Below are 72,089 nucleotides of genomic sequence, written 5' to 3' on the forward strand. Positions count from 1 at the left end.
TTGCCTAGAATGTTCAGACCAGCATTCATTCCTTCTTTCTTTTTAAAAACGGCACTTAATGATGTCTAGGTATCCATCTTTCCTCTTTGCAGGCATGAACCCCAGCCCCAAGGTCATCCTCATTGGAATATGGGTGATTCTTTAATCTTGCCAGTAGTTGAGTCAGACATGGGCATGCGATCTAAGTCTCATTATAATGATACATTGTTTCTTGGAGAGGAGCCTGTTTGGCTGTCTAGATTATTCTAAAGTATCCAATACCGAGGTTCAACCAAGAGATTTTATTGGGAGGGATGCCTGAAGGGGAAGAAAAGGAGAGGCAGAAAGCAGAGAGAGGAGAGGTGGAGGGCAGAGAGGGAGAAGGAGAGGAAGAGTGCAGAAGAAGAGAGCGTGAGAAAGAGAGTAGAGAGAGGAGAGAAAGAAGAGGAAGAAGGCAGAGTGAGCTTGCAAGCTTCGGCTAAAATGAGAGACTTTTAACATATATAAGAAATGATTGCAGCTGGGCATGGTGTTCCATGGTGTTCTATAATCCTACCAGCACTCGAGGCTGAGGCAGGAGGATACAGAGTTTAAAGCCAACCTCAGCAAAAATGAGGCACCAGGTAACTCAGTGAGACATTGTCTCTAAATAAAATACAAAATTAGGCTGGGAATGTGGCTCAGGGGTCAATTGCCCCTGAGTTCAATCCCCAGTATATCACTCTCCACCAAAAAAGAATTCATTGCAAAGAAGAGAAACAATTTTTGTTTTCAGTGTGTAAATCAAATGCAACTTTGTGTGGGTAAACCTTCCTATACAGAAGGTAGAAAGATTATGTGGAATTAGAAGATAATTTAGAGGTTATGTTGGATATAAGAAATATTGTGAAAAACAAAGGAAGGATGCATAGGATTTTAAGATTTATTAGATAAGAGAGCTGAAGGAGGAGATATGTTAAAACTTCAAATTACTAAAGTGGGCATTTCTGTTCCTTAATTTGGAGAAGGGGAAATGAAGCATGGACGCTCAGATGTTTTTGAAATATCTCACAATGAATAAGTGATAGTATATATCTCAACACAGGAAAGATAGTTTCAAATCAAACACTCAACTGTTACATAAAACTGCCTCTTGGAATACAGAGAAATGCCTGTAATTGGTACAGCATTTAAGCATTTAGCTACATGGTATGCTGCTCAAAAATGTCTTGAAAAATTGGCTGGGAAGATGAGGACATCTATGTTCCTTGGAGCCTTTAATATCTCTAAATACCAGACTAAAATTCCCCAGGTATAGAACAATTAGAGAAAAATCCATCACCTCATCTTGTGAAGATACATCTACCAACTGACCTTTTTTCTACGTCTTTATGGGAGAACAACTGCAAGGTAGGATTTTAAAGTGTGACCTTGTATCTATACCCATTTACATAGTAAGAAAATGGCCAGATGTTTAATTGACTTGTGACCATGAGCACTGAGCTACATGGGGAATTGTTTCAATTAAAAAAAAATTAGTGTAAGTTTCCTTACTTAAGTTATCTAAACTTGAGTAGCAACAGAATCCTCACCTCAGGACAATGTTACTACTTTCATTCCTCTGCTGTCCCTAGATATTGTGGCCTTCTACAAAAACGTAACTGAGGAGTGCTAGTTCTTATTTGTATGATGAAATTCTTCAGTGAACATTTATTTGTATCTGCATATTTCCTTTGGGGTAAGTTTTAAATTCCAGATTGAATTCTTCAATAGCCATAGTGTTATTCAGATCATCTATAGCATCTTACCTGACTTTTGCTAGTTTTTTATCTGTGAGGAAATTTTCCAAGTTGTTGAATTTAAGAATGAAGAATTATTCACATAATAAATACCTATGTTATTCTTATAGTGGTTTTAGGAGTTGTTATGATACCCATTGTTTTGTTCTTTATCTTAGTTGTTTGTATCTCCTCTCTTTTGTCTTTGTTGTTGCTGGAATGTTTTCAATTTTATTAACTTTATTTTTAAAAAGCAAGATTTTTGTTTCTATCATATTTCTACTTTTATTTTCATGGATTTGTGCTCTTATCTTTATTATTGCTGTCCTGATTGTTTGGATTTAATTACTCTTCCTTTTCTAATTTCTTCATATAAAAAAAGTAGATTATTAATTTGGTGCCTCTCCTCTGTTTCTAGAGTAAAGGATCAATGCACTAATTTCCTCTCAGAATTGCTTTGGTTGCATCTGAGAAATTTTGATATGTTGTACTTTGATATCAACTCAGTACTATGACTGTTTTTATTTCATTTGAAATGTACTTATTAGAGGAAGAACATGGCTGCCAGCGAAGAGGCAGCACATACAATGCCTCCGTGGTAAGGGGATCAGAGAGACTCATTAATACACCCACATGCGTCCTGCTGGGAAACTTCAAGCAAATTTCCTCCGAAAGGAGACCTTCCTGGAACTAGTAAGTTTAATAGGAGGTGTCAGATTGTCACAAAATACTGAATCTCGGCAACCCAGAGCAGGGGCACAGTCCCGCCGGGGGCCGCCGAATGGCCGCTGCCTACACATTGCAGTGAGCATAGGAGCGGACACTAACCGCCTGGACCCCCGCGGGCGGGCTCTGTGAACCCAAGCCGACCGCCGCCCACACGTGGCAGCGAGTTTAGGAGCAGGAGCAACCTGCCCGGGTCCCCGCGAGCTGGCTCTGTGAATCCCAGCCGGCGCAGGCCACACGCTGCATTGTTCTTGGGAACCATTGCTGCCTGCCTGGATCCCCGCGGGCGGACCCTGTGAACCCAAGCCGACCGCTGCCCACACGCGGCAGCGAGTTTAGGAGCAGGAGCGGCCTGCCTGGGTCCCCGCGAGCTGGCTCTGTGAATCACAGCCGGCGCAGGCCACATGCTGCATTGTTCTTGGGAACCATTGCTCCCTGCCTGGACCCCGGCGGGCGGGCCCTGTGAACCCAAGCCGACCACCGCCCACACGCGGCAGCGAGTTTAGGAGCAGGAGCGGCCTGCCTGGGTCCCCGCAGCCCGGCTTTGTGAACCGCCCACACGTAACATCGAACTTGGGAGCAGTTGCTGGCTGTCTGCCTGTCCCCCCCCCTCCCCGGGGCTGGCTTGGTGAACCTCAACCAGCCGCTGCTCACACGGCGCAGTGAACTTGGGAGCCGGCGCTGCCTGCTTGGCTGCTTGGGCCCCCGCAGACCAGCTTTGTGAACCGCCGCTGGCTACTGCCAAGCGGCCACTGCCTACACCCTTGCAGTGAGTGGGGGAGCAGGCGCTGCCTTCCCGGCCCCGAGGGCCTGACTCTGTGAACCTCCTCTGGCGGTTTGGAGCTGCAGACGACCACCCTCCACCTGCCAACCCAGTGCTGCAAACGACCCCTGACCAGCTCTGCAAAAGGCCCTGCCCACACAGCGAACAGCAGGAATGGAGACCCGCCCAATCCGGGAGGAAGTACCGCTGCACAGTGATTGACTCCCGCCTACTGAGAGGAGAAACGTGGCCCGGTGGGCATAGCTCCACCCACTGGAAGAGCAGTTAATCGAACTCTAGGACTGCATTTATAAATTTTTTTTTTTTACTGTCTTTTTAAATGTTTTTTAATCCATCTTATTTTATTTTATTCTATTTTTTAAATCTCATTTTCCATTTCTACTATTATTATTTTTCTTTAAATCCCTTTTAATCTTCTATTTTTTTCTATCCCTCTTTTCTCCTGTCTTTACATCTCTTTTTAATTTTCTTATTCCCCCTTCCTTGAATTCTACCTGCTTACTCTTATTCTCTTTAGTGACTTCTACCCATCCCTTCTAATACCTTTCCTCCCAAGCTTCAAATATATTTATAGGAGTAAACAGTAACTCAGCAGTCAAACAGAACAAGAAACAATATGAACAGCATGAAAAAGCAAGGAAGAAAAGGAGTGCAAACAATGCAGGGCAGCCTAAATATTCAGGAGGATATAGAACCACCAGAAAAATGGTCATATAAACACAGCAATGAAAGAAAACTACAGACCAATATCTCTGATGAACCTAGATACAAAAATCCTCAATAAAATTCTGGCGAATCGGATACAAAGACACATCAAAAAAATTGTGCACCATGATCAAGTAGGATTCATCCCTGGGATGCAGGGATGGTTCAATATACGGAAATCAATAAATGTAATTCACCATATCAATAGACTTAAAGATAAGAACCATATGATCATCTCGATAGACGCAGAAAAAGCATTCGACAAAGTACAGCATCCCTTTATGTTCAAAACATTAGAAAAACTAGGGATAACAGGAACTTACCTTGTTATTGTAAAAGCTATTTACGCTAAGCCCCAGGCTAGCATCATTCTGAATGGAGAAAAATTGAAGGCATTCCCCTTAAAATCAGGAACAAGATAGGGATGCCCTCTATCACCACTTTTATTCAATATAGTTCTCGAAACACTGGCCAGAGAAATTAGACAAATGAAAGAAATTAAAGGCATAAAAATTGGAAAGGAAGAACTTAAATTATCACTATTTGCAGATGACATGATTCTATACCTAGAAGACCCAAAATGGTCTACAAAAAAACTACTAGAACTAATAAATGAATTCAGCAAAGTGGCAGGATATAAAATCAACACGCACAAATCAAAGGCATTTCTGTATATCAGCAACAAAACCTCTGAAATGGAAATAAGGAAAACCACTCCATTCACAATATCCTCAAAAAAAATAAAATACTTGGGAATCAACCTAACAAAAGAGGTGAAAGATTTATACAATGAAAACTACAGATCCCTAAAAAGAGAAGTAGAAGAAGATCTTAGAAGATGGAAAGATATACCCTGTTCATGGATAGGCAGAACTAACATCATCAAAATGGCGATATTACCAAAAGTCCTCTATAGGTTTAATGCAATGCCAATCAAAATTCCAATGGCATTGCTTGTAGAAATAGATAAAGCAATCATGAAATTCATATGGAAAAATAAAAGACCCAGAATAGCAAAAGCAATTCTAAGCAGGAAGTGTGAATCAGGTGGTATAGCAATACGAGATTTCAAACTATACTACAGAGCAATAGTAACAAAAACCGCATGGTACTGGTACCAAAACAGGCGGGTAGACCAATGGTACAGAATAGAGGATACAGAGACTAATCCACAAAGTTACAACTATCTTATATTCGATAAAGGGGCTAAAAGCATGCAATGGAGGAAGGATAGCATTTTCAACAAATGGTGTTGGGAAAACTGGAAATCCATATGCAACAAAATGAAACTGAATCACCTCCTCTCACCATGCACAAAAATTAGCTCAAAATGGATCAAGGACCTTGATATCAAATCAGAGACTCTGCGTATGATAGAAGAAAAAGTTGGCTACGATCTACATATTGTGGGATCAGGCTCCAAATTCCTTAACAGGACACCCATAGCACAAGAGTTAATAGCAAGAATCAACAAATGGGACTTACTTAAACTAAAAAGTTTTTTCACAGCAAGAGAAACAATAAGAGAAGTAAATCGGGAGCCTACATCATGGGAACAAATTTTTACCCCCCACACTTCAGATAGAGCCTTAATATCCAGAGTTTACAAAGAACTCAAAAAATTAGACAATAAGACAACAAATAACCCAATCAACAAATGGGCCAAGGACCTGAACAGACACTTCTCAGAGGAGGACATACAATCAATCAACAGATACATGAAAAAATGCTCACCATCTCTAGCAGTCAGAGAAATGCAAATCAAAACTACCCTAAGATACCATCTCACTCCAGTAAGATTGGCAGCCATTATGAAGTCAAATAATAACAAGTGCTGGCGAGGATGTGGGGAAAAGGGTACTCTTATACATTGCTGGTGGGACTGCAAATTGGTTCGGCCAATTTGGAAAGCAGTATGGAGATTCCTGGGAAAGCTAGGAATGGAACCACCATTTGACCCAGTTATTGCCCTTCTTGGTCTATTCCCTGAAGACCTTAAAAGAGCGTACTACAGGGATACTGCCACATCGATGTTCACAGCAGCACAATTCACAATAGCTAGACTGTGGAACCAACCCAGATGCCCTTCAATGGATGAATGGATTAAAAAAATGTGGCATTTATACACTATGGAGTATTACGCAGCACTAAAAAATGACAAAATCATGGAATTTGCAGGGAAATGGATGGCATTAGAGCAGATTATGCTCAGTGAAGCTAGCCAATCCCTAAAAAACAAATACCAAATGTCTTCTTTGATATAATGAGAGCAACTAAGAATAGAGTAGGGAGGAAGAGCAGGAAGAAAAGATTGACATTAAACAGAAGCACGAGATGGGAGGGAAAGAGAGAGAAAAGTGGAATTGCATGGAAATGGAAAGAGACCCTCATTGTTATAAAAAACTACATAAAAGAGGTTGTGAGGGGAATTGGAAGAAAAATAAGGAGAGAAATGAATTACAGTAGATGGGATAGAAAGAGAAGATGGGGGGAGGGGGATAGCAGAGGATAGGAAAGGTAGCAGAATACATCAGTCACTAGTATGGCATTATGTAAAAATGTGAATGTGTAACCTGTGTGATTCTGCAATCTGTATTTGGGGTAAAAATGGGAGTTCATAACTCACTTGAAACTATTGTTCGAAGTATGATATGTCAAGAGCTTTGTAATGTTGTGAACAACCAATAAAAAAAAAAATAAAGTAAATGCAAATAAAAAAAAAAGAAATGTACTTATTTACTATAGGATTATTTCAAAGTGTGCTGTTTAATTTCCAATTGTTTAAGGATTTTCAGGTTGTCTTATTGTTAAAGTTTTCTAGTTTGATTTCATTTTTATCAAGGGCCATATATTATATAATTGTTATTCTATAAAATATCTTATATTTTATCTCAATCTTTGTGAATGTTCCATGGGCACTTGAGAAGAATGTGCATTTTTCTTTGTTGGTTGAAATGGTCTATAAATTTTGGTTAGACCCTGTTGCCTGATAACATTATTCAGCTCTTATACTTGCTTGTTTTCTACTGCTTGATGGTTTGGTCAGTTGGTGAGGGTGGACTCTAAATGCCCCCAACTATACTTTTGAGTTATTTTTTGCTGATTTCAGCTTCACCAGGTTTTGTTTCATGCATTGTGTTTGGGTGTTAGGATTGCATTATCTCCTTAGTGGGTTAAAACATTTGTCATTATGCAATGTCCTTTCTTGTTCCTTGTAATTTTTTGTACTGCATTTTACCTCGTCTCATATTCACACAGCCATTCCTAGTATTTACTGATGAATCTTTGCATGGGATTTTTTCTCTATTTATTTACTTTCAACTTATTGTCACATTGAAGTGAGTTCTTGTAAATATCATATGATTGAATCTTGTTTTTTAAAAATCCACCCAGCCAATTTGTCTTTAAATTCATATATTTATACTATATACATTGAAAATATTATTGACATTTTAAAACTGAAACCTGTCATTTTTTTTTTGCTTTTTGTTATTTATCATATCTTTGTTTCTGTATTTTTTCCATTGCTTAGTTTACCAGAACTTTTTTTTAGGGTGTCATTTTCACTTGCTTATAATGTGTTTTTTTAAAAAAATATTTATTTATTTATTTTAGTTGTAGTTTAGTTGTACACATATCTCCATTTCACTTGTTTATTTATACGTGGTCCTGAGAATCGAACCCAGGGCCTCATGCATGCCAGGCAAGCGCGCTATCACTGAGCCACAACCCCAGCCCGAACTGTAAATTTCCATGCTGCACGAAGAGCTTGACTAAACCTTGTGCTAAGATGCATGACCAAAATTTAGCCATAAAGGTGACCCCAGCTGCCATGTTGAATATTTGTCCAAGCAAATGGGATTCAACCCAAATATAAAATGTCCAACCCACACTAGTCAAGCCATTTCAGTAAATTTTTCACTTAACCCATTCTGTAATTTTCCATTTCAAAAAATCCTGAAGAACCTTTTTTATCTCCCCCCTTTTCAATTACCTATTGTCTCATTTTGCTTCCTAGTTGTTCTCCCTTTAAAAACCTCAGATACCTTTGTGTTAATTGGAGTAGAATTCAGTTAATACAGGAGTGTCTCTCTCCTGCTACAAGAATCAGAAAAACATTTTCATGCCATTTTTAAGTAGTGTCATGCTCTGCTTTTCTTTGACAGGAACATATGTTGCACTGGCTTGCATTTTATTGAAATATTGATTCTGAAAGCATACAGTAAAAACATCAGATTATGTTCATCTCAGATCAACAGGCTAAGGCTCCAGTGAGTCTCATTTAAGTTATGAAATTACATATGTCAGAATTAAAGTAGATTTATTTGAAGATTTTTCAAATTAGATTTGTACATTGCTTAATGTTGAACCAAGAGTTAAACATTTGGGAAATCAAAAGGACACATGTTTTGGAAAACATAAGTGATAATCTTGTCATCCTTTGATGGTTGGTTGAATTATGTCTAGTGAACTCAGTTCTATTTCCTCTTTCTCTATTTTTCTGTCTTCACAAACTTTTGAATCAAACAAACAACCATTTATAAAAAGAAGTTACAATCACAACCTCAGTCCACAGCAACATTGTCAAATAGGCTTTTTGGCTGTATATTGCTGGTTGTAGCTGCTTCGCTTCCTTTGTCAATTCAGAAGACTTTTAGATCAAGGGCCTTTGAAATAAAATAAGATGCACACTATAAGGCACTAAAAGAGGCAAGTTTTTTTTTCCTAGAAAACATACAATATATATGAAACTGCATTACAATTGCTTTCGTATTTCAGAGAAGGAAGCACCTAATACCACTTCGTGGAAAGTGAAGGCTACATGGAAGAGGTAATATGTGACATGAGACTTGAATAAGGAATACAAGATTGGTAGATGGAAAAAAATAGATGAGCATATACTGGTAAAAGCAGAAACGTGCAAAAAAAAGGGGGGGGGAATTCATGTTAAATGCATTATTTAAAAAAATATTTTATTTTTTAGTTATAGTTGAACACAATACCTTTATTTATTTATTTATTTTTATGTGGTGCTGAAGATCAAACCCAGGGCCTCACACATGCCAGGCAAGCACTCTACCGCTGAGCCCCAGCCCCAGCCCAGAATGCATTCTTTTAAAGAAATAGAAAAGTTACTGAGTATTATAGTAGTGAGTACAGGGAAGTGCAATGGGATGGTACCAGAATCAGAGGAAGGAAAAAAGCTGTTCCATAGTGTCAAGTGTTATGACTTCATGATAAAGATTGTGAATTTTTTTTCCCATAGAAAATAGAGTCACAGATAACAAAAAGGGACATCTATTTTTCAGTGGCATTTGAAATACCCCTACAGTACATAGAAGGGGTAGGTAAAAGGTTGCAGAACAAGGAGATTGACATTCCAGGAAGTTTTTGGAGAATTCTGTCATAAGTAACTACATTTAAAATAAGGGTTTGGACTCTGGTCCTAGGGAATATAAAGGTGTATAAAAAATCCTAACTCTTATAGTTTATCTTTCCCCTGTCAAACTAGAAAATAATTATAAAATGTTTAAATGTTCTTTTTGAATTTTTTTATTAATAAATATTCAACAAACCATAAACCACCAATATTTAAAGCAAATTAATTTGCATAAGTATATTAAGTCTATGAAAGGTTCTTAGAAATGTTCATAAAACTGAATCTAAACAAGTGCATAGAACAGCCACAGTAAGGGCCAGATTGGTAGCACAGGCCTGTATCCCAGCTATCTGGGAGGCTGAGGCAGAATAACAAATTCAAAGCTAAGCCTTGGCAACTTCACCAAACATTGTCTCAAAATAAAACAAAAAGGGCTGAGGATGTAGCTTAGTGGTAGAGCACTTTCCTGCCATGAACAAAGGCTTGAATGCGAAGAATAGCCATAGACTTTGTGTGGGTTTTTTTTTTTTTTTTTGTAGAATGTTTAGCTTTTAATTTGGAATTTTCTTATTGACAAATATTTTCCAAAATGAAAATGGAAGGCTGATTGAGAAAATAAATCTTTTGCAGCAGAGAAAATGATAATAATTCATTCTAAGCACTATAAATAACATAGTTAAATGCAAATGAGATGATCATCTTGAAGTCTTTGAAGAGAAATTGTCATAGTGTGTGAAATGACTTTCAACCAGTCTCTGTTTTCACTCTTCTTTACTGCCCTCTACTGTCTGATTTCCACTTAGTAGTCATGCCAGACTGACAGCACCTGCTCAAAAATTTTCCCTTATCATCATACTTAGAATCATATCCAGATATATTCTTTGGACTACTGGACCACAAAAGGTCACATACAGGAAATATTTTCTCCTATCATTCTTCTTGTGCATATTCTGTTACAGTAATATTGTTTTCTTTTAGTTTTCTCATGAAGTCATCAAACATGTTCTCATCTTAGCACCTTGATTCTGTTCCCTCTCCTCTCCTACAGCATACTTCCCTGAAACTTTCTGAAGTTTTGTTTCTTCTACCTTTTAATTGATACATTTGTCTAAATGTTATCTCTCAGAAAGGATAGCACCTCTAGGCAGCTCCTCTGTGTTGTATGTTTATGTGACCTGTATCTCTAGAATTTTAAAATACATTATATTTTTTAAAATAAGAATTTAAATGTGAAATATAACAAAAATGCTTATATAGTAAAGAAAAGCTGGAAATTTTAAGATGCCATTGTATATACTAGTCAGATCATGATTTTGGATTTCACATCTGCTCAAAAGTACTCCTTCTTTTTGGACTTGTTTAGCATTATTATTCCTTTCCTTAGAGTAAGCACTTTTCTTTTTTATTATTTTGTAGTTGTAGATGGACAGCATACATTTATTTTATTTGTTTATTTTTACGTGGTGCTGAGGATCGAATCCAGTGCCTCACTTGTCCTAGGCAAGCGCTCTGCCACTGAGCTATAGCCCTAGCCCCAAGTAATCACTTTTCTGACTGCTAATACCATAGATTAGTTCTGCTTGTTTATATATGGGAATAGTATTGTACATGCTCATTTGTGTCTATATTTTGTGTGGCAATTGTTTAATTCCATTGGTGTATAATATTCCATTATATGTCATTGCCACAGATTTTCTCTTCAAGTTATGATTGATGGATATTTGGGTTGTTAAATTTCACCAATGCTTATATATATTTTTGTATACATATTGTTTTTCATATTCATATAGTTCTGTTGCTTATATGCCTGGGAATGGTATTGCTGAGATAAAAATGGAAGTATGATTGTGATTTGTTTGTGGAATCTAAATTATTTAGAAGTATATATTACTTAATTTCCCAAACTTAGAGGTTTATTGATTTAACTTTTCTCTTTACATTTTTGTTTTCTAATTTAATTCCAATATGGCTGGTAAATATATTTTTGAATTCTAATCATTTATAATTTACTAAATCAGTTTTATGACATACCCACACATATCAGGTTACATTTATTAATTATGTTCATCAAGTATGAATATTATATTCCATTATGTTCTGTGTTATCAATAAAGGTTTTTAAAAGACCTACTATTATGACTATAGATCTGTGCATTTACATATATTTTTATTTAAGATTTTATTAGTAGGTTCAATTTATATTGAATGACTCATAAATTAAGAAATATTCTTTTTATATTTAGTCAGTTTTGTCTATTGAAATTAATATAGGTACAACAGCTTTATTTTTTGGTACTGATTATTGAACTCAGAGGTGCTCTACCACCTAATCCTTTTATATTTTACTTCGGGACAGGGTCTCTTTAAGTGGCTGAGCTTGCCTTGAGCTCACAATCCTTTGTCTCACAAATCACTAAAATCAGAGGCATGTACCACCATGGCCAGCTGCAAAAGCTTGATTGAGACTTGAAATCTTTTATCTCTTATAGTCTTTCTATGAAATTAAATTAAGCAAATTTTATAAAAAAGTGTATCATGGGTTTTAAAAATCCAGTCTGATAATCTTTATTTTTTAATTAATAATTAATGTCATTAATAATTAATGCTGATATTGATATATTCATATTTAAATATACCACTTTATTTCATATTTTCTTTACCATTTTCCAACTTGCATTATGTTTATTTTTATTTGTTCTCATCTGCTTTTAATTTACTATTACCATTCAAAATTGCTACAAATTTCTTTTTTGATAATACATTGTCAAAGTATCCCTATAGGTGATACTCTCCTTAAATAATGAGTATTGGTAGTCATAATCAATACTGACTTGATGGTAGAAATCTAAGCACTACACATATTATGGAACAATTTTTGTTGTGTCAAGGGGACATTTGATTAAAAAATATATTTTATCAAAATTGAAAGTATTTGTTTTCCAAAATGCACCATTACAAAAGTGATGAAGTCATCTATTCAGAATGGAAGAAAATACATGTAAATCAAATATCTCATGATGGAGATGTCTTCATAATAAAGACTATAAACAGTGTGATATTAAGAAGACAAATAACCTAACTAAGAAAGGATTTAAAGACTTGGATAATTATTTCTACAAAAAGTAAACATGAATATCTAGTATGCATATGAACAACCATTCATCATTTTAATCAACCTGTGAAATACAAATCAAGATCACAATGAGGTGCCACTTCATAACCACTAGGATGGGTGTAATAAAAAGAAGATAGGCCAGGCACTGAGGCACATGGCTGTAATTCCAGCAGCTCAGGAGGCTGAGCCAGGAGGATTGTGAGTTCAAAGCCAGCCTCAGCAACTGCGAGATGCTAAGCAACTTAGTGGTCTCTAAAGGGCTGGGGATGTGGCTCAGTGGCTGGGTGCCCCTGAGTTCAATCCCTGGTACCAAAAGAAAAAAGAAAAAGACGATGACAAGTTTTAGCTGTGATGTGGAAAAACTGGAAATCTCTTACACTGCTGCTAGGAATTTAAAATCCTGCCACTTGTTTGGCAATCAGTGAAGTGTAAATCAAACAACAATCAATCCACAAGATTGATTTCACAACTCTTTTGTAGGTTTCTACTCAAACTTTGAAAAACACCAATCTTCAACATGCCAAAAGAGCAGCAGCAGCAGCAGCAGCAGCAACATCATCAACAACAACAACAACAATGAAAGATAATCTCATTGGATAGAATGATCATAATAAGCAAGACAAAAAATAACAAATGCTGGAGGAGTAGAAGAGAATGGGGGCCTTTTATAGTCCATTGACAGGAATACAAATTTGTACAGCCACTATGGAAAAGAGAACATGGAGTTTCCCCAAATATCTGAAAATAGAACTACCATAGGATTCAGCTTTCGAATTACTGTATACTAACACAATGAAAATGAAATCAGTTTATCAAAGAGGTTCCTGAACTTCCATGTTTACCTGCATCACTATTCACAATAGTCAAGCTATAAAATCTACTGAATTGTTCATTATTCCATGATGGCTAAAGCAAACATGGTCTATATCTACACACAGCTGGCTTTTAAAAGAATGAAATAATTGTCATTTTCACTAACAAGGATGGAAGTGGAAGCCATTATGCTAAAACATATCAACTGGCACCAAAAGAAAAGTATTGCATTTTCTTATTCACATGTGGAATCTAAAAAGTTGATTTAATAGAAGTAGAGTGTAGAAGAGTAGTAACTAGAGGCCAGGAAGTATAGGAACAAGAGGGTCTGTAGAAAAATTGAAAAACACATATCAAGTTCCAGTTAAGTAGAAGGGAATAAGTGCTACTCTTCTGAAGCTCAGTAGGTAACTATTGTTTACAATTTCTGATGCATCTTATAAAGAATTAGAAGAATTTGACAGTTCTTAGCAGAAGAAGTTATGAGTGTTTAAGAAGATGAAAATTAAAATTTCCCTGATTAGGTCATTCCATATTGTATACATATATCAAATTATTCTGCCATACCAAATAAGTGTATATAATTTTTAAAAAGTTTGGTAGTTTTGGAAATTTTAGGTATCAAATGGAAGTATCTTATTTCTTCAACTGCATTGTCCTTCTCTTGTCATTTTATTAAAAACTATGTTTTTTATATTTAGCTTTACAGTAAAAATTTTTTAGTATCACATTATTTTACTAATAACTAGTACTACTAATTAAGTAAAATTTAAGATAATTTGCAATGTTAAAATGATTGGTTGAGAATAAAAGCACATTTCAGAGAATTAAATAATTTTAGTTATTAATATTAGACTCAAAAGAGGAATAAATCTTTTCTCATTGTCAAGGGTACATAATTATAAATATTACTTTACTGAAAAAATTGTTATACTTATCAAGGTTCATTAATGACTATATTCAATGCATTGAGTAAATCTATACTTGTCATTGTAATAAAATCCAATCTAAGAGCTGCTCCTTTGGCCTTTATGTGCATGACATTATCAGGTTGATCCACAAACAAGGGAATGCCCACCAGAGGGATCCCGTGATGGATGGCCTCATAGATGCCATTGGTTTCACCATGAGTTATGAAATCTTTGGATTTTGGATGACCTAGGATTGGAACAAATCAAGGGAAATTATTTATGTCAGAAGAAAAAGTGTCAAATATGTAATATAAAGCACTAAAGATAGTTTTCTAGGTAGTAGATTATTACAACTATGAATCTATATTGCAATTACTTTCAAATCTTGGGGCAAGAGGCACCTATGTCCACTGGTGAGGTAAGTGAAGACTACATGAGAGACGTGGTATGTTATGTGAGATCTGAAAAATGAAAACAAGGTTGTCACCTGGACAAACTAAAGGAGCACATGCTGGGTAGGACAACCAACCTGTGCAAACATAAGAGGGGACCTGGGTTTATGTGTCCAATTAAAACAACAATGACGTCCCTGAGCATGCTCTGAAGGGTGTTCAGTGTAGCAGGGAGTGGGTTGTTTGTGGTTATGAAATCAGAGGTAGGATTGGCTATACTTCATTAGGAAATATAACCTCATGATTAAGATTTTAAACTTGATTGAGAAGTATTTTTCAGTTGAAAAAGAAGACGATCAGAATTTTGTGCCAGAAACTACCTCTGAAGGCTGTACTTTCCAAGTTCAGGACAGGACTCCTGGGATTTTAACTTCTAGGCCACACAACTGAGACATAAAGTTTATTGTGTAGTTTACTCGGAATAAATTTGTCTTACTATTTCTCTGCTAAGAATGCTTTGTAAATGTGGTTTGTTATTGTAGCACTTTTTACAACAAAACTGTATTTGAACAGTACCAAACTGTATGAAGTGTGTCCTCCACATGGGTTTTGAATTTCTATGTGGAATTTCATACAGTGTCTTGTAAACAAAGATTAAATTCTACCCTTTCTTCTTTACTTAAAATTTTTTTTTAAATTGTGGTTTTTCTTTCTTTTTTGTTGTTGTTTTTGTTTTTGTCATGGAACATGCAGTCAGTTGTCATAAAAGAGTGAGGACTATTTTTTAATTGCATTTCAGATAACACTATTGTAGGTCAAAGGTTAGTTGTAAAATTGTAGAAATAGAAGATAAGGGACAATCAAGGAAGTGATTAAAAATTCTCTGTGAGAGGTAATTATCCTTGAAATAAAGATACTTGGATGATCATAAAGAATGCAAATTTGTGTAATAAAATGCCCACAGTTGCTCTGTATTCATTTCCCTGGAGGACTAAAAGAAAATTTTAAAAAATTGGATTACTCTGAATTTTTCTTAAATTTTCATAATTTTGTTCTACTTAATTATTATCTTTCTGATTGGCTGTTACTCATGTTTTTGAGTTTTGTTCTCCCGAGTCTTGCCAAGCAGGTTATTCTGGGGAATCTGCCGAAGTCTGGCTTGGCACAAATCAGGAGCCACTTGTCAAAAAGAAACTAACTTTATTTTTAGAACTACAAACGCCAAACAAAACAGCTCCAGGGAAAAACCCTCAGAGCCCAACTGCCACCACCGGCTTCCACAAGCCTCTCTCCCCCACACCAGCCTCTCAACCTCCCACAATCCTCCTCCTCTTGAGGCCGATTGGCTGGGTTGCGTGGGCAGAGCCAAAGAAGTCACCCAATGAGCAGCTCCGTGGAGGAGCCAATCAGCTAGATGTTGCTGGGGCCGCTGTGAGCCAATCATCAGCTGGCAGTCTGAAGGGCAGGGAAACAGCCCAATGAACATCACCGCAGAGGAGCCAATCAGCTAGATGTTGCTGGGGCAGTCTGAAGCTTGCTGGCAGCTGGAAGTTTGCTGGGGCCCCTTTGGCTGTGGCTCTCAACAGGAATCCACTTGCAAAGTCAAGTATTGGGTCCTAATGTATCTGGTTTCTTGCCATCAAATCTCCATATGACCTGTTAGGGTAAAGCAAACCTCTTATTAGTTGAGTTAAATTACAAATTATAGAATGTTAGAATTTTAAAGAGATAAAGAAAGAAATCACATACTTAAATACCAAATGAAAGGTAAATAAATGACATCAAGAGAAAAATAAATAATGAGAACTATTGAAATGGAGATGTAAAGGAAGAACATAATTTTCCTGTACTTATTTTTATATTTAATCAAGGTCTTACAAATAGTAGCTTCATATAAATAGTAGATTAGACAAATGAGTTTATCAAATACTAATATTTAAGAAATTAATAATTATAAACTAGAGCATAATTTGTAAAAAATTACATATTTATTTTGTTTTAGAAATCTGTATTTTATACTAGTTCTCATCTGCTAAGTTTGATATTAACATTTTCTTGATATGTGAAGATTATTTATAACCACTTTTTCCACAGGTTATTAGTGTTTGATCCCTGTACGGTCACAGTTTCTAGATCCATGATCAAATCTCAATCTTTTCTCTTATGTCTTCCCTCTTGAGAAATTAATAGAGCCATGTTCACCAGGACAAAATAAGTCTCTTTGGTTTAGTGGATACCTGGACTCAGGGTTGGTGAGCCCTGGACTTCCTTTCTCTAACTAACATAAGCTCTGTCCAACATTTAGAGGAATAATCAAGGCCAGGATTACATAGGATGATGATGCTGTATGATGCTATTCAGACTTTTCATTACCTGCCATTGCTATGACACTGAGGAAGTTACTGTCTAATATTTAACTCCATGCTGATTATGTCTGTAGTGTGTACTGTGTCCTCAGAAATTCTGCAAGCAAAAGGAGGAAATGACAGTGCAGAATTTGGAGATTACTGTGTATCTACCTGCAATATTGCACCTGTAAAATATATTTCATACTTCACCTGTAAAATATATTTCTTTCTGAGCACAATGTTAATGCCAAAATGTTGTTAATCAAGTATACCCTTCATGCAATTTTAGAACTTGCTGTGTATATTTTTGTTTTATAGGTGATTTCTGAGAAAAATTTGTACTATCATGACAGTTAACCTTTCACAGTGAAAGTTTCCATAATCAGAACATTTACAGAGTTTAAGATAACTAAATAGCTACTTATTCAGTAGTTCTCCACCATTAGGGCACTTGGTCTAACCTTTTGTGGAATCTGGACGAGGGCTGATGCAATCACATTGGCCCTTTCTTCGGTCATGTTATTGACCATTGACCCCAGAGAAAACACCACAACACCATTCTCTCCAGAGCTCTGGACAAAGTCTTCCATTTCCTATAAAGGAAAGAATTTGTTCCATCACAACAGAGCAAAGGTAGAACACAGACTATTGTAAGGTTTGGTACAACTCTTTAAGGAGAGAAATCAAGTATTAACAGGAGTTATGTTTGGCTCTTTTAAAATTAAGTTAAATATGCATAATGTAATAAATAGTTATAACCATTTCTAAAGGTTTAAACTTCTGTAGTATTACACATGCATGTATTTCACATTCTTATGCAAACAATGTCCAGAACACTTTTATTTTTCACACAGGAAACCCAACTTTGTGCTCTTGACAACTCTCTCTGCTTTCTTTCATGTTGGTATGATTTTAGAATAGACAGTTCGGATCTTTAATGCTACTTAGGGAAACTTTAGATATCCCCAAACCTGCTCCTTGATGACCTCTCCCTTTCCATCTCCTGCTTCTTCTTCCTTTAACATGTCATTGTTCCCCTCAGGTCCCTTGCACCCTTTGCTATGTCTCCTTCAAGGTCCTACTTCCTCTCTCCGTCTGTGCCCAGAGCTGGACTTTTCACTTCCCTCTTTAGTGCCTCTGTTCCTGCATTGACAGTCACTTGTTCCTCTGTCTCAAGCAAGGGCTCTCAAGGAACTCAGGATCCTCCAAAAGCAACTACTTGAGGTTGAAAGGAAAACAGCTAATTAGACATAAACTGAATATGTTGTCCACTTAGATGGGCTTCAAAGTCACTCAGAGGACCACAAGATGTCTTGTCTCCCTCACCTAAAATGCAACCTCCCTTAAAATCCTTCTTCACAGATTATTTTAGTTCCCCAAAACTTTAACCCATGTTGAACATAAAATTTTACCTTGTTGTATTTTTGTCAGAAACACATTTAGCTGAAATATTATGTGGCGATAATAACAGTGAGTTTATGTTGCCTGATTCGTGGCTAAAATTTTAGAATGAAAGCTAGAGGTTCTCTGTGTCTGCATGTTTATTCATTTATGTGTATGTATGTGTGTATGTTACATGTTACATATATATGATAATGTATTCCAACTCACTGTGAGATAAATGAGCACTTACATAAATTAAACATACCTAAGATTAACAGAAATGTAGAAAAACCCAAATTCTTTCAATATCACATGACTTAGTAAATCTTTGGTAAATGTGACTAGTTTGATGTTATTGGTTTACTAAAAACAGATGTTTGTCTCATTTACCAGCATAATATGAGCTAAATATTTATTCTCCGTGGGTTTACTAGTCACCTATGGTTACAAATAGTTAACAAGGAAATAACTTGAGATGAGGGCTAGTATAGTATTGTTGCTGTTATAGAATGTCTTTCTAAAACCAAAGTTTTTTTGTTTATTTGATACCTTAGTGATATAATAAGTTAAATTAATCATAGATGTTTATTAGATATATAGCCCATTTCTAAATAAGACTAACCACTGAAACACTTAAGTATGCATTTATTTAATTTTTACATGTGGATTTTAAACTTAAGTATATTTGGGTCTTTTAAGAAACATAAGAAATTATTGAATGACAGAACAGTCCTGTAAGAAAACATGTGTCACAAAACATTTCTCGTTAAATGGACGTTAGTCAGGTCTTTAACTTCTGCAGTTTCATAAACCTGTTAACCCTAGATGAAGCAGACTTCGGAATGGATGATCTGATAAAGGACAATTATAGTATTTTGTGATGTTCTTGTTTCAGATTTTGCTGGAATTTGATGTTTTAGTTTCATGATTCAAGGCATCCCTTTTTCTTTGGTCTTATGGCATTTTTCTATGTAACAAATTTGTAGTTTACACTTTTGTTAATGAAAATGAAACATTTATTGACTTCTCTTGTTTTAATCTCTGCACAATTTGAAAACAACATTATAAGTGAGTACTCTTTGCATTGAAGTCGAACTTGGCTTTCCAGGCTTCCCAGCTTCAAAAGGCTTTTAGAATTCTAATCTGAGATTCCTTTTGAAAAGATGTGGCAAGGCAAACCCCAAAGTCATTATGGTCAATTTCCATTTTTGCTTCACTTGTGAAACTAATCTGACCAATCCAATGAAACAAAGCATATTTTATCAGGAAGTATTACCTTACTTTATTTATCATTGTTCAGAAATGGAGTTGAGTAGTTGTGGGTAATTTTTATGTTTCAATGGAATACCATGATACACCGTGTGTGTTGTTTTAACCTGTAAATTGGACTGGGCCATGTTGTGTTTATCCTTACTGAATTTTCAATTCTAGGTTCCTCACCAAACTAAAGTATCCATTGTTTCTGCTATCTTTCTGTCATGGACCACTGGGAATGACTTCCCAGATGGTTTTTTTTTTTTTTTTTTGTGACTCTCTAAAGAATTCCCACTAGTTGAAGCTGGCTGGTTTCATGTCTTGCTCTAAGAAATCATCAAGACTGTGATGTTGATGTCTGTGCCATAACTAAAAGCACTTAAACGGAACACTAGGAAATTTGTCAGTTGTGATGTTGGAGTACCATGCCCTATTTTTAAGAAGAATCTTGTGATACCGTTTTGACCAGAATCTCCTTAACTTCTGATGTTTGTTCTTAGTAATCTTTTATCCACTGACCCTTACCCAGCACTTAGCCTGCTCTTCATCCTTCTTGTTCTCTTTCTGGACCTCCTCTCTTACCCCTTTTATTGACATTGTTATTTCCCCTTAACATAAATGGAGAAATCTTTTAAAAAATATAATTGGACTGCCCAGAACTTCCAGTACTCTTAGGGGTGCTTTGGGAATTGAATATCCACAAATAGTTTCAAAGATTGGCTTTAAAAACAGATATTTGGATTTAAAATGTTCAATGAGATCAGAAAATGCGATGTTACTGCCAATGAAAGGGTAGACAAAAAGAGTCTCTCAGGGACTGAGGATATAACTCAGTTGGTAGAGTGCTTGTCTTGCTTGCACAAAGCCTAGGTTTGATCCCCAGAAACACACACACACATACATACACACACAAATCTCTTTGAAGTGATCATTTAATAGTGAAAAAAAAATCTGTGCTATGTATTAGAATCATAAAAGTGTGGTATTTGCTAAAAATACATGAGATTCTTAAGGTTCTTCATAAGCCATATTATCCTAAATTCTTATAAATTTTTTACAATTGTAAGCTAAAATTAGACTACACATACATGTAGCTCAAATTAATAAATATTCCTGAAATATGTAAAACTTATGCTCTTTGTTAATTGTGAAGTATATATTTCTCCATCTCTTTCTGCCAGTCAGCTAAGGTGTGGAGGCCCATGTTCTCTGAGGGAGTATTCCTGAGATTCCCCTATAGGCTTGGGGTAGATAAGAAATACCTGTGGTCTTTCCTTATTATAATATTTTCAAAAACATTCTTTTTCTTGTTCACAGTTTGTCTTTCAATGTAAAATATAAGAAAATTGAGAGCAAAGTCTATGCTACTTTGCTTCTCTGCATATCTGGGACTTTCCTATGGTACATGCTAGTCAGCTGTTTGAATTATATTTTTACTGTAATTTGTCGTTATATATGACTAATATTTTCTTATATGTTGAATAATGAAGACTTTCATTTAACTGACCTCATCCTCAAAAGTCCCTCAGCTTTTCTTTTCTACTGTAATAAAAATGAAATTTACATACTTATGTGGCATAGACTCATAAGAATTTCTATCTGCAGGTCTCATTACCCCATTACTACAACTTTTTTTTTTTTCCCACACTGAATGAGACATTCTGAGTGAGAACAGAGGATCATTTCTGGTGAAAATTCAAGTACAACAGAACCAACTAAATGAAAACAAGTTTACCTTAGGCAGAGGTTTGGCAGGTCTGCAGTGGAGTCTTCCAATGAAATCAACATTTGGGAGGGTTGGGCGAGGAAATTCCAAATCCCAATAGGTTCTAATGAACTAGATATCTGCTTTTGACATTGTCTCTAAAAATGTAGTGGGTCGTCCTGAACAGGAAAAAGAATACAAAGCTACAGGACATTAGAAAGTTGTCAGGTGGAAATGCATATGACTGCTAAGTATCTGAAAAAACTTTTAATTATGAAGCCAAATATGTTTAAGAGTGTGTGTGTGGGCTGGGGATGTGGCTCTAGCGGTAGCGTGCTCGCCTGGCATGCGTGCGGCCCGGGTTCGATCCTCAGCACCACATACAAACAAAGATGTTGTGTCCGCCGAAAACTAAAAAATAAATATTAAAAATTCTCTCTCTCTCTCTCTCTCTCTCTCTCTCCTCTCTCTTTAAAGAAAAAAGAATGTGTGTGATTTAATAAAGCTAATGTGTGTGTCTACATATTTATGTATATATATTTATTGCTCATATTCATGTGGACATATAAGAAAGACACAATGTGAAAGATGAATAAAGTAACAAAATAAATGACTTTATAAATGAGGAAACTGACCTACCAATATAAAGACAGTGTCCTCAAAGCTACAGAGATGATTGTTTCAGAAATATCTGTAGAGGTTCTCAATCTGTCTTTACTCGTGAAGATATTCAGTGATATTTGAAATTATTGCTTTTGAAGATGAAACCAAATGGATAGTAAAATGGTAGTAAATATGTGTGACTGCCTAAAGAAGTCCTCAGTGGTTTATTTTTTTTGTGTGTGACTTTCTGTTGTGTCCAAAGATTTCAAACTGACTTTACAATTTAAACTTTTTGCTCATGTTTTGAGTTTAATGTATTATTGTGGTGAAATATTTTAAAAAGATTTTTAAAGTTAATATTTTTTAAAGTATCTCTTTATAGTTCTTCTTATTTTTTTAATATTTATTTTTTAGGTGTAGATGGACACAACACAATGCCTTTATCTTTATGTGGTGCTGAGGATCGAGCCCGGGTCCCGCCCATGCTAGGCGAGCGCTCTACCTCTGAGTCACAATCCCAGCCCCAAAAGTTAATCTTTTAAAAGATTAACTTGTATGATTTCATATTCCTTCAGGCTTACTTTCAAAGACACAGCAAATTTGGAATTTACATTGCTGTTAGAAAACAGGGCTTACCTAAAACTCTACTGTAAAACGGATTCCACTTCTTATTAAATGTTTGAAACCAAAAATCAAAATAAAATACGTGCAGCATGTCTTTTTTCTGCTCCATGAATGTTATTCGGTCACTTAATTCTGACAAAACAGGCACATAGGAAGGAGGGAATGAAAGTCCTGCACTGTATTTTTTATACGTGTAGCCAGACAATAAGTGAAGAGTGTACACGAATGGTATTTAAAGTAACTCAGTTAGCAGCTCACCACAGGGACCAAATGCATCTGCAAGAATGACATCAAACTTGGATCCATGTAGTTTTGTCATAAGATTCTTGTTGAAAACTACTTCTTTACAGAGTGTCTCAAAGTACTCAGAATATTCCCATACCATTTGTTGGAACAGTGAAAAGTGTGTCCAAATTGATTTTTTTTGACAGCTCATAAATCACCTTCTTGATTGTTTCAATGAAATAAACCTCTAAGTCATTTCTAGATATTATTGTAGGGTAAATCTCAAATTTAATAGCAGATCCTTCTTTAACATAATGAAAAATGGAAGCTGAGGGTTTCAGAACAGTCACCTCATAACCCCTCTGAACTAGTTCATCCAATATTGTCTTTATATTGATCCAATGGCTGTATTCCATTGCCCACACAAGCACCTTCCCACAACTTCCAGAACCAAAGTGACTACTCAGCTGTAACAGGAGCAGAACTGCAGTCATTTTTGTAGACATCCTGGTGAGATGCAAGGCTTCCTTTTACACTGGATTTCCTCTGCTCTTGCTGATATCCAAGCAGAAATCATTAGTTAAAATATAACTTGTACACACCTAAGTAAATACATACACTAATAGAGTGTCTGACTGCCAAGTGGGAAAAGCAAATGGTAGATGGCCTCATGTTTATATGAAAATGAGCCATGATTCCTTTCTGAATGCTTTCCTGTAGTTAAGAGTTAATGACCTTACATGTATGTGTCACTTATGTTTTAGTTGACATGTTAGAATAATGTAAGAACAGTGGCATATGACATGTTACTTTTGTTTGCAGCTTCTTTGTACAGAAACAGAAATGTAGTCATGATCCTGGTGAATCAGCATTTGGGGATAACTTTCCTTCAATGGATATATTTTTTTTTTTGGTGTGGTGGCAATCTTATTTTCACATAAATCACATATCATACAATTCAGCAATAAGTATGATGCTCAGTGGTCCACAGTAATATCTCTGAATTGTAGACCCACCATTGAAATCAAGATTAGAGAATTTTAGCATCCTGAAAATAAGCCCTGTGCCTCTAAACATTCTCCTTTTTCCAGTCCTAGGAACCTCTAATATTCTCTCTCTCTCTCTCTCTCTCTCTCTCTCTCTCTCTCTCTCTCATTCAAAGAAGAGAATTTATTTCTCACAGCTCTGGAGGCTGGGAAGTCGAGGATCAAGGAGTTGGCCTTGGAGGACTGGGCCTCTTGCCATGTCCTCACCTGGCAGAAGAGCAGAAGGGAGGATTGGGTCTGGGAAGCACAGCTTAGGACTTTCAGGAGGGTGGAGCTATCAGGACCTGAACATCTGCACTGGCTCCCATTCCAACACTGCTGCACCCAAGATGAGTTTCCAGCACTTGATTTTGGGGGGACACTTTGTAGGGACTAGTATCAAAGCTATCTAGGTACAGAATATGAGCCATTTACCACCATGTTATACTGGACTCCGTTTCCTGGGTAATAGTTACTTTCAAAGCATTACATTCTTAGTCTCCTCTTTATATATTAACTGAAAATGTATTACATTAGTGTAAGTAAAGATATGTCAATAATGTTCCAGTTATCTATCACTGTTTAACAAATTGCCCTCAAGTGTAAAGGACTAGAACAGCAACATTTGTTTTGGTATCCTCTTTCATAATTTGGTGTTGACTGGGCTCAGCAAGGTGGTATTTACACAGGCTTTCTTAGGTGGATATGGTCCTGTGGCGGCAGAGATATAATCATGGAAGGTCACTCATTCATTTATCTGGTGATTGTCAAGAAAAAGTCAAATTGATGGTGGGTTGGACAATTCTCTTGCTCCACTAAAGGGTCATTTATCATGATGGCATCTGTTCTTACTCAGATTCTATAGAGAGTGGAGGACTGAATAAGAGAGAATGAAAGGATACTGGTACAGAAACTAAAGATAGATGAGAGAGAGAGAGAGAGAGAGAGAGAGAGAGAGAGAGAGAGAGAGAGAGAGAATATGAATATGTGTTGTCTTTTCTAATAGTCTTTTAAAATAAACTATGTTACTTCTACTGCATTCTCTTTGTTGAGGGATCTACAAGACTTGCTGAAATTCAGCAGGAAAGTTCACTGAGAGGGGACATGGTTTGTTAAGGTTGTCAGAGTATTTGTAGACATATGTCAAGCTATCACAAATTTTTGAAGTCACTAACAAAGACCGTTAAGTTACTATAAAGTGCATTAAATATTGATATTAAAAGCCAAGTAATTTCACAAAAAAATGTGTGAATTTAGAGTTTTTACAGTTAGATAAATTTAAGATATATTTATTTATAGATTTCTTCGTAATTTTTTTATTTGTTCTTTTTATATATACATGACAGTAGAATGTATTTTAACATCCATGAAGTATAACTTATTCTAACTAGGATCTCATCATTGTGATTGTACATGATGTGGAGTTTCACTTGTCATGTATTCATATATGAACATAGGAAAGCTGTGTCTGATTCATTCTATTGCCTTTCCTATTCCCATCCCACCTCCCTCTCCTTCATTCCAATGAACTTATATTTTTCCATCCCCCAGCTTGTTGTGTATTAGCATCTGTATGTTAGAAGACTTGGCCTTTGGTTTGTGGGGATTTGCTTATTTCACTTAGGATGATAGTCTCCAGTTCCACCCATTTACTGGGAAATGTCACAATTCCATTCTTTTTATGGCTGAGTAATATTTTATTGTGTATATTTACCATGTTTTTTTCCATTCTGTAGGTTTTTTCTGACAGTGCAAATATATAGGGAAGAGTTTCCCTAGTGAGCAAGCTCCGGCAGGGGGTACCTGGTGCCCTGTTTCCCACAATTGCAATGTCCAGCAGTTTCCCCCTGAAGCTATTAAAATAACTATCTAGTTTCTATGGTGATGTCCTTGGAGAGAAAGGGCTGCGTGTTTGTATTAACTTGGACCTTATTTCAGTTAGCTAGCACATGGGGTTAGAGAAATACTAAGCTAGAATGTAGACATGGAATGGGAGCTATGTAATTTTTGAGATAATAAACACAGCTGCTGGGAGGAGCGACCACTTTTTCTTCTTGCTTCTGCGCTGAGTGTGTGTCTCTCTCTTTTGTTTGCTTCTTTACAGGTTTCTTTACAAGAATATTCTTTACACCATTTACCTGTTGAAGGGAACTTAGGTTGGTTCCCTAGCTTTGTGATTGTTAGTTGAACTGCTATAAACTTTGAAGTGGTTGCATCACTGCAGTATGCTGATTTTAAGCCATTTGGGTGTATGCTGAAGAGTGCAATAACTGGGTCAAATGGTGGTTCCATTCCAAGTTTTCTGAGGATTCTCCATATTCCTTTCTGGAATGGTTGTACCAATTTGCAGTCTCACCACCAATGTATGAGTGAAACTTTCTTCCATATCCTTGCCAACATTCATTGTTATTTGTATTCTTGATAAAGGCCATTCTGACTGGAGTGAGATGGAATCTCAGTGTACTTTTAAATTGTCTGTCTCTAATTTCTAGAAATGTTTAACATTTTTTGCATGTTTGTTGACTAATTGTATTTCTTCTATGAAGTGTCTGTTCAGTGCCTTTGCCCATTTATTAATTGAGTTATTTGATTTTTTTGTATTAAAATTTCTTGAGTTTTTTTGTATATCCTGGAGATTAATGCTCTATCTGACACAGAGAGAAACCCACATAAATACAGTTATCTCATACTAGACAAAGGTGCTAAAAATATACATTGGATAAAAGATAGCTTCTTTAACAAGTGGTGCTGGGAAAACTGGAAATACATATGTAGCAGAATGAAATTGAACACCTATCTCTCATCCTGCACAAAACTCAAAGTACATCAAGGACCTAGGCATTAGACCAGAGACCCTGTGCCTACTAGAATAATATGTAGGCCCAATTCTCCATCATGTCAGCTTAGGAACCAAATTCCTCAAAAAGACCAGTGCACCTTTATACTTTTAATCCTCCCTATCCCTTTCCTTGGGCATTCTTCCCTGTAGCACCACAAGTCTTGCTCACATGTCATGATTGAGGTCTTGCTTATGGGTCACGTCTCTGAGGTTTATTCCAGGTCATATTAGCATGGGAACCGTAGGCATTTCTTCTATTGGTTTGTGTTTATTTTTTTGTATTTGTTTTCTAGTATTTTAAAATGCAGAAATATCATATTTTGTGAAAAAGCCCTAGATTTAAATACAAAATGCACAAAAATGCACATATCCTAAGTGATTAGCTGGACATTTCACATTTAGCTTGATAAATATGGTGAACCAAGGACACCATTGTACTCACTAACAGGATCATGATGCAAAATATCCTTAGAAGCACCCCTGCTCATGAGTACTTTTTGTTACTACTACTTTCCCCAAATTAATTATGATCTTGACTTCTAATACATAGCTTAGTTTAATTTGTTTATATATTGTCATCATATGACATCTTCTCAATTATGCCTGTCTTTTGTGTAGGAGCTCTGATTTAATTTTATTGTTATATTCTATTTATGAAAATACTATTTGTTATCTCATTGTTTTATGTATAATAGATATTTGAGTAGGTAACAGTTTTTTTTCTGTCATTGATAGTAATTCTGTTATAAAACATTCTTGTAAGTAGTTTTTAGTTAACATACTTAAATGTTTCTTTTGGGTATGTACATATGAGTTGAACTACTGAGACAAAAGTTCTTATTAAAATGTTGGTTGAGGGGCTGGAGTTGTGGCTCAGTGGTAGAGATTTTGCCTCGCATGTGAGAGCAGTGGGTTCAATTCTCAGCACTGCATACAGTTAAGTGCATAAAATAAAGGTCCATGAACATCTAAAAAATTTTAAAAAATCTTCATTGAATTATTTAGAAAGGCATTCCTTATCTTTCATATTTTAGATATTCTAAAAGTTATCCCTTGGGTCCCACTATATTATTCTTGGTAATGTAATTTAATGTGATACTCTGTTAAAGGAATAGTGCTGGTGGTAGCAATAATGAATGCTGAATTATGATAGTGATATCATGTGGATACTACACATTGCACACATTATTTTGCTTTGGAGCATTGAAAATGTTAATTTAAAAAATTATTTAATCAAATATAATGCAGGACATTTTAATGTGTTTGAAAAGATCATAAATAAAATTTTAAAAATATCAACTCATTTAAAATGGTAGAAAATATTTACAAATGATACATCTGTTAAGAGGCTTACATCCATTGCCTATAGAGAATCACTAAAATAAATTATAAGAAGATAATTCTATTAAAATGCATAAAGAATGTGAATTCATATTTTTCTCAAGAATCTGTATTAATTGTGAATAAGAGCACAAAATAATTTGCTTTAGCCATAATGGAAATTCACATCAAGGCCACAATGAACTATAATCTTCTGTCCCCTATGAAAGCTATGATAAAAAAAAGCAGACGATAATGTATTAGTAATTATGAAAAGAAATTACTACCCTCTTGTATTGTTGCTTGGAATGAAAAGTTTGTAAGCACTTTAGAAAAAAATTTGGTACACCTTTATATGCATAAAATTCCCATATGTGTACAAAATGAACTCAGATTCCATTTGTATTATTATGTAACTAGAAGAAATAAAAAGATATGCTCATAATATATATAATTTATAATTATCAAAATTAGATGCAACAAAGGCTTCCAGAATATATCACATGAATAAATTTCATGTGATGTATCCAATCATAAAATATTACTCAAGGAGAAAAGAAATAAAATTCTGATATGTGGCATAAAATAAATGATGCCAAACATATGCCAGTAAAAGAAAGTAGATATAAAGAAACTAATTTGATTGATACATTTTGAAAAATATTCAGAAGAGGATAATTGATAGAAACAAGACATAAATGATATTCTTGAACTAAGTTCAATGCCATGTCACATGTCTTTTGGTAATAAAAATTTCCTAAAATTATAGTCTTAGAAGAGTTTCATAATTCTGTAAACATAGTAAATATAATTGAACTTGAGTTTTCTATTTAAAAAAGGTAAATTTTATATATGTGTGTTGTATATCAGTAATAAAATCTAACAAAATAATTATAATAATAAAATAAAAATTTGAGCAAAAATTTAGTTTCAAAAATTTTAATTACAGAATTAAGACATTAGTCATATTTCTTCAGATTCATTATTCTTTCCTCCCTCATTGTAGATTCCATCATATTTTAAAAATTGCATCACTTTTGTAAATAGTTTATGTACATGGCAAACATTTTGTGTATGCCTAGAAAAATTGCATTAATTGATTACCCATTTAATCTACAAAGTCAATGCAACTTTGAAATAGTTACTATATTTGAAGTAGACAACAATCTTGAAATACTAACATTTCATCTGTTCAGTTGAAAATAGAAACAGATTTCACCTGGGTTTTATCAAATTATTTCAAAATTAGCCTCTGGAAATGGTCTGCAATTCATACTTACCAATGAGAAGATAATACTTCTATTAATTACCTAATGACAAATTTGCTATATTCATGAGGAGTCATTAATAATCATGCTCAAAGCCTTGAATATCTGCACTGTTCTTAAGTCCAATCTAATAACTGCTTTCTTGACTTCCACATGAGCAATGTTATCAGGTTGATCTGCAAATAATGGAATGCCCACCATATGAACCCCATGGTAGGACACCTCACAGATGTCATTGGTCCAACAGTGAGTTATAAAAGCTTTTGTTTTTGGATAACCTAGGATTGAGTGAATGCCAACAAAACTATTAATTAGAAGTTTTAGAAATGAAATGAGAAATGTTAGTAAAAGGCACTAAAGTGTGGCTGAAATTGTGGCTCAGTGGTCGAGTGCTCACCTAGCATGCATGAGCCACTAGGTTCCATCATCCTCAGCATAATATAAGAATAAAATAAAGATATTGTGTCCACCTAAAACTAAAAAAAATATAAATATAAAACAAGGCACTAAAGGGAGCAATGTATTTTAGGTAACAAATTATTGTATCCATGATCCCACTTTGAAATTTCTATCATATATCATAGGATGAAGCAACTAAGTCCACTGGAGAGGTAAATGAAAGCTACATGGAAGAGGGGGTGCATGACTTGAGATTTGAAAAATGAACACAGAATTGATAGATAGAGAAAAAAAAATGAAAAAGTTTTGGGTTATAGTATCAGCATGTACCAATAAAAAATAAGTCCAGGAGGACACATTAAGACATTTTCTCACAAAGAAGTGAAGTCATTGAGTTTGGTATGTAGTGTGTCCAAGGCAGCAGAAAAGTGGTGGTGGTGGGGTGCTTGATTGTGAGGAAGGTGAGGGTATACTTCATATAAAATATGTCAACACTTCATGATAAAGATTTAGATTTTATGTCCATAGAAAATGAAGAAAAAATGGTAATAAAAGCTATTTTTATTGGCATTTAATATACTTCTTCAGTAGAGGAAAGTGAAAGTTGTAGAGATACCAGACAGAAAATCCAAGAGTTGATAGAAAAATCCTTGGAGAGAGAATTATATTTGGAAAAAAAAATGCATTCTGGCCCTAAAAAAGCATGACTGAGCATAACAAAATGACACCTTTTATAATTTATCCTTTCCCCATCCTCAGTACTGGAAGGAAAATATGAAGAAGTTAGGTTTCAAACCCAGGAGCACTTTACCACTGAGTGACATCTCAAGACCTTTTTATTTTTCATTTTGAGACAGGATTTCACCAAATTGCCTGAGCTGGCCTTGAATTGTTGGGATTGCAAACTATCATGCCAGGTTTCCACACGAGTGTTTTAAATAACAAGTGTGCAACCTTTTTTTTTTTTTCCTGTTGAACTATTATCTTGACTTGCTATTCAAGTTTTCAGCATTTATTCTCCAGAATCTTACCAAAAAGTTAATTCTGGGGAATTCCCTTGTATAGCTAAGTGTAGGGTCTTAAGTTACCTGGTTTCTTGCCATCAAATTTCCATAGAACCTGTTCGGTAAAGAAAACATTTATTCTATGACTTGTACTTTAAAGTTAGAGGATATTAGAATTTTAAAAAATCTGAGAGATCATGAAGTTCAACACCTGAAACATAGAAAAGAGGACAAGAACAATAAGAATTACAAAGACTGAAGTAAATATCTGTAGTTCATGAATATCTTCATATTCAGTTGAGTACTTAATGTAATCTATGTTCATATATAGTAATTTAGAAAAATGCAATGATTAATGAAAAATTCTAGTGCTTAAGAAATTGTTTGGCAGTCAATATGATTGTAGTGTGGATAAAGGTAATAAATTACTACTAAGTTACATGTTTATTTGATTTTATGTATTTTATTCTAACTCTCATTTTCTAAATTTAAATGACCTTGTTTATTCCTTTCTGAGTTGTATGGGAAGGAGTTTACTTACATGCACTTGTTCATTTTTTGCTTATTATAGTTTTGTTTCTCTTGATATACAAAAAAATAAAATAATGCAATTAAATATTTGTGAAAAATAATTGAATCCTAACTAGGAAGTACATATAATTTGTTTTGGATTCCAAATTATTAAGTACTATTCAAAAGAAACATTTTAACCACTAATTGTGAAACTTAACCTAGACTTTTATTACTCTATTTGAAAATTCCCTAAGTGTTGAAAAGAAGAAACCATGGATAATTTGTAAATAAACACACACTATTGAAAAAAAGTTCAAAATTGTGATGTTGCTACATTTGTTTAATTGTCTGTTAACAACTTGAACATATACTACAAAATCATGACAGTGGTTAGTAAGAAGATCTCATTAGTTCCAAGTTATTTTCATGTCCATGATCATAATACTTTGAATTTTACTGCACTCACTTTCCTATTCTTTCTTTTTTTAAATGCCTAATATTTCTTATTGAAATTTTTTAATAGATGAACACAATGCCTTTATTTTATTTATTTATGTTTATGTGATACTGAGAATCAAACTTATGCTAGGCATGTGCTCTATCACTGAGCCTTAACCCCAGTCCCTTGATTCTTAATTTTTTTAGTGGTGCAGTATAATTATAAATAATAGTGGGATTTGTTGTTTTGGCCCCTAGAAAAATCCTATTGTTACTTTACTGGTTTAGTCAGGCCTTATCTCCATCAGGACTGTTCTGTGTCTGTGAATTATTTCTACTGAGTGGGTGTAAATCTGGGGAACTCACAAGATTTTATTGCCTTTAATGAATGATGATTGTATTCCACAGTGAGGGATTTAAATAAAGAGCTACTATTAAAGAGGAATGATTGAGGCTGGGGTTGTGGCTCAGCAGTAGAGCACTCACCTAGCACATACAGGGCATTGGGTTCAATCCTCAGCACCACATAAAAATAAAATAAAAGCATTGTGTCCAACTACTACAAAACAAAGTATTTTTTTTAAAAGAGGAATGATTAAAAAAATACATTGTATTTTGTGTGAGTTTGTCTCTGTGACTTCTATTCTGTGCCATTGGTCTACATGCCTTTTTGGTGCCAATACCATACCATTTTTTTTGTTACTATAGCTCTGTAGTATAGTTTAAGGTCTGATATTGTGTTTTCTCCTCCTTCACTTTTCTTACTGAGGATTACTTTGGTTATTATGGGTCTCTTAATACATTTAATGATTGCTTTTTATACCTCCATGAGTAATGTCATTGGAATTTTAATAGGAATTGCATTAAATATATATAATGCTTTTGGTAGTACAACCATTTTTACAATATTAATTCTGCCTGTCCAGGAGCATGGGAGATCTTTCCATCTTCTGAGGTTTTATTCAATTTATTTCTTTAGTGTTTTCCAATTTTCATTGTGGAGGTCTTTCACCTCTTTTGTTAGATTGATTCCATGTTATTTAATTAATTAATTTATTTATTTAAGGTTATTGTGAATGGGGTAGTTTTCCTAATCTTTCTCAGTGGATTCATCACTGATGTATAGAAATGCATTTGATTTATAGGTGTTGATTTTATATCCTGATACTTTACTAAATTCATTTATTCATTCTAGAAGTTCTGGTGGAATTTTTTGATCCTGTAGATATAGAATAATGTCATCAGCAAATAATGATAGTTTGAGTTCTTGTTTACCTATTTGTATCCCTTTAATTTCTTTCTTCTGTCTAATTGCTCTGGCTAGAGTTTCAAGGATGATATTGAATAGAAGTGGTGAAAAAGAACATGCCTTGTTTTGTTCCAGTTTTTAAAGGGAATGCTTTCAATTTTTCTCCATTTAGAATGATGCTGACTTTGGGTTTAGCACATATAGCTTTTACAATGTTGAGGTATGTTGCTACTATCCCTAGTTTTTCTAGTGTTTTGAAGATGAAGGTATGCTGTATTTTGTCAAATGCTTTTTATGCATCTATTGAGATGATCATATTATTCTTGTTTTAAGTTTTTTAATATGATTAATTAATTTTATTTATTTCTGTATGTTGAACCAACACTGCCTTCCTGGGATGAACCCCACTTGATTGTGGTGCACTTTCTTTTTTAATATGTTTTTGTATGCAATTTTCCAGAATTTTATAGAGAATTTTTGCTTCTATGTTCCTCAGAGATATTAGTCTGAAGTTTGCTTTCCTTAATGAATCTGTCTGGTTTTGGTATCAGGGTGATATTAGCCTTATAGAATGAGTTTGGAAGAGTTCCCTCCTTTTCTAGTTCATTGAATACTTTAAAGAGCATTGGAATTAATTCTTCTTTGAAAGTCTTGTAGAACTCAGCTGAGAATTCATTTGGTCCTGGGCTTTTCTTGGTTGGTAGTCTTTTGATGGTGTTTTCTATTTCATTATTTGAAATTGATCTGCTTAAATCATGTGCGACCTCCTTATTCAGTTTGAGCAGGTCATATGTCTCTAGAAATATGTCAGTGTCTTTGATGTTTTCTCTTTTATTGGAGTATAAATTTTCAAAAGAGTCTAATTATCTTCTGTATTTCAGAAATGTCTGTTGTGGTATTTCCTTCTTCATGTCATATTTTAGTAATTTGAGTTTTCTCTTTTTCTCTTTGTTAACATGGCTAGGGGCTTATCTATTTAATTTATTTGTTCAAAGAACTAACCTTTCATTGGAGAGCCTCCTTGATTGTTCCCTTTCTCTGACTCATTTAAATGTGTACAATTTTAATTTGTTATTCTCACAATGGGATGGTTTAATATGTTTGTTAATCTGAGTTTGTCCTGTACTTTTTCCTTAAAATGAAAAAATTGCTTGGATTTAAAACAACTCTTTGGGGTTGACAAAGGTTCAGGTAGTAAGGAAAACCTAGGACAACAACAGAATTTCCAGGCATCCAAGCATAAGTGGGGCCTCCCAGTCAGGCTGACAGAAAAAAAAAAAAAAACAAAAACCAAAAACAAAGACAACAAAACAAGATTCATCCTAGGGATATTTAAAAAATATACCTTTACTTTTTATTTATTTTTATGTGGTGCTGAGGATTGAACCCAGTGCCTCACACATGCTAGGCAAGTGCTCTACCACTGAACCACAAACCTCAGCCCCTTGCCTAGGGTTTTAATCTAGGGTAGTGGGATCCTATTCTCAGACCTCCACATTTCAATCTCATGCCTCAATAGGTTGATACTCTGCTGATATTAATTTAAATTGGTACAAACTTCTCAAAGTATATACTTGAGATTCTGAATTATCTGTTGGGAAAATATGCTAAAATCACAACACCCTTGAAAAATTTCCTTAAGAATCTGTAAATAAAATTGCTGGTGTAAAAGAATGTTTTGGTTTCTTTCACAGTTTCCTGACTTTCTTGGACTACACAAGTTTAGCGACTCAGCAATGGCTTAGTGCTTGTCATTGTAGCTAAATTTGAGTTGAATGCAATTAACCAAAGGATTCATTTCAGCAAGTGGAATAAAGAAAATCTCATGGGTACTTAAGTGGTAGAGGACAAAGGTATATTTCTGAGCCCCCAATTTTTCCCCTTCATGCACACTACCAGCTTCTAGTTTACTCCTTATCGATTTATATGAGTCAGTCAGCATTATAAAAAGAAAAAAAAAGCTGAGAGGTTGTTGAAATGAATAGGGTAACAAAAAGCATTATGAAACCATCTCTGTTTCTGCTCTCCAAATAAATGTTCATCTTCGGTGTATCTTTGTTACACTTGATCTTTCCATCATATTGGAAACTCATGTTTTGTCTAGATGAAAACATACATGTACATCACAAACACTTTTCATCATGGTTGAAATTATTAGAAGATATTCTTAGTAGTGAGGCAAAATATTCTGACCCACTGACTCTGCATATGCTTTCCCTCTGCATTTCCTTCAGACCCTTTGCAGCCTGTGAAGGAATTCAGTTCTAAGCAAACTTGGCCTGAGCTCACTTCTGGTCACCACCCTCCTCCATTTCCTTTTCCGGGCTTCTTGGTTCTGCCAGCTGTGGAGACAGCAGGGCTGCTCTGCGAGTGTGTGTGTGTGTGTGTGTGTGTGTGTGTGTGTGTGCAGTTCAAACTGGTCACTACGTAACTGCTGGTGGAATCGGAGAATGCTATCACTTTTGACTGCAGTGCTGGGTTCTGTCCTTACACTTGTTTACTTTCTGGAGAGGAGGCTACATTGAAAGGTAAAATTTTCTTTTTAATCTCTTAAAGATTTGTCCAATATCTACTGAGCATTTTGCTAGTTAGAATAATTTCTGTTTTGAGCAGTTTCCTAATTTGATTGTTCTTTGCATAATTCTAATTTTTTCCCCATGGGAAACTCAGTTCTGTTGTTTATGTCATGAAGAATCTTTCAAGTTTTCAATGTTCACATATTTTTCTGGGTTCAGTGGAATGCTTCTGAATTCAGAAGCATTGCCAAGATTGGAGATCTTCTCTTGAGAAATCAAGGCACTTCAGGATAAAGAAATCCTCTTTGAGACCTCGTCTTTCTTTTCTTTCCCTGTCTTCTACACACACACACACACACACACACACACACACACACACTCACACACACACACACACACACACACATCACTCTGAAGCACATTCCAGAATACAGACTGTGTTGTTTACTACATTTATTCCAGGAGTTGAAACTGGATGTGGACCTGATAGAGTCAAATTTTGTTACTGTGGAATGAATTAAAGAATGTGTGTTTTTATTAAGAGTCATTTAGTTTTTTTTTAATTTTAGCTTTAAATTTTTTTTCATTTATTTTAATTAGTTCTACGTGACAGTAGAATGCACTTTGATATATCATACATAGATGACATGTAATTTCTCATTTTTCTGGGTGTACATGTTGCAGAATCATATTGTAGTCACATATATACACACAGTAATAATGTCTGTTTTATTTTCATACTATCTTTCCTATCCTCACATTTCTTCCCCTCCCTTCCCATCATTTCCCTCTACCCAATCTAAGGTGCTGCTATTCTTCCCTAGTGCTCCCCCATCATATTGTGAATTAGCATCTGCATATTAGAGAAAATATTTGGCCTTTGGTTTTATAGGATTGGCTTACTTTGCTTAGCATGATATTCTCCAACACTAACCATTTACTGGCAAATACCATGATTTCACTCTTCTTTAAAGCTGAGTAATTTTTCATTGCATGTATATACCACATTTTCTTTATTCATTCATCTATTGAGGGACACTTCAATAGGTTGGTTCCATAGTCTAGTTGTTGTGAATTGAGCTGCTATAAACATTGATGTGGCTGCATCACTATAGTATGCTGATTTTAAGTCCTTTGGGTATAAACCAAGGTGTGGGATAGCTGGATCAAATGGTCTATTCCCAGTTTTCTGAGGAATCTCCATACTGTTTTCCATAGTGGTTGCACTAATTTAAAGTCCCATTAGCAATGTATGAGTGTACCTTTTTCATCTCATCCTCACCAACATTTATTGTTGCCTGTATTCTTCATGATTGCCATTCTGACAGGAGTGAGATGAAATCTTAGAGTAGTTTTGATTTGCATTTCTGTAATTGCTAGAGATGTTGAACACTTTTTCATATATTTGCTGATCAATTGTATATCTTCTTCTGTGAAGTATATGTTCAGTTCCTTAGCCCATTTATTGATTGGGTTATTTGTGTTTTTTTGTTTTGTTTTATTTTAAGTTTTTTGAGTTCTTTATATGTCCTAGAGATTAATGCTTTATCAGAGGTGTATGTGGTAAAGATTTCCTCACAATCTATAGGGTCTCTCCTCATGTTATTAATTATTTGTTTTGTTAAGAAAAAACTTTTTAATTTGAATCCATCCCATTTATTAATTCTTGATTTTACTTCTTACACTTTAGGAGTCTTGTTAAGGAAGTCAGATCCCAGGCCAACATAGTGAAGATTTGGATCTATTTTTTCTTCTTTTAGGCCCAGACTCTTTGTTCTAGTGTCTAAGTCTTTGATCCACTTTGAGTTGATTTTTGAGCAGAGTGAGAGATAGAGGTTTAATTTCATTTTGCTGTATATGGATTTTCAGTTTTGCCAGCATCATTTGTTGAATGGCGCCCTCTCAAATATTAAGGGCAAAATGATTGTTTGAAAATCATGCTAAAATTCATGCTATCTTTTCTCCAGTGAATGATTTTGGTACTCCTGTCTGGTATGAGATAACTGTATTTATGTGTATTTATGTTTCTGTGTCCTCTGTTCTGTAACATTGGTCAACAAGTCTATTTTGGTGCCAATACCAAGTCATTTTTGTTACTATAGCTCTGTGGTATAGTTTAAGTTCTGGTATTGTGATGCCTTCTGCTTCACTTTTCTTGCTAAGGATTGCTTTAGCTATTCTGGGTTTCTTAAGAGTCATTTAGTTTTAATGGCAAATGACTCCATTTCTCCTAAGAGGGGCATTGTTTTTTTTTCTTTTAATCCATTCATCTTCCTTAATTTGATCTTAGACATTTTAATTTCCAGCCTATGGCTCAACTTGAACAGAAAGATTTCATATGTCATGGAGACTATAATTTGTCACCACAAAGATTGCCTGTCACTGTTCTGTGGGTTTAAAAGGTTTTTAAAAACTATATATTTTTTTAAATTTTTAGTGACAACCCTCTTCCTGCACATCTGATCAATGACACTAATCATCTTAGGTTTTCCAGCCCTCCCATCTGTGTGGCCCTCCCCCTACAATTCTGAACTCAGTATCGGCCAATGATTAGGATAAGTGATGCTAACTCAGGTCTAATCTCCTGGAGCTTCCTGATTTGGCCACACCCACTTCCCAGATGTGACTGGTATGTGTCAGAATTGGCCCCCTTACTGTGTTTTTTGTTACTCATTCCATCTTTCTCTGGCAATATTCTTTGAGCATGAACAGCCTGAACTTTTAGCCAGAGAGGAATTTCTTCATTGAAGAAAAATGCCCTTACAAGTTGTGAACACCCTATTTGAATGAGAGACTTGAGACAACTTTTAACTCTAGTTTGGGCCCATAGTCAGTGTGCAGAATGATTAAGTATACAGTAAAAATCCATTCTTGGGTTTCCACTCCTTTTCTGTGTCTTTGGGAATATACTCTAAAGCTCTGTTTCTTTACGTCATCTACAGTATGAAAGATGTATATTCAGAGTGGGTAAGAATTAGGAAAGACCAAATGGGGTGGCACAGGCCTATAATCCCAGCAGCTCTGGAGACTGAGGCAGGAAGATCATGAGTTCAAAGCCAGCCTCAGCAAAAATGAGGCACTGGGCAACTCAGTGAGATCCTGTCTCTAAATCAAATACAAAATAGGACTGGGAATATGGCTCACTGGTCTAGTCCCCTTGAGTTCAAACCCTGGTTCAAAGAAAAAAAATAGAAAAAATTGCATGTTACCAAAATCAATGCAATTTATTTTCTAGAAGCCATTGAATTCTTTGTGATAAATCATTTATACACACCCTATATCACTGAAGTCTAAGTTAAAGGTGATTTAAAGTTTCCTCTCAAATATTAAGGAGAAAATGATTATTTGAATATTATGCTAAAATTCAAAAATCTGATTCTAGATTGGTACATGAGAGTCCATATTTATAACAAACTCTCAGATGAGACCAATAGCAAATTATGATTGTACATGGACTGCAGTTTGAATAATAGTTGTTAGTTAATTTGATAAATGTAAAATAGTACTATAAAATAAAAATAAAAATTAGAAATAATGGCTAATATTACCCAAGTTTAATAGAAACTATAGCTCACAGTTCCATCGAACTCAGTATAGCTGAAGTGTATGCTTGTAAACACACACACACACACACACACACACACACACACACACAAAATGACGCCAAGAAACACCATAATTAGATTGCTCAAAACCAGTATAAGGTAAACAATCCTAGAAGTAGACAGAGAAAACACATGCATTTTCTACAGAGAAAGGGTAGGAATGAGAATAGACTTCCTTTAAGGAAAAATAAGGTACAACTAAACTGATAATTATTATGAAAGATTTGATTTGTGTAAATCCTGATCTTTTAGCCTATTTCTATGAAACATGATTTTAAAATGAAAATAAGATGTGTACTCCTATTTGTTTCCAAAGTTTCTGCTGAAGACCTTTGTTCTCTGTGGCTGAGCAATTTGCTACTGTTGCAATTTGTATGTTTATGCTTACAAAAATGCCCTTTGCCTTTAGATCTTTGTGGACTCCATGTGTTAAAGGCCAATTTTGCTTTCTGTTATATTGCACTGTGTAAAGGATGATATTTTTCACTCAGATTCTGATTTCTAATCTCTTTATTTCTCGATGATTTTACTGTCAGTAGGAAGTCTGTTAAGTATTTGTACAATCTGCTATAAAAATGACCTCCCAAAGTGATGTCCTGAGAAAAAATCTGAAGACAGTCCATGGTTACCCCATGGTCTATGCTTTTGCGCACAACTGGGAAAGGATTGAACAGTTCCGCAGCAGGCCAGATGACATTGTGATAGCCACTTACCCCAAATCAGGTGAGCTCTGCAGCTTGACTGATGCAGGTCTGACTTCAACTTTCATTTTCTGGAATCAACTTCTCTGTAAAATATCATCCTACGTGAAGTTAACATTCCTATCCCTCAGTGCCATTCTCTCTTTCCAGTGTATTAAAATGAACATTGTGGTATAGAAACGGAAACTCAGGATTACTTTTTTTTCTAATAGATTATAGTAAGATGGCAGGCTTTCGCTTTTCCTACTATAATTAGGTGCTTACTATAAAAATAATTCCTTTTTTTTTTCCTACAGGTACCACTTGGATTAGTGAAATCTTGGACATGATTCTAAATGGTGGAGATGTTGAAAAATGTAAGCGAGATGTTATTACTACTAAAGTTCCCATGCTGGAAATGGCTGTTCCTGGATTAAATATATCAGGTAAATTTGTCACCTGGTCATTGTAATTTTGTAGTATTATTTACATAGATGTGTATTATTATGTTCCTGATGGCCACTCAAAGAAATTCATAGATTTGGCAGCATGAAATGAGAGTTTGCAAGCAATAGGATTACCAAGTCATATAAAGAACTGTTGCTTACTCCATTGCATATCCAGGTATGATACAAAAGATGAAAGAGTTCAATAGTACAAAGCAGTTAAAAATTTGGTTAATAATATGAATAGCATTCCTCATGCTTCATTGACTTTTATTGTACAGAATTTGTCACAATGAAACAATCATTTCAAACTTGGGACATTCTTGTAATTTAAGAAATAGGCAAAGAAGTACCAACTCTGTTTTAAGAACAGAATTTATTAATAAAATTTGTTTTTCATTTCACAAATATTTATTGAGTACTTCTTAAGAACTTCACTGTGCTATTAGTCAGTTACAAAATGATTATTAACTTATATATTTATACCCGGGAAGCTTACAAATGTATTTTGACAATGAAATTGTGAATACATTAATAACATCTCAATATTATTAGTTTTTATAAAGTATCAGATGCTAGGAAAGAGAATAATAGGAGAGTTTCCTTTAGGTTGGATGTTAGGGGCAGTTGCTGGAATTAAAACTCAAAACTATGCACACAGTTGGAAAAAGCACATTCCAAGAAGGCAAAGCATTAGGTATAAGGGTTTATTTATTTATTTTTGAGTGGAAGGGTACCAGGGATTGAACTCAGGGACACTTAACCACTAAGCTACATCCCCAGCCCTATTTTGTATTTTATTTAGGGACAGGGTCTTACTGAGTTGTTTAATGCTTCATTTTGCTGAGGCTGGCTTTGAACTCACAATCTTTTTGCCTTATTAGCCTTCTATGCCATACACGAATATGCCATAAGCAACTTGATGTAGAAATTACCCTGGTGTAGGACACGGACTAAAAAATGACCACTGAAAGAGGGGAAATAGGCATGTAAAGCAGAGATTAAGCAAGGATAAATTATGTGAGGCTTGTGATTCTTAACTTGGTCTTCAATTTTATTCTAAACAGTGCAAAAGAAGCAAGGAAGAGATATAAAGCTGTGTTATTTTTATTATTTAAAATGTAATTATTCCACTGACTTCTGAGAGAGATGGATTTGAAGATTCCAAACAAGATACATGTTGTATCTATTGTATTGATGAACAGTATAAGAAATATAAGGGAAACGTAGTAATTAAGGGCAATTCCCATAGTTTTATTAAAATCAATCAAGTGGACTATGGAACCATTTACTACTATGGAAAATATTTGGACAGAAATACATCTGGGTATAAGACAATTAATAATCAGCTTTGAAATAGTAGGTTTGAGATGGCACTGAAAAATTTAAATAATGAATTAAAATCATAGTATTTGGAACATGTTGAAATACATGCATTAGGGCCACAGCATAACTAGCATGGAAAGTCATGCTATTGCCCAAGGAAAAATAGCAGGAAAACATGAGAAGAACAGAACTCTGTGGAAACCACCAAGATGTGGAGGCTTGGTAGGGAAACAGGAGTTGCCAAAAGACACGGAAAAGAAAGTGTCATTTACCAAGGAGGGAGGGAAAGAGCATGGAGTCCTACAGGCATGATTGAAGGGTAGCTGAAGGGAAGTTTGTCTCTTGAGTGCTTCTGGAAACCAGAGATAAGAAGATGGATGGTGGTAAACCTTCCTGTTAATGTGAAGAGCAGAATCCAAACCCTCTCCCATGGAGGATGTATCCCTCAGCAGATAGGCTGGACTAATAACTTCCATAGGCAGGCAGGGATCAACTGAAAGGGTATCATCAGTTTTTACTGTGGTTGTAAGCTAAGGGCAAACTGATAAGGCTGGAAACTGAAGGATTATGTTGAGGCAATTTCCACAATGAGGTAAGACTTCAAATCCAGATTCCTCAGAAAATCATTTGACCCATTTATCCCACTCTTCAGCATATACCCAAAGGACTTAAAATCAGCATACTATAGTAATTGGCCACATCTATGTTCACTGCAGCTCCATTTACAATAGCTAAGCTATGGAACCAAACTAGGTGCCATTCAACAGATGAATGGGTAAAGAAAATGTGGTACATTACACACAATGGAATATTGCTCAGCCAAAGGAAAGTGTGAAATGAAAAAGTGATTGATCCAAAATAATCTGAGACAAAAAGTCAAGAATCATTGGTATGAAGCAGGGTTAGGATTTGAGGATTGCTTGGTAGGGCTGCCAGAGAGGGAATAGTTGTTCAGCTAGGAGATGAGGATAGACTCTGGCTTTCAGATCTACTCTGAAGCCTGAATGGGGATTATTGTGATGTCTTTGTGTCTTCTTAGCATGCATGTTTGTGGATATAAAGGGCTCATTTAAAGATACTCATATGGCAAAATGATTGTAAGATAGAGAAGGGAAAGAAATACTACAGGGAAGCTGAGGGAGAGACCTGGAAAAATAGATATGAGAAGACTTCATAAAAATAACAGAAGCAAGTTCATTTCATGGACATTTGGGAAGAGTGAATTATGGAAAATTATAATTTCTCATTTCTCTGTGATTGGTAAAGTGACTGCAGCCACATTAGAAGTATAATAAAATCCCTAGTTGAATTTTATACTTCTCTAATTAATGTTTTCAGATAATATACAAGAAACTCAATTAAGTTGAAAATTCAGAAAAGTAACCATTGTTGTATGTGAGATATTTTTGCTAACAAGATCTATTTTTTAATATAAAATTAAAATTTAACTGGACATTTTGCTTCTGCCAATCCTATTTTTATTGACATAAGAAGGTTCTTCTTAATGCTAATCATATGCTGTCCACTCTGCTCTACTGGACATCCCTGGGTGAAGAATATGAGTTACTTCCCTGTTCTGCTGGAACATTCATTGTATTGAGTGTGTTTGTGGGTGAGGATGGGTAGGAGGTATGGCAAAAGTAACTAAAAAAGTAAACAAACTTAAATATGTATCATATAGAACATGTGAAGAGAATGTCATAATGGCAACTAAGAGACTTTTAACATATATAAGAAATTATTGCAGCCTGGTGCAGTGTCACATACCTATAATCTCAGTGGCACAAGAGGCTGAGGCAGGAGGATCAAGAGTTCAAAGGCAGGCTCAGCAAAAGCAAGGCACCTAAGCAATTCAGTGAGACCCTGTCTCTAAATAAAATACAAAATTAGGTAGACCTTTCTATGTAGAAGGTGAAAATATTATATAGGATTAGAAGTTAATTTAAATGTTATATTGGATATAAATAATATTGTGAAAAACAAAGGAAGGATGCATAATACCTTAAAATTTATTGGAATAAAGAGCTGCGAGAGAGGATAAAACTTCAAATTACTAAAGTGGGCATTTCTATCCCCCGATTTGGAGAAAGGGGAAATGAAGCATGGAGACTCAAATATTTTTGAAATATCTCAAAATGAATAAGTAATAGTATTTCAACTCAGGAAGGATAGTCTCAAATTGAACACTCAACTATTACACAACACTCCCCCTTGGAATACAGAGAAATGAATTGGTACAGCATTTAACTACATGATATGCTGCTCAAAACATCTTGAAATATTGGTTGGGAAGATGAGAAAATACAGGCTCCTTGGAGACTCTAATATTTCTAAATGCCAAACTAAAATTCCCCAGGTATAGAACACTTAGAGAAGAATCCATCACCTCGTCTCGTGAAGACACATCTACCAACTGACCTTCTTCCTAAGTCTTTCTGGGAGAACAACTGCAAGGTAGATGCTATACTGGAAGCTGATTTTAAAATGTGACCCTGTCTCTTTACCATGCACATAGTAAGAAAATGGCCACATGTTTAATTGATTTGTGACCATGACCACTGAGCTATATGAGGAATTGTTTCGATTTTTAAAAATTAGTGTAAGCTTCCATGTTTAAGTTATCTAAACTTTAGTAGCAACAGAATCCTCACCTAAGGACAGTGTTACTACTTTCATTCCTCTGGATAATGTGGCCTTCTACAAAAACTTAACATAAGAGTGCTGGTTCTTAATTTGTATGGTAAAATTCTTCAGTGAACATTTATTTGTACCTTCATGTTTGCTTTGCAGTAAGTTTTAAATTCCAAGTTAAATTCTTCAATAACTATAATGCTGTTCAGGTTATCTATTTTATCTTACCTGCTAGTTTGCTAGTTTGTTATCTGTGAGAAATTTTCCAAGTTGTTGAACTTATTAATGAAAAATTATTCATATAATATATACCTACATTATTCTTATAGTGATTTTAGGATTTGTTATACTACTCATTGTTTTGTTCTTTATCTTAGTTGTTTGGATCTTCTTTCTTTTATCTTTGTTGTTCTTGCTAGAGGGTTATCAATTTTATTTTTAAAAATAGATTTTTGTTTCCATTATATTTCTACATTTATTTTCATGAATTTGTTCTTTTATCTTTATTATTGCTCTCCTGCTTGTTTGTATTTAATTACCCTCCCTTTTCTAATTTATTCACATAAACATGTGGATTATTAATTTGATGCCTTTCTTCTGGAGTTAGAATTTAGTGTAATAATTTCCTCTCAGAATTGCTTTGGTTACATCTCACAAATTTTGATATGTTGTACTTTGATTTTCATTCAGTACTATGAATGTTTTTATTCCATTTTTTAACTGTAGGATTATTTGAAAGTGTGTTCTTTAATTTGCAAGTGTTTAAAAATTTTCATGTTGCAATTTGGTTATTGCTTTCTAGTTTGATTCCATCAAAGACCATACATTATATAATTTTTAGTTTTTAAAATATCTTATATTTTATCTCTATTTTTGTGAATGTTCCATGGACATTTGAGAAGAATGCGCATTTTTCTTTTTTGGTTGAAACATTCTATAAATTTTGGTTAGACCCCATCGCTTGATAATATTATTCAATTCTTTGTCTTTGCTTGTTTTCTACTGGTTGGTGGTTTGGTCAGTTGGTGAGGGTAGAGTATAAATGCCCCCAACTATAAATTTTGACTTGTCTATTGCTGATTTCAGCTTTACTAGGTTTTGCTCTGTGTGTTCTGAAGTTATATTTTTTTTGTGTTTGTGCATTAGGATTGCATGATCTCCCCAGTAGGTTCATCCTTTTGTCATTATGCAATGTCCTTTCTTGTCCCTAGTAATTTTTTCTACTGAATTATACCTTGTCTAATACTCACACAGACACTCCTAGTTTTTCTTTCTGCCAAATTGTCTTTAAATTCATATACTTATACCATTTACCTTGAAAAAAAATTGACATTTTAAAACTGAAATCTGTCATGTTTTTTCTTTTTTTGTTGTTGTCATATCTTTGTTTCTGCATTTTTCCATTCTTACTTTACCAGAATGTTTTTTAAGAGGGTCATTTTCACTTACTTTTAATGTTTTTGAGTTTTTTGTTCTTTTTTTGTTTTGTTTTTACATATGGTTTTCTCAGCGACTGCTCTAGATGTTACTATAAACATATAAACATACATAACTTATCATAGACTATTGTTGTGAACATTTTCTAACTTCAATTTTATTTCCTATACCCTCTCCGTGTGTTAAACATAATGGTCTGAACTGTTTTCCTGGACATGAATAAATTGCCTCAACAGATGTTCTTTTAGCCTTTGCTTCAATTATAAAATATGAAGAAAAAACTTGCCAAGTCAAAGACATTCTGTTTACTTCTCTTTAACCCATTTTCTTGCTCTTTTTTTCTTTCTGAAGATTCCATTCTTCTGTGGTTATTTCCTTTCTCTTCAGAGCTTGGATTAGCCCTTCCTTAAGATAGGTCTGTAAGTAAGAGTTTTTTTTTTTTTTCCATACCCCTTATCTGATAATGTCTTATTTCCCTTCCTGCTGGAAGTAGAGTTTTACCTGCATACAGATATGCAGTTGACAATATTTTGATTTCTGTACTTGAAAAGTATCTTGCCACTTCTTTTTGGCCTTCATGATTTTGAATGAGAAATTCATTGCCATTCACATTAATGATCCTTAAAAGGCAATGTGGTATCTCTCTGGCTGGTTTTAAGGTTTTTATTTGCCCTTATATATAGAAGTTTATTAACAAAGTTGTCTTGGTCTGACTTTATTTGGTTTCTCCTTTTTGGAGTTAATTTGGCTTCTTGGATCTATAGATTTATTTGTTTCAATATATATGGGTGTTAGCTGTGACATTTTGTTACTGTGACCAAAATACCTGAATAGAGCTACTTAGAGGTAGAAGAGATATTTTGGGCTCATGGGTTTCAAAGGATGTTCCATGGTGGACTGACTCCATTGCTTTAGGCCCAAAGTGAGGTAGTACATCATAGAGGAAGGGTGTGGTGGAAGAACACTGCTCTATTCATGGTGACCAAGAAACAGAGAAAGAGAGAGGAAGGAACCACAGGGAAGTTGAACCCTTCCAGTGCATGCCCCCAGTGACCCATCTCTTCTAGCCATGCCCCACCTGCCTACAGTTACCACCTAGTTAGTCCATTCAAAGTAGGATGAACTGATTAATTTCAGCTCTCACAATCCAATCATTTTACCTCTGGATTTCTTTGTATTAACACAGAAGCTTTTGGGGGACACCTCATGTACAAGCCATAACAATTTGTGAGGTTTTAGTCATTAATTCTCCAAAATATTTTTTCAGTTTTTTTTCTTTCTCCTATTATTCTGGAGTTCTGAATATATGACTGAGAGATCTTTCATTATGGTTTCACAGATCCCTAAGATTCTGTTCATTTCTCTTCAGTCTTTTTTCTCTGTGTTGTTTACATCAAGTTACATCTATTGATGTATCTTCAGGTTTGCTAATTGTATCCTCTATTATGGCTACTGTATTATTAAGTCCACCCAGTAAGCTGTTTTTATTTCAGTTATGGTAGATTTTAGGTCTATTATTTCCATGTATATAAAACTTTTCATGTATAACACATCTTTCCTATCTATATTTTCATTTGTTTAAAGAAAAAATTTAATTGAGTGCCATAACATCTTTATATGAAGTTGATTTAGAATCTTGTTTAGATAACTCAGAATTCAATTCATCTCAGTATTGGTGTCCTTTGTCTTTCTACATTTAAATTGAATTTTCCTAGTATTTAGAAAAACAGATTATTTCTATTTATATCCTGGATATTTTGACTATGTTTTTAGGATTAGTTTTAGTAGTTATTCACCCTGTTGAGGTTTACCATATAGATTTTTACTGTATTTTGGGGACTTTGTTCCTATAGGAGTTTTTTTTTTTCCCTAAGTCTGTGCAATGTTTTTCTTGTTGTGTTGATATTCTGGGGTTGTTGGTGATCTTTCTTTGTCCCTGCTCATGCCTTATGCAGAGGCATATGATACCTCCTAGGACCACTGGCTAGTACTGACTGAACGACTAAAGGAGAACAGAGCCTTGATGTCTGGGTCTCCTTGTGCCACCTGGTGGAGGGCATGCAGAAACAGAGCTTTGCTGCTGTGGTATATGGAACTACCCATGGGGGCCTCAACTGTGGATCAGAAGCTGGGAAAGTCCGGGGTATCAGGTCATGTAGATGGGCCCAAGTATAGAACAGAGTTTGGGATTTTCCACTATGTCTTTTTGGGCTTCTTATTTTATGATCTTTTGTCTAGAAATTAGGTTTTGTTTTATTTGGTTTATGCTTGCTAAAGGTTCCAGGTCACAAAGCTCCTTGTTGTCCAGTTCAAGAGCATACAGGAGGTAAAAAGAAAATCCAGAGGGAGCTTACTATATTAGTTTCCTCAGGTTATTCAGTTCCAGAGTTCCTATATCACTGTGTTAAGTTTTTAGGGCTTTAGTGATCCTTAGAGGAGAAAAGCAGGGGCAAGTGGATCTGTGTCTTCCAGTTTTTGAACTGAATGCCCCTAAAAACTCATTTTCATGCCTGTCCTTGCTTTTTGCTTCCTCCTTAACCTTTATCTTTTTCAACCTGTTGTATGCTTCAGATGCTTAAGCGGTAGAAATAAGGTCACTAAAGACAATTTTCTTACTTTCAATTTGCTTGTTATTCTCTGTTCTTCCTGAAGATGTCGCTGTTTATTCATGGATCCCAGAGTCAAAGGAGCCAGAAACTGACAAGGCTTTTTCCAAAGCACTCAGAACTTTCTGCTTCTTATCTCAGAAAAAACATTGCTCTACCAGAAAAATCACTTAAATTAATTCTATATTTGAAGTGTTGATGAAGAAGCATTATGGTTCACAGTTTCTAGGAGGAAAAAGCACTCTGCCATTTTAATTATCTATGAGTGTTTTTTTGTTTGTTTTCTTTTGTGAATAACTTTCATTTTATTTTCTTTTTCCTCTCTCCTGCAGATGATTTATGTTGCTCGAAATGCCAAGGATGTTGCAGTATCATTTTACCATTTTGACTTAATGAATAATTTACACCCTCTTCCTGGAACATGGGAAGAATACTTGGAGAAATTCATGACTGGAAATGGTTAAGTGATCTTTAGCTTAAAATTCACACATATATATGTGTATGAATTTATATATTTATATATATATATATATATGTTTAATTTTAAACAGTACTGTTAGCCAGTACTGTTATGGATTTTCATTTCAAAACTTATTTTTTTAAATAAATATTTCAAACTCAGCACAAATACATTCAAATTCCATTTTAGAAAATTAGTCAACTGGCCTGATATCAATCACTAGCATAATGAAAGTATTTTATATTCCTTTCTCAGTTGCTAGAAATCTGTTCTCAGTCTGTGCTCACAGTAGACATTGCTTAACTTGCTCAAATCATTAGTTAGCTCTGTTACACCTGCATTTGTAATAGATACTTGATAGAAAACATTTGTATGAGAATAGTTTCCTTCCATGTGAGACTGAATATAATTTATTGGCAGTCATTGTATTTTTATCTGAAATGTTTCCTTTGTATTTCATATTTAAAGAAAATTATTTGCTTGCACATCTATAAATGGCTAATTTTACCTCTTAAAATTGATCTTATATTCTCAATTCCCATGATTACTAAATTCCACAAAAAGTCTTTACAATTTAACTCACTGTTCAGAAAAAAAAATGATTTGATGAATGTTATGGAAATGGACTTTTTCTCTGGTTTTAGTGGCCTATGGTTCTTGGTTTAATCACGTTAAGAACTGGTGGAAGAAAAAGGAAGAACATCCGATACTTTTCTTGTACTATGAAGATATGAAAGAGGTAAAAGTGGCGGATATAATGGATAATATCTTTGCTCTGTCCTAGGGCAAAACGATTAATCTTTATTTTTGAAACTGTCTCAAGTCCAAAATAATATCACTGCTTTCCTATCCTCCATGTCTGCTTATCTGAATCTTGATAGAGTCATTAACAATTTTCTAATTGAGAAATCAATGATGTATATTCATTTTTCTCATTCCTTAACCACTGTGTTTCTTTGAGCATCCTTTCCTTTTGAAATTGTCTCCTAAATTTCCCCAGATTTCATACTCATGATCATCCTCTGTATACTGTCTATTGACTCAGTTGTTTTTCTTTTTGAAATGTTTCGATCACGTCCAGGCTCACTTTTCCCATGAATATTTATGTCACTGTCCAACACAGGAATAGGCAATGCATTTCGGTAAATTGTAACTCATCTTTCTCAACTTCAGTTTGAGTTCCCCCAAATCTTCTAGATCTATCCATGGAGATTTTTTTGCTTTTAATGAAGTTACAAAGGTGAGTTTTCATCATTAGCAACTGAGAATGACCCACTTTTCATATTTAGTTCATTTTATTCTTAATAGTTAATGAGTAATTTAGTTCTTGATATCTTTGCACCTTATAATCTTGTCTGTTTTTTATACTTTTTTGAGGTGCTTAGATTGAGCCCATGCCTCAAGCATGCAAGGCAAACACACTACCACTGATCCCTGGAGTCTTCTATTTAAAAAATATATATATTTTATGCCCAAACATGTTCTGTTAGTTTTCAAGGCAAATTTCAAATCTTCAATAATTTTAATTACTTTAAAAAATTATGGAGAATGAACCCAACTAATTATAAATTTCCTTCAACATTTGGGGTCAACCCATAAGAAAATTATAAATTTGTGTTTTTTTACATTATGATAGTTATTTATACTCCCATCATTTCCTTGGATGTATGTTTTCCCCACTGATAGAATCCAAAGGAGGAAATCAAGAAGATTACTGGATTTCTAGAGAAGAACCTGAATGATGAGGTCTTGGATAAGATCATCCATCACACCTCATTTGAAGCAATGAAGGACAATCCTCTGGTGAATTACACACACCTGCCCACTGCAGTAATGGATCACAGCAAATCTCCTTTCATGCGCAAAGGTAAACACTTTGCTCATTTTAACCTCCTGTTTTACTTTATTCTGGAGGATTAGGTCTGTGATCTGTCCTGCATTATTTAACTTGTTTAGGGTTTGGTTATTCACCTGTAAAAAATAGGACTCTAATAATACCTAGCACCAAAAGGTGCTCAATTTGCATCAACATTATTAAATGAAGTAATGTGTATAAAGCTGTTTGTAGAATACAATGAATGTCTGAGGAGTATTTCCCCTGTTACTTACTGTTCTGCTACATAGAAGTGGTTTTGGAGAATTGTGGTGAAAATACAATGTCTTCATTCTTCTTTAATTCTTTGTCTAACTTGGCATAGGCCCCTTTCTCCTCCTCAGTATTATATAAATTTTACTCAGTACCATACTCTGTTCTTTACAGCCTCCACATCATTTAGAAAATAGTGGTCATTTATTTCACTAAGAAGCTTCACCAAAAGGAAGGACTTTTTTTTTTTTTTTTTTTTTTTTTTAAATCCTATGGGAAATTGCTGCTTCTTACAGATACTATCTGAATTACAGGAAGCAGAAACAAAGTCCAGATTTAACATAGGAGAATATAAAATTTGGTGTTAAAATACAATTTTACCATATTTATGAAAATTGTGGGCTGGGTGCATGTTTGTAATCCTAGCAGCTTGGGCGGCCTCAGGAGGATCACGAGTTCAAAGCCTGCTTCAACAAACGTGAGGCCCTAAGCAACTCAGTGAGACCCTGTCTCTAAATAAATTATAAAAAGAAAAAAGAAAATTGTGTGTATTGTGACTTATAATAGGAAACATGTAAAATGTGTTACTATTAATAAAAACACACTTAACAAATTATCTCAAATCTGAGAATTTATCCATCTAATAATTATATCACCATATAATTTCAATATTCTTTCTTGTGTGAGTGGGTGGAGAAGAATTTCAGTTAAAGTTCTTGGAAGCAAGCATAACTGTATAAATGTGTTCTGCACATGAACACATGAATGAAAACCATCAATTTGAAATGAGTTATACAATGAAGTCTTTTCTAAAGAGGTTTTGATAACATTAAAACATAAAATATACTTAACGTTTTCAAATTAAGCTTTTTCCCTGCAAAATACTGCATATGACATCTTAAAAATTACCTCTAGTAAAAGAGAGAAAGGCAGACTTTTCTTTATAAACATTACATTATAATTGGAGCAAAAAATAAATATATGTATAAAATATATAATATAAAATATAATATATAAAAGATATATAATGTATTTTTTTCACTCCCTAGAAGAAAATTTAAAAACTCTTTTTTAAGCAAATTCTCAGTGATAGATCACTGAATGTAATTTCCAAGATATTTTTGTTACTTCCAATCAGATAAAAATTGATGCCATCCTATGACATCTACTAAGATGTACATGTAGAGGAAACAACCTTTCATCTGGATTATTTAACTTCTCCAGTTCAACAGGAAGAGTACTTGCTTTTCTAATAATGAGATCAGTTTTTGTATTTCCTCTGGTGGTGATAAAGAAAAAAACATTTGTGGTAGATAGATCTAGTATATATCCAGGCTATGCATTTGTCAAAATCTGTGATACTGAATACATTAATTCACCTGCCAAAGTTCTGTCTACATTATTGACAAAATGGGAAAACTATGAACATTTATCTAATAAGTTTTTGTGGGAGTATTGTAGCAAATCAAATGCAAGCATTTAGGGTGTTTTATAAACATAATACATGAAGAAGTAATAAATAATATGGGTCTAAATAGTTCAAGATTCATCTGTTCAGTCCTTCACTCATTCTTGTATTTACTCAGTAATTCACATATACGATATGCTCTTTCTGCATACCTACATGCAACACATACTTGGGACATTCAAGAATAAGTGACAAATACATTTTCTTCAAAAAGCTAACAATGGAATCTAAGAATCATACAAATGAAAGCTGGAAAGGGATCAATGTGAAGTAGGTCACAGGAACCTTGCACAGCCAGATTGGAAAAATGTCTTCATGGGAAAAATTAATGTCCTCATTTAGTGGCACAATAGTCAGCATAAAGGAGGGGACAGATGGTGTCCAATGTCTATTCCTATGTCCCAACTAACAGCAACAACAACAACAAAATCTGGCCTTTGGCCAGCATTTACTTTATTTAAAAAATTGTTACAAAGTGTTTATGTATATTATATAATTGATGCACATTTCAGAAGATCACCAGAATGCTTCACATATAACTTTTTATTTCTTTTTTTTATTTCTTTTTTTCCTTTTTTAATTGTTGGTTGATCAAAACATTACATAGTTCTTGATATATCATATTTCACACTTTGATTCAAGTGGGTTATGAACTCCCATTTTTACCCCATATACAGATTGCAGAATCACATCAGTTACACTTCCATTGATTTACATATTGCCATACTCGTGTCTGTTGTATTCTGCTGCCTTTCCTAAACTTTTTATTTCTTAAATTTGTGTTCTTCTGTGTTTTTAATGACATCCTTGCTGATACACTACCCCATATATGTTTGTGTAACTCTTCATGTACATTACAAAGAGCTGTTACCATTTGGTAAACATAAAATAAATTATATTAAGCAGAACGGCAACCTTGTTTAGGAGTGTATTTTTCATTGAGAATACCTGCAAGTTTTATTAAGGTATCATGAATTAACATAGTTCATAATTCAATATTTCATAAAATGAAAAATGCATTTTCCTCCTAGAATTTTAGCAGCACATTAACAGTTTATTCATTTTAAAAATGAATTTTTATAATCACCAAGTATTAGAGCTTAAATGTACATTTATGTCCTCTGAATTTTATTGTAAAAAAGATATTCAGGGGATGTTCTATGTGTGATTTTTATAGTGCTATTCTTACCCAACTTGAAAATCAAGTGCAAACCTGGTGAATTTTGGGGGAAAACAAGTGTCTTCCAGGTATCATTATATTTTTATTTATGAATGCTAGAAAACTATACATCCACATTCTGTTTCATGGTTCTTTGGGCTAATGATTGTTCTTTGTACATTTTTGCAAAGTAACTCAGGAAATATAATAAGTCCTGAGTTTTGACCCAGAGGATTCAGTGATAATCCCATGACCCAGAACAGTCAGAAAAAAAAAATAAAAGAATCTCAGGAAAAAAATTGCGCATCCATGAATTTATATACAAAAATTAATCCTTCTAACTTTTAAAAACTTAGATTGTGTGTTTAGTTATAAGCCACATTTACAAATGAGAGGAAATTTCCAACTTTTTTAGTAAATGACACTTTAAAGTTTTCATACACAAGCAAGACTTTCCTTATGGCTTCTAATTGTTCTTTTGGTGTATGTTAGGTTTTCCTTCATAATGGATATATTTTAATTTTTCTTGTTTTTTTTAATTTTTAGGGATTACTGGTGACTGGAAAAATTACTTCACAGTGGCCCAAAATGAGAAATTTGATGCCCTTTATAAAAAAGAAATGTCTGGAACTACACTTCGATTTTGCATAGAGATTTAAAGTGCTGAACTGTAAATTGAAGAAAGAAGAGATGACTCACAGTTTTTAGAAATAGAGCAGCTATGACTTGGCTGAACAATCAAATGATTATAGGAAGTAAAGACCTTGATTTTAAAACTTTGGATTTTTCAGCATCATTAACGGGGCTTCAGTTTGTTCCACTGTCTCTGAGATTCCTAAATCCCTAAAGCCAAGCCCATCATTCCCTTTTTTTGTAGGCCAATGCTTCCTTTTCCTAGATCAAACCAGATAAGACAGTATTTACCCTCTTCAGTCTCTTATATCTTATGACTTAATTAAGTTCATTTCCCTCTTACTGTGGTCTAAGAAATGCTGTTTTTTCAAACTAACACTGTATTTTCTACCTCTGCTGGTTTCCTTTGCTGAATTATTTACCCAGGACACTGTGTTCCACTATTTACTGGGTGTCAAGCTATTCTTGAAGTCATACCTCATCTTTCTCTATTTCTATAACACACAGTTCATATTCCAGATCTAGTGAAAATATTTTTTTTCTATACCTTATTTCATGTCCAGGTCTCAAAAGGGCAAAGACTTACCTTATTCTCTCTAAGGTCTTCCCTGGGGACTTGAGCTTGTCTCTGAGAGCCTCTGTGAGGGCCAGGCCTGCTTCCTGTGGAGAGTCCTCTTCTCTTAGCAGACCCTTTTCAATTTCTACAAATCACACATGGCCATGCTCTGGTCACTTTCATCTTCTCCAAATAGATTTGGATTCCCTAATAGAACCCAAGATAGGGTTATAAATGCTGCTGAAAAATTTCCAGTCTGCTGTCCAAAGAAGATTAGTCTGAGTCTCACTCTGCCCTCCTGACCCAGTATCCCTCCTACCTACTATCCCACACTATGGCTACGTGCTTCAACTCTTTGATAGATGTTTCCTGGGAACATTTATATTTCAACTCTGGTTCTTCCATGCATGTAGCTATGCCTCTATTCATGTGCAGCAAGAACTTTTACCTGAAGTTCATATCAGCATGTGCCAAATTATATCCAAAGCCACCGTTCCCAAACTGAAGCTCCTTAGAGTGCTCTGGGCTGGTCCCTTTCATGTTCAGGAGTTGGAACTTCAAATGCATTTCAGATCCCCTGAGGCATAATACAGATATCAGTGGGTCATAGTTTTGCAAATATATCCTCTCAGTCTGGAATATTTGGAAACACTCCTTCAGCCTGTAACTACACTCCTTTTTAATCCCAGCAGAAGAGTGATATAGAATCAAATCTATATTTCAAATCTATAAGTTATTGCCTCTACTTCTGGAAATATTTGCTTCTATACATTTACAGTGTATGCTATAAATTAAATCAGGGTATAAAACTTGTGTTCATGTGCTTTATAAACATATTTTGAGAGAGTTAATCCTGTGATTTTAGGGATATTTTGAACTAATTCCAGCTAATACTGGTGTTAAGAAGGAAGTAAAATAAGCCAATCATGTCTACTTGCTTTGTTATCTTTGCTAACACTAAGATTATGTGGCCTAACACATATGGGCTTCTGCAACTATTGTCTGTTATTGAGAAAAAATCTCTGATCTAGACTTTAATCTTTCCAATAGATTGGCTGCACTAGTTGTCTTCACTAGCAGGATGTAATAATTTCCCCATTCCCTAGTTTTTCTTTTTAGGAAGAAGTTTCTAACTGGACTTGGTTCAGCAATAACAAAATACTGTAAGATTATCTATTCTCCAGGTATTTTTCTATGCACTAAATGTAGAGTGGAAAACAAAATCTAGATTTTCCTTTCCTTTTCTATGGGTTATTTCCTCCTATTTATTCCTTAATCTATGATTCAAACATCCATTCTGATTCCTTCACTTTAAAGCTCACTCTTAATGCCACGAATTCCTAGTAGAATTCAGTTTTGGAACTGCTCTATATGTTTTGAAACCATAAAAAAACTGCCATCAAATTAATTTTTCATAAATAAATTTTATCTCTATTTCTCTTTTAATTGCCAAATAAAACACAGTTACATTAACTTCAACCTCATGTTGTTGTTGTTGTTGTGTTTTTGTTTGTTTGTTTGTTGATTGGTTGGTTGGTTTTTTTTAACCTAACTGATGTACCATGAAGTAAGGACAGTGGTAACAAACATCTGTCAATGATGTGAATATTCCCTTATCTGCCACAAGTCTCATTATTCAATTAAGAAGTTAATAAACTTTTTAATAAACATCACAGCACAGAAATCTATTCCCTTTCACTGTACCCTGCTCTAACTTGTCTTACCCACACCATTTACTCCTTTCCACCCTGGCCTTATTTTTCATTTGGTACAGTTACACCCTTTGAGGATTTTGAGGTTTGAGTACTATGCCCCATTTCACCATCAATCGACACAACACTCTCCTCCATATTTCACTGTGCCTTTCATATACAGACAAGAAGGTAGTACAACCTATTTCAAATACTTGATGTTAAAGAGATGTGAAAGCCAATTATTTTGCTAGAGTTTTTCAGAAAACTCACCAAGGCAAGAAGGAAAAATAGGCCTAGAATTCACTAGTTTTTAATAAGCTATCTGCACAAATGTCTCATTATTATTTGTGATGCTTGGACTTGTTATATATAAATAAAATTTCTATGTTATTAAAATGTTACCTTAAGCAGCAATCTTTTTTAAGCTGCCACTTATCTAATACAACATTAATTATTGTTATTTGCCATACGAAATTCATTGATGACTATTTGGTGGCTCTTGTGCCATTGACTTTTGTAACTTTTTGTGATATCTAATGCTTGATTTAGAGGTTAATTTAATTTTCTACCTTCAAAATATAAGTAGTCAAATGTCTTAGTAGAAAGTAAAGCATCAAAATTCATAGCTTCTATCTCACTAGTTAATAAATTGGCATATTGGTTTTTGTGCCTGGAAACGGGGACTAAATCAGAAAAGGAAGCAATAGAGAACAGAAGATAAGAGCACAGACTAGAGTAAAAGTCTTTTTGGCATCTGGTCTGTGCCACTTTCTAACCATGAAACTTGGGAACTTGAGACTGTAACTTAACTTTCCTATTGACTCAATTCCTTATCTGTACAATGTACACAGTGGGAAATTCTAAAAAGGATGACAAGAAATATTCAATAAAATAATTAGAATGGTACTTCTTATATATTGGTATGCTCACTTATTATTAGATGCCATTAAGAAATTTGGTTTTATAAATCTTGAAATTTTGTTTATCTAAATGGGCTTAAAGCATCAAATTTTTTATTTCACACAGATGACTTCAAAATGACAGATATTTTACGTGTTAATGAGAGGAAAAGAGTTCTCTGATTTTATTACATCTAATGATCATTCTTTTATTGTTTATTCCCAAGTTTAATTTTCCACATGTGTTAACTATTACTATATAAGGGATTATTGTCCAATAATAGTATTTTCAATGGAAGCCAATGATCATCATTCAAAGGAAAAGCATAAGAAAGTTGTGTAGATTGTAATACCTCTGCAAATAATGTTTAGAATGTAATGATACAACCTTTGAAAAAATATAAATAAAAGTTAGATATAATCAAGCAATCATTCTACATGGGTGGATTAAAATTTCTTAGTGGAAATTTGATTTTGCTGGGAAGACTCTACGGTTAGTCTTTGCATCTATGAATATGTATATTCACATTTACCTATAATTTTCTTAATAACTATAGAAGGGGAAAATAAAATGAAATATATGGCAATTGTATAATTTAAAATTCGAAACAATGATATATGGATTGATATAAAATTACTATACCTTGTATCTCATTTTCATTTCAATTAGAATTTATCAGATGTTAGACAATTTTATAGAAGAATTAGTACACCCATTTTTAAAATACTCAAAGTGACACAACTGGGATTCAAATCTAAATCTGTTTGATTCCAACTGTCATTCTTAACCATTATATGACAATACATAGAATTATATATAAGAAGTTCCTATGGATGTTAAGAACATCATCATAGAAACAATTAGGTAATGGTGGTCAATGTTACAGTGTAAAAGTTCCAAGTTGTATTTATTCTCAGAGAACCAGTGTTGCACAGATGCAGCCTAAGAGCCTGTGTTTAGCCTGCCACCTGTGCCGGCTTCATGAATGAAGGGTTGAATAGTGAGAAACCCCTAGGGAGTTTTGAATTAAAGAGACAAGCCTCTAATTACCTTTAAACCAGCTCCAGGACCCATTTTCCTAGCTCCAGCCTCAAGCCACCTATTATGGTAGCGAGGTTTACTGAAGAGGCCAGAGAGAGGGAGAGAGAGAGAAAGAGAGAGAGAGAGAGAGAGAGAGAGAGAGAGAGAGAGAGAGAGAGAGAGAGAGAGAGAGAGAGAGAGAGAGAGAGACCAGGGAGTGGGCTTGTATTGGAGAACAAAAAATTCTGGGGAAAATCCCATCCAATGAAGATTAAAGGGGGCAGCATCCCAAGGTCAGGGGCGACAATTGGGTCTTTGGGGTAGTGGCCAGACACACCTCTGCACGGACAAGCCCTCGGAGCTGGAGAAGGGAGGGGAAAGCTCTGACATAGCTGTGTCTAAGCGCTTCTCACCCAGCCAGGGTGGTAACTCAAATCACATGTGAGGATGGCCTCCCACACCTGTGATTAAATTTCTAATGTTTGTTATAAACTATAATTGAACATAATTGGTACTTGTTTATAGTTTTAAATAGTAATGACAATAGCATTTTAAAGACTTTTGTAGGTTAATTAATTTTCCAGTATTGATTTTTAAACTTCCCAATTAGAAAGAAATGTCTCTGGTAAAATGCACCAGTCTCAACAAATGATTAGCAAGATAATTTTTGGAATGCAGCTTACTTTTGAGATGAGCACTGACTCCACTGTCCTGTTCTCTCCTATTGAGGGCTTGAAGAAAACCAGTTGTATAAATTTTATGGAAAAACTTCTCATGCAAGTTGGAATATGAAAAAAAGAGGAGAGAAAACAAAAATCTTCACAACTTATACTCTCTCTATCCCCTACTTTCCTCTAATCTTATTAGCAGGGGAACCAAAAATGCAATGCATATTATAAGCTTTAGAAAAGAAAAAATATCCTTGTGGTTCTCTCTAGAGATTCTGATTAAGAAAGTGTGTAGAATTTGGCCCCAGATTATGTATGTTATATAAACATCAAAGGTGAATCAATGCTTGTATTATCTATTGATTTTTCCTAGTGACAAATTTGAACTACTCATGTGTTCCAAGGAGCAGCTCTATAGGCAGATAGATTATAGATACTTTCAAAACAGCTATCAAGGCATCCCTTTTGCACTGATTGAAATCATATTTATAAATAAAAAGTGAAAAATAAAATGAACAAATGAAATTTAAAACTAATGGTTTAATATAATTTGAAATGAAAAAGTACATTCAGCAAATTACACAGCTCAATATGAGCCTTTGTTCAAATTTGCACACTGTTTCAAGTAGGAGAAATAGAAACTTTCCCAGTATAGTTTTCTCAGTCACTTTTATTTTTTGGGTATTGAGGATTGAACCCAAGGTGCTTAACTATTGATTCACATCCTCAGCCCTTTTTATTTTTGTATTTTTAGACACTGTCTTCCCAAGTTGCTTAGGGAACTTATAGAAATTGCAGAGGTTGGTGTTGAACTTGTTGTCCTTCAGCCTCAGCCTTCTAAGTCACTGTGATTACAGGTGTGTGACACAATACTTGGTTTAAAAGTGTCACTTTTGAATTATGATACTGTTGTACATAAATGTGTGTTTTCTCTTTTCTTGTATTCTGGGACTCTGTTCTCTCAATAGGTTACTCCCTAAATACTAGAAAAAGGAGAAAATGAGGAACTCTCTGAACTTTACTGCTTGATTCAGGGTTCCGATTAATTGATATTCAATTATATTAAGTTAACTGATGTTCAGATAGCCTCAGAAAACAATATATACAATGACATTTGAAAGAGAAGCAATGGTCAGTTTCAAAAATAAAACTCTTTAGTTATGATTCATCTAATGGTCAGCTTCATCTAATTTAAGGCTCTTCCTCTTAACATACTCCATGTTTAGATAGTTTCTATTTAAAAGATAGATTTTTGTTGTAAAGACTACTGTGATCTCAAAATAAAAATGGCTATAACACAAAAATTAAATAAAGATCTGCATAAATTACAAAGAATATTTAGAAATGAAATTCAAAAAAATTAAAGTAAAATCTATAAAGGACCTATTAAGGATTTTATTTGCAATTTATTTGTTAAACATAAATTTTAATGGAGGCTAAAGAGATATCAAAGATGTATTTTTGCTGCTATAAAAATTATGTTTTTTGGTTCAAAATATGATTTTGTTATTGTTAAATTTGTTTTTTAATTTTCCTTGTAGAACTTTATAACTGTTACCTGCTAATGTGGAAGTACTATGTCACGACCCCCTTGCCTGCAAGGAAGACGCGACTCAGGAATCTTCTTTCAGCAGTTTATTCAGGCCCTTGACATTCTTCTAATAATTTTTCTAATCCCCGGAATAATAATTGGATGCCCCTGCCAGCCTTAATAAAGCACCGCGAACCCCAATGCGAAGCTGCCACGTGGACCCTTCTCACAGGGTGCTAGAGAACGACACGCCAACTTTCTCTGATAAGGAGTTGACAATACGCCAACTCTCTCTGATAAGGAGTTGTCCTTCACAGACCACAGCGGAGCCAGCGCCATCATGTAATGGCGACCACAGTCCGCAGGAACGGCTCACCACAGTACTACTTCTAACAGAATAATCTGAGTTAACTTATGATAATCAGCCATCACCTACAGAACAGACAGGATATGATGCTTACTTTGAGTACTCACCGTGACCCCCAAAATGGAAGAGGTGACCATAAAATCATATATATTAAAGTTAAAACTCATTACTTACCCTTAAGACCGGTGTAACTGGCCTGCTCCATGTTTAACCCCAAAACTTGGACACAAAAGAGAAGAGGTATAAAGGCTAAGAGGAAAGCAGCCAATATTTTGGACTTTGTCTTCTAAGACCATCCAGGATCCAGGGAATGATGGAATCTCACTAAGGGCCCTGAAACTGTTGAGTCACCTGATCTCCCAATCAGTGGAATTGCAAGGACTCTAGAAAAAAGGAAGGAAATCACTGAACATTCTACAAGAGAGAGGGGAATTGAGGAAGGAAATATCCGTGATCCTTCCAAGGGAAGTGTGATCAGTAAGACCCTGACCTAAACTGGCAGTTGGTACATCTGATACAGGAAAAGCTAATAAAGGAGTCAAGAGGCTTCTCACAAGCTCCCCAACGTGATCCCTGTGGAATCTCAGCCAAACTTAACCACAGATAGGACCATGGTTGATTTTTTTTATCAACTTGCTATTAAACACTGTTATGGTTTAGACATTAGATGCTCCCCAAAAGTTCATATATAAGACAATTCGAGAAAGTTTAGAGATGAAACGTTGGTTTATAAGAGGTTTACCATAATCAATGAATTAATCCCTGGTAGAGATTAACTGAGTTGTGACTATAGGTAGATAGGGTGTGGCTAGAGGAGGTGTGTCTCTGGGGATGTGCTTTTGGGGTTTATATATTGTGAACTGAGTTTAGTCTCTCTTTCTGCTTCCCGGTGTGATATTCCCAGCCACTTTGCTCCACCACAACCTTCTGCCATGATGTTCTGCTTCACCTCAGGCACTGAGCAATGGCCTTAGCACTCTATGGTCTGAGACCTTTGAATCTGTGGGACCCAAACTAAACTTTTCCTCTTTTAAGATTATTTTTGTCAGGTATTTTCTTGAGCAGTGAAAATGCCGACTAAAACAAACACCTGGCAGAAAAGTGCAACAAAATTTATTAATACTATTATGAGAATAGAACTTGAGATGTAAATTTGTGTCAGCTCTATCTAATTCTACCAAGAGAGCTCTAATGAACACAGCTAAAGGACTCCTCCACTAACCACAAAAAAGTAACACTAATTTTTAAAAGAGATATTTTATTGAATGAGATAGCTCAAGCAGATAACTGTGCCATGTTGTTCGTCTTTTTCTAACATCTCTGCTAATATTTTTGAAGACTTAAATGACCGACCTCCATATACAAATAAATGGCAACTTGCTTAACTATTAATGAGTTACTTATCTGTGTAAAAAAAACCTTATTGATTGCTTTTTTTTTTACTAAATGTTTACAAAAACAATATCTTCGTTATGTTGTTTATTTTATCTTAACTGTCTTGTTTATTTTTATGTTTACATGATCCTGACCCTATGCATATCTCACTGAGTCACCCACCAACTGCCATGATGGACCTCTGAATTGCTCTGATGCTAAATATCCTTAACATTCCATGCCCTACTGGACATAAAGTGACTTCAGGTCACTCTTAATTGCACCCTCTCTTGGAAAGTACCAGCCAGAACAAATGAATGCCCAAATACTCTAAAAGAATTTAGGGACACAAAGTTCTTGATACAAGGATTGATAAATAACTGACATACATGAGAACTGGGAATATGAGTTTAAGGGAATAACTCCATAAATTGGGTCTGTTGTACTGACTTCTACATGTTTTCTTTTAGAAAATGATTTACTTTCAATCCTGCCGGGTAGAATATGTTACATTCATCAGCAAACAATCTGTTATCTGCAGGACAAATGCAGGTATAAAATGCTGATAAGAAGAACACAAATAACCCTGGAGTGGTGGACATTTATGACCTTTACACAGATCAGTTTGCAGAGCTTATCAAGAAAAGAATAATTCCCCATAACCATAAAAATCTGTAAGAGCCAGTTCCAAACAGAATAAATCTGCATGGGCCAAAGTGAACTGAGTTTTCCTGAAAGTTTACCGTACACAGCAGGGATTTGAAAGTCTGATGTAATCCTGCTCAGTCAAGTCAAGAAGTAGACTTGAGTGTACTCTCTGGAAACTTCCCAGTACACCAGTAAAACAGGAGGGGAGACTGGGCAGCCTTCCCTCTCCTCTCTGAGAGAACTCACTCTTTCCCTTGAAAGTGTCCACTGTAAGTGGCATGTCTGAATTTTTTCTGGTATGATCACAGGAACTGGTGAGGAAGGACCACCATGCCTCAGCTCCTTGGTAGGCTCTTCCCTTGTAACACTTTTATCTTTATATTGCAGACTAAATCCATAACTATAAATATTTGGAGGTTCAAAAACTGCATCATGTCTCAGTAAAGGAACAAGTTCAATATATAGAGGGATAAACACTGAGAACAAAATTTAAAAAGAAAAGAAAAATGCTCCAGAACTGTTGGGAGACATAAAAGAAAACCTTTAAAAATCATATTGAATACATTTCAGAACTTACAAGGATAATGGACTCTTGACACTACTCAACTACTAAGAAGTTACAGCGACTGAGAGAATGCCTCATGAAGAAAGAAGTCACTGAATTTTTGTCAGAGTGTGCTGTGACATTTAACTTAGTTACTTGCCCAATCCTATTCTTTGGCTTAGCTCTGGAAATGACAGACTACACTCTGGGTGCAGATTGCTTATTTCAAAAGGACTAATATAAATCTTGGTCTTCCAGCTTTGTGATATGTGTTTTAACATGTTTGGCAGTTCTTGGAGAAATTTTCAAACTCATAGCTTTGTTTTGCTTTCCTTAAAGCTACCCCGTGACAGAGGTTGGTTTTTGTGTGTGGGGGGGAGTTACTTAGGAAAAGCATTTTAAAGTAAATGTATCACAGTAGCCTAAGGCAAAGCATAAAAGTCCTGAGCAAATAATGGTCAGATCATGAGTCTGGCAGTGAGAATGTTGGGGAAAGAGATACTTAAGATATGAAATTATAAAAAATATGAAATTACAAAAGCTTTTGCATATCTTGAGGAATCTGAAAAGTTATGTGCATGTTCACAAATTAGGCACATGCTCAAAATCCCCTTACTAAAACTTAGTTTTTAACCTCTGAAGTAATCCAATATTTCTCTGTAGTATTAGACTATAAGGAAGCAGGAATTAAGGTACAAAAATTTGCAAATGGTCTGGAAAATCTTTAAGTTCTGAATCAAAGAGTCAATTTGCAAAAGCTGTGAGAGTAATTCTTTATCTCAAGGAATTTGAGAATATTTCCACCAATTTAATAGTTAAGGGGTAAGGAAAAAAATAGGTATTTCTGTGACCACGAATCAAAATGAATACTTTTATACAAAAATAATCTAGAAATGTTACTAAAAAACAACAGTAATGTGCATCAAACAGCAGCAACAATGAGGAAAATATCAAATGTAATTTCCATACTGATCACATTATGGTATTGGAAATGTCCATTTTACAGCAAAAATCACAAGAAGACACCATAGCACATGCATAGAAGAAGAAAAGAATTTAGTACATATTATCCATAAAGAAGGCTAGATATTGAAATTACTGGACAAAGCAATTTAAGTTAAATGTATAAATCATGTTCAAAGAAGTGTAGGAAAATATGGACAAAGAGTTAAAGAAAACTAGAAGAACAATATCTCATCAAAAATATTTCAAAAAGAGACAAAAACTCTCAGAGGGAGTTGAACATAAGTTTTGGATGGAAAACATACGGATCGTATAGTATTCCAAGGAAATAGATATCGAGATAGACAACCAATTAAGAAACAGAGGAGGAGAGGGAGAGAAAGTAGTATGTCCATAGTACTATCAGATACTTTAATCAAATAGTTTTGAGAGACAAGAAAGACATTAGATATTGACATAGAACCAATCTGTTAAGAATAAGTAAGCTTTAAAAATGTATGCTCATGATTATTCTGGGTTCTTCAGAGAAATGAATGTTCATCATGATGGAATGGGTAACAACTGAGAGAGCTGTGAAGTCCCATCATCTGCCCTCTGCAACCTGGATACTCCAGAAGTCTAGTGGTGTAGTTCACAGTCCTGAGATCCAGAAATTTGATGGTGTCAAAACAGATTGAGTGTAACCTCCTGCCTGAACTGGGAACAACTTTTCCCTAAAGGGAATCTAAAGGACTAAATCCTCCAACCTGACAGGTACCAATAAAACTGGGAACAATCTCAGGCCTTTGTAACTATCTTGGGACCTGTCTAGCACAGACTAACTAAATGTGCATAGGTGGATTTCCTACTTTTTGTTATATTTTCCCCCTCTTCAGGTAAACTAAATCTGAATATGTACCACACCTGGCTTTTGTTTCTGTAAATTGTAACCTCTTTTGTGGGAATTGAGGAGAGGAAACAATGCAGCCTCTTTTTACAGTTTGACCAAACTGCATAAAATTCATTTTTCTTTTTGTCATTTTTGCCTATTTTGTATACAGCTGGCAAATGGCCAAATTAAGCCAGCCAAGATAAGCAGGGTCCCTAGGCTAAGCTAGTAACTGTCAATTTCAGTTGAGTTATGAAGCCCTGAGATTCAGGAATGCCCTCACTAACAAACATAAAATAATGTTGAATCAATTGTATGAGAGTTCCAAGATCTGGTGAAGAGGACCCATGATATTAGTTATCCTTAGTCAATCCCTGCCAACTTACCTTTCACCGTATGGCCATAAACTATATTCTTATCTTAATAAAAGGAAAAATAACAAGGTCATAATTCCACTTACCATGATAGAACTAAGTTGTGTAATGCAAAATTCACATTTAACCTTCCCACAAATAAGAAGTAAAGTCTGATTGTTTACTCTTCTCTTTGATAGCTTTTAACATAAGTGCTGTGAGGTAAAAAGAATGATACATGAATACAATAGTATACAATCAGGATACTTCATGTTATATGACCAGAAATGGGAAGGAAAAATGCCGAAGTCTGGCTTGGCACAAATCAGGAGCCACTTGTCAAAAAGAAACTAACTTTATTTTTAGAACTACAAACGCCAAACAAAACAGCTCCAGGGAAAAACCCTCAGAGCCCAACTGCCACCACCGGCTTCCACACGCCTCTCCCCCCCACACCAGCCTTTTTCTCCCACAATCCTCCTCCTCTTGAGGCCGATTGGCTGGGTTGCGTGGGCAGAGCCAAAGAAGTCACCCAATGAGCAGCTCCGTGGAGGAGCCAATCAGCTAGATGTTGCTGGGGCAGCTGTGAGCCAATCATCAGCTGGCAGTCTGAAGGGCAGGGAAACAGCCCAATGAACATCACCGCAGAGGAGCCAATCAGCTAGATGTTGCTGGGGCAGTCTGAAGCTTGCTGGCAGCTGGAAGTTTGCTGGGGCCCCTTTGGCTGTGGCTCTCAACATCTCCCCCTCTCTGTTTAAACAACAAGCATGTGGCTTATGGACCGTGCCTGCCTTAGGTTGTCCAATACATATGGTCCTTACCCGTCTTCGGATGAGCTGACCTCAGGGCGTCAGCCTCCTGTCTTAGGTTGGTACCATTGTAATTGGATCTTACCCGTCATTGACTACCGGTCCAGTATACAGCCACACCTGTGGAGAGGTCTCAGCCGGGGGGGGGGGGTGAGGTTCTTTGCCTCACCTCTGTTGACCCTCAAATTTTAGCTGAATGATCATGACAAGCAGAAGGGAGGAAGATATACCAAGTCAATTGACGGCTCCTTTTGGGAAAATTGTACCACCGATGATATCATCAGCAAAAATACCCCAACACTACCACAAGTCACTGCACCAACAGATAGTTCACAATGCATACAAATGACACATAGTTCTGTAAGCAGTTCAGTGCAAGTTCTGTAAGCAGTTCAGTGATGGCTATTGCAGAAACTGTAGATTAGTTTTATCTTTGTCTTCACCGGCACAGGGATGAAGATAGGAATTCTGGCAATAATGACTAAAGAAAAAATTAGGTAACATTCCAGAAGACACTAAAAGAAAACAATTTTCTTAACAATTCATATTATCTTCATCTGAAGATAGAAATTCTGGCAATAATGGCTAAAGAAAAAATTAGGTAACATTCCAGAAGACACTAAAAGAAAACAATTTTCTTAACAATTTATATTATCTTCATCTGAAGATAGAAATTCTGGCAATAATGGCTAAAGAAAAAATTAGGTAACATTTCAGAAGGCACTAAAAGAAAACAATTTTCTTAACAATTTACATTATAGTGAAGAGAATTATTAAATATAATGAAAACGAAAGGTGAGAGTAAACAAACAGATCTGTTAACCTCCTTTTTTGTTTACATATTAAAACAATTCTTAACAGTTATTTACCCAATTTAAATTAAACCATTTAAATCACGTGAATAAAAAAAAAAAATATTTGGATCCATCTTTTCATGAGCGCTCATCATATATGATATATAGAAATATGTACATTGGACATACGTACATTCAAACATATAACACAAAACACAAGTGTGCACACATAATATAATACATACAACACATAACACAATAGTAAAGGCCTTATAACTTTTTACAGGTAAAATCTCTATTGCAATGTTTAAAAACTCTATAGTCAAAAAAAAAAAAAAATAGAACTGATCAGCAAAACATTAACCTAGGTCTGTATGAGCTCAAAAAAAATAAAATAGAACTTCATGATATGGGAAAGGGCAATAATAAAATAGATATTGAAAAAAGCATCCTGGTTCTGTCGCAGATGTAAGGATAGCCAAATTGGAGTTTTGGATATCAGCTATTATGGATTTGAGCTAAATCATCTTCTTTTTGGTCTGTAGAAATCGCTTTAGTTAATCTCTCTGGAATCCAAATCGGCTGCTGTTCTCTCTGTGGAAACACAAAAACAGACCCCCGACTCCAGACAATCACTGGGTCAGGATTTTAGTTAATCTCTCCGGAATCCAAATCAGCTGCTGTTCTCCCTGTGGAAACACACAAACAGGCCCCCGACTCCAGACAATCACTGGGTCAGAACCTTGGTTAATCTCTCTGAAATCCAAATCGGCTGCTGTTCTGGGTCAGAACCTTGGTTAATCTCTCTGGAATCCAAATCGGCTGCTGTTCTTCCTGTGGAAACACACAAACAGACCCCCGATTCCAGACAATTACTGGGTCAGGACCTTTCCATTGTCCTGTTAGAATATCTTTCCAAAGTACCTTGGGCTTATGTACATTTTTTGGACACATATGCCTTTCTGCAGCACTAAGTCCTGATGAATCCAAATTTAAAAAGTTTAGAGTAAAAAGCGTTATTTTAAGTTTATCTTTGGGGAATATATACCCCTTCCCAATTCCATCTTTTTGCTTTAATAAGTACATTTTAATAGTTTGATGAGCTCTTTCAACTATGCCTTGACCCTGTGGATTGTATGGGATTCCTGTTATATGAGTAATGCCAAATGATGAGCAAAATTGTTTAAAAGAAGTAGACGTATAACCAGGGGCATTATCTGTTTTTAACTGTTTTGGAATGCCCACAGTGGCAAAATTTTGTAAGCAATGAGCTATAACATCTTTAGTTTTTTCGCCGGCATGAAGGGAGCCCATCAAAAATCCAGAAGAAGTACTTAAAAAGCCATGGGCTATATTCTTGTATTACATCAACGTATGCCCTGACTGCTCTTGGTTTTACTGGGAAGCTTCCTTCCTCTAACAATTTACTTAACACTCTTTCGGTTTGTTTTTTACTAATTGCTGATCCCGTATTTCTACTATAATACAACCCAACAAGATGACGCCAAACAAAACCGAGACAGAATCCAATAAAAAGGGAACCACACAAAATCATTATAACAGCCTTTCTATCCTCCTGACATATGCATCCGTCCTTTCTCCCTATCTGTTCCTCAAACGCAAATAGTTTTTCCCCAGATGTGAGTGGTTTTTCTTCCCTCTCACTCATCTCCAGGGACAGGCAAGTTAAAACAAAAATGAAGCAAAACAAAAGAGGAATCTTAGAATGGCTCCCCATCCTCTCGCCCTGCCCTCAGGGGCGAGCAGTTTACTTACCCTCAGTTGCTCCCCGTGCGAGCCACCAAATGCCGAAGTCTGGCTTGGCACAAATCAGGAGCCACTTGTCAAAAAGAAACTAACTTTATTTTTAGAACTACAAACGCCAAACAAAACAGCTCCAGGGAAAAACCCTCAGAGCCCAACTGCCACCACCGGCTTCCACACGCCTCTCCCCCCCACACCAGCCTTTTTCTCCCACAATCCTCCTCCTCTTGAGGCCGATTGGCTCACAGCTGCCCCAGCAACATCTAGCTGATTGGCTGGGTTGCGTGGGCAGAGCCAAAGAAGTCACCCAATGAGCAGCTCCGTGGAGGAGCCAATCAGCTAGATGTTGCTGGGGCAGCTGTGAGCCAATCATCAGCTGGCAGTCTGAAGGGCAGGGAAACAGCCCAATGAACATCACCGCAGAGGAGCCAATCAGCTAGATGTTGCTGGGGCAGTCTGAAGCTTGCTGGCAGCTGGAAGTTTGCTGGGGCCCCTTTGGCTGTGGCTCTCAACAGAAAAAAATATTAGGGAGAGAAATAAAGAGAGAGGGAGAGGCATGCACAAATATTTTCAGAACTAATGCAGAAGGGAGAAATATTTGTGATAATTGCAGTATTATTTTCTTTAAGTGGTCTTTGATCATAGGTAATTTTCTAACTATATTTTCCAATTATGTATTTCCTTTGCTTTTGGCAAACATCTCGTCTATTTGTCATTCTTTACTTCATAAGAGTGACTTAAAATGTCATTTCTAGGGGCTGGGGATGTGGCTCAAGTGGTAGTGAGCTCTCCTGGTATGCGCGGGGCGCTGAGTTTGATCCTCAGCACCACATAAAAATTAAAAAAAAAAATTAAAGATGTTGTGTCCACCGAAAACTAAAAAGCAAATATTAAAAAATTCTATCTAAAAGAAGTCATTTCTATAGAGTCTGAGTCATTATCAATTCTGCCTAAACAGGGTCATAGTAGTGAGCCATTGATTTTTTTATCTAATATGGCATAGTAATAGTAAGACATCCTCCAAGTATCTAAACATTGTTGTGTTTCCTGATAGAATCATTTGTCCACTTGAAATTAAGCCTTGGGTAAGCACAGATAAGGCTGCTTGAACAGGAAGCAAAAATATTGCTAGTGGATCACTAGGAGTATTAGTAAGTGGTACCACTCTCTTTTCAAATCTGTGATTTCTGGTCTGTGAATATGACAGTGGTAGGAACATATTACACATTAGACATTGACTCAGAGACTGTCCAGTCTTCCAAAGAACCTTGCCATAGTCCTGCAAGTTACTGCCATCTAATTGGCAATGTAAGTAGTTTAAAAGACAAGTCCCCTTGTAACAGCAAGTAAACTGCTTTAGGGTAGTGGTAAAAATGTTAACATATTTAACATTAACATATGAACATGGGCCAATCCTCAAACTCCATTTGCTGTGAAATTGGTTTCTTGATTAGAGGTAATACTGTATGGGATAGCATGATGGTGGAGAAGGCATTCTGTAAGTTTGTAGATGGTAGTTTCAGTAGGAACATCTCATACCAGAGAGGCACATCTATTTCCAGACAAAAAGTTTCTATTCCAAGAAGAACAAAAGGGTGCTCCCTCCACAATGGGAGCAGTTCAAGAAATCAATCTGTGAGCCGATAGCTTTCAGATCACCACAGGTAGTTGCTATATAAGGAACTCTGTGATTGTCATGGCTGCTTGGAGATTGGAGACTTAATTTTGGTCAGTTTAAGTTTGTCCTTGGTGAATGGAAATACATGTTTCTGATTATGATGGATATGTCATTATTTGTCATGAGCCCACTGATTAATCTACAGTTTTCTAAAGAAAGGGGATGACTAGTTTCCAGAGAACAGGTCATCATCTCCACCTTGTGATCCATCTGGACAAGTTCATTAAACATTATATTTAAATTGATCTTATGTTTGTTTACATTGGTTACACCAGCACCTTTCCACAACTGCCAGAACCAAAGTCACTACTCAGCTACAGCAGCAGCAGCAGTACTGCAATCATTTTAATAGATTTCTTCATGAAATAATTTTTTTCTTTGTCCTCCAGTTAATATGTTTCTATGATTCTTTTGAGTTGAGTAAATGAATGCTAGGAAGATCTATCACACTTATTGCATTCAGGTGTATTCTGATTGTATTTTAAACAGGAACATTTTGTAAAGTGCATTTAGAATCTTTCATTGCAACTATAAAAATATTGTAATTTTGGTCTTGTATCCTGAAAACTTGCTTTTCTCTGTTTTTCTAGATGATTCTTAAAGATATTTTCTAAATTTTGCTGTCTACTAACAGGAAGACTTCATTCTTTCAGATACATTTATCTTTTATTTCATGTTGTTGGCAGTTGCCTTAGTTATAATCATAAAAAATTATGTTGAATAAAAGTGGTAAAATTGATCTTCTCATACTCTGCCTTATATTAGAAAGAAGATATTTTTTAATTCATTTTTTCTCTATCAAGTACAATATAAACTGAAGATGTCCCCCATCAGTTTTAGAAATTACTCTTCTTTTCTTTTTCAGTGCTAGGGATAAAACCAAGAACCTTGAGCATACTTGGCATATGCTCTGTGGCTCTGGAAAGTGGTTGGTTACAAAACATGGATATATATAGATGCCAATTAATTGTATACTTTACATTGGTTAAAATGCTGACTTTCATAAATGTGTTTTTTATTTATATATGACAGTAGAATGCATTACAATTCTTATTACACATATAGAGCACAATTTTTCATACCTGTGGTTGTATTCACAGTATATTCACAGCAATTCATTTCTTCATACCTGTACTTTGGATAATAATGATCATCACATTCCACCATCATTAATAACCCTATGCCCCTTCCCTTCCCCTCCAATCCCTCTGCCTTATCTAGAGTTTGTCTATTCCTCCTATGCTCCTGCTCCCTATCTCACTATGAATCAGCCTCCTTATATCAAAGAAAATATTTGGTATTTGTTTTTTTGGGATTGTCTAACTTCACTTAGCATTATCTTCTCTAACTCCATCCATTTACCTGTGATTGCCATGATTTTATTCTCGTTTATTGCTGAGTAATATTCTATTGTGTATATATGCCATATTTTTTTATCCATTCATCTATTGAAGGACATCTAGGTTGGTTCCACAGTTTAGCTATTATGAATTGTGCTGCTATAAACATTGATGTGGTTGTGTCCCTGTAGTATGCTGATTTTAAGTTCTTTGGGTATAGACCAAGGAGAGGAATCCTGGGTCAAATGGTGGTTCCTTCCCAATTTTTCAAGAAATCTCCATACTACTTTCCATATCTGATGCACCAATTTGCAGTCCCAAAAGCAGTGTATGAGTGTACCTTTTCCCCCACATCCTCACCAACACTTTTTGTTGTTTGTATGCATAATAGCTGCTATTCTGATAG

General features: G+C 35.2%; 1 protein-coding gene and 1 pseudogene across 5 annotated transcripts; one reads left to right on the forward strand and one right to left on the reverse strand.

Annotated features, from left to right (window-relative positions):
* Positions 1-15,714: 15,714 nt before the first annotated feature.
* LOC101963345 (UDP-glucuronosyltransferase 2B31-like) lies at positions 15,715-23,244 on the reverse strand (annotated as a pseudogene). Its single transcript, XR_013425800.1, has 4 exons — positions 22,492-23,244; positions 21,283-21,431; positions 17,372-17,503; positions 15,715-16,218 (listed from the first exon to the last, which is right to left on the reverse strand). The product of XR_013425800.1 is annotated as a UDP-glucuronosyltransferase 2B31-like (transcript).
* Positions 23,245-35,082: 11,838 nt separating this feature from the next.
* On the forward strand, positions 35,083-55,852 carry LOC101963060 (sulfotransferase 1B1). 4 transcript variants are annotated; one of them, XM_078021356.1, is made up of 9 exons: positions 35,084-35,287; positions 37,761-37,904; positions 39,417-39,603; positions 39,878-40,006; positions 43,689-43,786; positions 48,339-48,465; positions 49,111-49,205; positions 50,153-50,333; positions 53,726-55,852. In XM_078021356.1, the coding sequence occupies exons 3-9, from the start codon at positions 39,456-39,458 to the stop codon at positions 53,836-53,838; spliced, it is 891 nt and encodes a 296-aa protein (XP_077877482.1). In that variant the 5' UTR covers positions 35,084-35,287; positions 37,761-37,904; positions 39,417-39,455; the 3' UTR covers positions 53,839-55,852. The 4 variants fall into 4 exon arrangements, with proteins under 4 accessions (XP_077877483.1, XP_077877482.1, XP_005331762.1 ...); XM_005331705.5 differs by lacking the exon at positions 37,761-37,904; XM_013361328.4 differs by lacking the exon at positions 37,761-37,904 and having other exon boundaries at positions 39,420-39,603.
* The last annotated feature ends 16,237 nt before the right edge of the window (positions 55,853-72,089 follow it).

This window comes from Ictidomys tridecemlineatus, chromosome 9 (genome assembly GCF_052094955.1).
Source record: "Ictidomys tridecemlineatus isolate mIctTri1 chromosome 9, mIctTri1.hap1, whole genome shotgun sequence".
NCBI lineage: Eukaryota > Metazoa > Chordata > Mammalia > Rodentia > Sciuridae > Ictidomys > Ictidomys tridecemlineatus.

Bases quoted from the DNA above. Each gene is read 5' to 3' on its own strand.
- LOC101963060 (XM_078021356.1), top strand. From the start codon at position 39,456: ATGACCTCCCAAAGTGATGTCCTGAGAAAAAATCTGAAGACAGTCCAT. The intron at 39,604-39,877 runs GTGAGCTCTGCA...TTTTTCCTACAG, and splicing joins AGCCACTTACCCCAAATCAG to GTACCACTTGGATTAGTGAA. The intron at 43,787-48,338 runs GTAGATGCTATA...TCTCTCCTGCAG, and splicing joins TCTGGGAGAACAACTGCAAG to ATGATTTATGTTGCTCGAAA.